The 72089-nt window shown below is 39.4% G+C and overlaps 1 protein-coding gene across 1 annotated transcript; it reads left to right on the plus strand.

Annotated features, from left to right (window-relative positions):
• Nucleotides 1–17001: 17001 nt before the first annotated feature.
• On the plus strand, nt 17002–54114 carry lmo3 (LIM domain only 3; the record flags this gene model as incomplete). Its single annotated transcript, XM_081362849.1, has 4 exons — nt 17002–17059; nt 20466–20679; nt 44522–44647; nt 52586–54114. The coding sequence occupies 4 exons, from the start codon at nt 17002–17004 to the stop codon at nt 52689–52691; spliced, it is 504 nt and encodes a 167-aa protein (XP_081218975.1). The 3' UTR covers nt 52692–54114.
• Nucleotides 54115–72089: the final 17975 nt, after the last annotated feature.

Here is a 72089-nt window from a genome sequence, read left to right on the forward strand (position 1 = left end):
CTCTCTTGAAATGCTATTTGTTTTTCTCATTAAAAGCAAATTTTATATATGTCTCTCTCGTGCATGTCACATTTCTCATTCCAATGCATTTCTGCCCTGTTGCCAACAGACTGCTGCTTGGTATCTGTCTGAGGACACGTTGTGAAATATTTTGGGCCCAAATTAATGTGCTATTACTACAGGAGGACTGAGGTGAAGATGACAGAGAGCCTCAGGATATTTAGATCAGAACCAGATTGGTTACCGGAAGGAAAAGTGGGTGTTGACCTCTGGAGACCAATACACCACCCCAAAAAAACATAACTCACCTAAGAGGGAGGAGGAGGCAGCTAACAGATTAAATTCTGATTAGGGAGAAGATGCCCAGAGGAATTTATTGGTCACTAGAGAGGCTGAGTGATGTTCTACCAGTCTGACATCTGCTTGAACATGCTAATGACGCTGTTGCATTTATAAATGCAACACAAATGTGGCAAATGAAAAATGCATTCCCTCAAAAGAAAGATTTTTTCCCCCCTAGTTCTGTTCTAAAGTGATCCAAATCTGTCAGAGGTGTAATAAATTACATCCTCTCAGGAAAGGAATGGATTTTTTAAGGTTTTACCTTATGTTCTGTATTTTATATCTATCCTGTAAAAGTACATTTGCAAACAAAAACTTGTTAAAGGGGTAGTTCACTTAAAGGAATAGTTCACTTAAAAATGAAAATTCTGTCATCATTTATTCGCCCTAAAGTTGTTTCAAACCTCTATGAATTTCTTTCTTCTGCTGAACACAAAAGAAGATATTTTGAAGAATGTCGGAAACCAAACAGTTTATGGGCCCCATTGACTTCCATTGTATTTTTTTTTTTCCTACTATGGAAGTCAATGGGGTCCATCAACTGTCTGATTACCGACATTCTTCAAAATATCTTCTTTTGTGTTCAGCAGAAGAAAGAAACCCATACAGGTTTGAAACAACTTGAGGGCGAGTAAATGATGACAGAATTTTCATTTTTAAGTGAACTATTGTCATTATTTACTCAGCCATGTCATTCCACACTCAAAAGACTTTCTTTCTAAAGTAAAAATTGTACAGGTTGTTTATTTTCATGCAATGAATAGTAATTTCAAAATGGACACAAAATCCTAAAAAATATATTTCTTAGACTAAAATGTAACCATTTCATCATTCACTGATAACTCCAGAGGCCTGTTAAATAGCCAGACCATTGAATTCAAGAACCGGATGAGTCTGATTTGTGAATAAATAATTCAGATCAAAGAACAATTTGTTCAAGAATCGTCATTGTTACATTAAATGACTTATATCATATAAATATAAATATTACATTAATTTATGTAAATTAAATTATAAATGAAAAATGTAATATATAATTATATACATTTTCCATTTATATATATATATATATATATATATATATATATATATATATATATATATATATATATATTCAGTGTTAAATAATGTCAATTAAATAACAAATTAAAAAACAAATACAACCTATTTGATACATTTATGGTGCTTTGGTATCCTTTTTAAAGCTTGGAAGCTCCACACCAGTTCTTTGTAAGTGTATGGAAAAATGTATTTGTACTTTTTTTTTTAATTTAAGACAGAGCGACAAGTGAACGATGAAAGAATTTACAACTCTTTGAATGTGATCGCAGAACTTTCACCTGTGCTCTCATAGACACAGTTCTAGTCCACCCCTCCCCCTCCAACCACTTGTGCATGCAATTACACCTAAATGCACTAAAACGATTGACTGAACCATGTGAAGGGCATTTACTTTTTGTGAAGCGTGACATAATCGGAGAGGTTTAGATTTCTTTTTATCAGGAGGCCCAGGTAATGATGAAGGCCTGGGATCCTTTCAGAATTCTCATTTACAGCTAGGAGAGGAAGGTCCCATCTGTTCTGTGGCAAGGCCCCTTCCAGCAATCTTTGATATCACTGAATGCTATTAGCTGAGGAAGAGGCTGGGCTAATGGACCTTTAAGAGCTCATTTATTTGAAGCAATTATTTTGAGGCGACCCCTTTTTGGAGTTGAGCATTGCCCTCACAAACAGGAAGATTATGCCGTGTTTGGAGGAGAATGCATTTGACTGAAGGACACAAGGAAGTGGAGGAGAAGGATGGAACTCATTTCATGGATACAGACTGGAGACCCACAAACAATCACTCTATGTACCCTGATGTCAACTCAGTTTTCAGTACTCAGAAGCACAGGTTTAAATCACTCAGTTTTTAACAGAACTTTGCAATAGCTAAAAAGAAAAACAATCTCGAAAAGGAAGGAACTGAGTCAGCAGCATTGCCTTTACAGTGGGCCAGGCCTTCACATCAAAATGGAGATTGAAGAACTCAAAGACGCCTATCATATGTCTTCTACTGCACAAAGGCATTAATACGTTGGATGTCCCAAGTCTATGGCCAGTTCTGACTCCAGTTATGTTTACACACCATAGGGGAAAATCTTGCAATGGATACATTTTAAATATCTTTCAGATTTAAGAGTATATTGTTTATAATACTGTATTAAGGAGCTAAAAATATCAAATATACATGCCATCCATTTTGTGTAAAATATATTAATATAAATTCTTAATATAAACGGTTGCGGTTGATAACCACCAAAAATAGCTGTGAACAATGCACAAGATAAAAATACATAAAAATACATAATTCTATACATTATACAGCTCTCTACTGTTAACCATTACACAAGATTTTGCTGTAATCACTGTGCCAAGTTTTGGAGTTGGAGTATTTTCTTGGAATTTTTTCAGGGTTGATTGATTATTTATTTGTTTATTTATTTAAACATATTTCATTTTAGCTACACATTCAACAGCACTATCCTCTGAGGATAAATACAGAGATCTGTCAGTTAAGGTCACTACAATGTCTGCAGAAGTACCCATAAGGCCTAGCAGAAAAATAATAATAATATGAAAATAAAACAAACTATGATGGCATTTTCCTCCATTTTTGTATTTAAATCTCTCTCTCTCTCTCTCTCTCTCTCTCTCTCTCTCTCTATATATATGTTTTCAATGTAAAACATGTTTTGAATATTTACAAATAGATTTTTTCGAGGAGTGAAACAAAAGTTCATTTGGCATGTTATGAGTTCCAGGAGCTTTTCTTTTTTGCAACACATTCAGAATCTCAACAGATCGACACTCGACTTTTAAAATATTGCCAGAAAGAACACTTAGTCCCTAGCTGATCATAAACGTCTCTTTCTCCCTCCCTCATGACCGCATTTGAGAATATCACTCATTCTGCAAGATATGAAAGAACCAAAACTGAAAGAACATTGCAGTGCCTTCAATACATGACATTCCCAAAGTAAGAAGATCAATCAGATATTTTATGATTATGCCACTTTCATTGAATGTTTCAATCTACCAAATATAGACAACCTCTGCTCTAACCTCACCCACAAGAACCGCGAGTTTGTGATATACTTTTGTACTCCTTTGAAATAGGTACATCCGTTTCTTGGCAGCCTTATTTTTTTTTTTAACCTTAGCTGTATTCTGAGATCAGACAATGAGCAAGTGATGCAATATCGTGGCCTGGCGGACTCAGTAATGTAGTCAATGGTATAAGTCCTACTGCAATTTAAAACTGCTTATCCGAGCTGAATCCAGATGGGAAATCACTCCCAAACAGTTTTCTCTTATAAGCACTCGTCAGGGCTTAGCCAGGGTGGTGTTCATCTCCGCACAGAGGATGCGCAAATCGCTTTAGTAAAAAAAAAAAAAAGGCAAGGCCTCATGAGCCATTTGATGAGACGCAGGCTCATAGGCCTCTGTCTCCTGCCTTCAATTTGGTGGGCCCAATGCCTCAGCTCAGTTGCGCATCCACTTCCATTTTCAATATTGCTTCTCCTATCATGGCGAAAGAGTCTCAGCAAAGACAGACAGCCTCATATTGGAAAATAATGGGCCTTGAACTACCTGGGCTGTACAGTCTCACTAGACTAAACTACTGTTCTGTTTTTGGTGTTTCTTTCTGTTCATCTGCCATTAAAGTCTTTGCATTTCTTGACAGAACCAAAGATACATTCACTCCACTTGTTTTTACATGTGATAATTCAGCACATTTGAAGAAGCTGCACCTTAGACTGGGATACTGTGAAGATGGCGTCAGAGCAATCTGAACTACAATGGGGCGCGATGCGAGAGGAGGGAGTTTGAAACGCCTTCCTGCACCCTCCTGAGAACGGGATCCGGTCTGATCGTCGCTGGAGGATTAGTAACTATTCCACCGGGTCCCCTGACATGCAAAGAGAGCGGCCAATTAAAACATGAAGGAGGGGACTCGCACGTTCCTACACAAAAACACGGAAATAAATGAAAAAAGGGAAAGAGCGAGAGACGTAGAGACAGGAGTGAGATGTAAAGATTCTCAGTTTGCTTGTACATCAACCCCGTTTTTGTCGCTGTGTACCATATGAATCAGGGAAAAAAGCCTCAATCCTGGGTGGCTTTGAACCACCAAAAGAAGCTTGAACTACACACCTAATTTGCAGCTTTATGCCAGAACACATTCCCATCAAGCTCACAGGGGTCGTGACATGAGAAACCAAATTCTAAAAAAGGGGGGAACGGGTGCGTCATGCGAGTCTGCCGGATGTTTATAATATCCTTTGCCTTCCGTACTAGGGTCTGCACAGGATAATGATGATAAGAATCACCTGGCTCCGCCATTTTTTATCACTTTGGATCTGATGGTTCTTCACCTCCCGTGGGATTATGGAATACTGCGTTAGCACTTCTGCATACTGCATTCCAGGGAAGTACACATTCGCACACATGACTTGACTCTGGACCTTCGGTGGATATTTGGCGCAGTTTAATGATGTCACGCGCTTGTGTAACAGCCATCGAGTGGATCGTAAAGAGTGACAGTTGCTCTAGCCACTGTGAAATGTGGCGATTAGCCATCTTAATTAGCTGTCGTCTCCAGCTCAAGCCGCCCTCTGCATGATGGAACGTTGTTCTCCAAGGATCGATCATAGCAAAGCGGAGACAATCGTCTTTAAATCCTTTATACTCCTCCAACTTACATATTAGAAAATAGGTTGCAAACTTAGTCAAGGCTGTACGAGAGAGATTCGCCATAGTGGTCTAAAATATTAGTCAAATAACGACATATAAAAGCCACTTCAGCTGATTTTCCTTTCATTCTTTCTCACATGGCCTTACCTTGACAACACTAAATAGCATGGAAATAAGTGTAATGCTTTGACTATCTCTCTCGTGTAAGTATGAGTTTTGGAACTTTGGATTCGTAGTTCTGGCTGAGGTGAAGGTTAATGCTTCTCATTCAAATAAACAGAAGTGTCGGTGCTTAGAATGCCACCTATTGATGTGCAGAAAACTAATTTCATGATAAGTATGTTTTTGAAAAGCTCACCAAAGCTTCCACACTATATTCCATCTAATTTTTGTAATGAGGCTATTGTAAGGCCCGTCTGTGCACGCTTTAGTTCATCCCGCGGACCTCACCTTGTGTGTTTTTGAGTCAATTAGCAGTGTGGAAGAGAATGAGCTAGAGGCTAATGTCACTGAACAGAGAGGTGATGTCCTTCAATGTTTCAAATAAAGGGAGAGACTGTACAACGTCAAAGCAGATGGAGGATGGTATCGTCGTGTCATTGCCTCACGTGTGCTGATCAAGGTTTATCTCCCCCTCCTCCAATCGCAGGATTAATTATTTTAAGAAATGGCACAGCGCTGATCTCAGATCAATGTAAAAGGGCAACTTTTACGGTAGCAACACCATGTCATTACACTGACTGACGCGTGTGGGTGGGAAAATTGCAGCAAGAGCGCAGGAGAACATCAGTGACATCAATCATTGCTTCATCTTGCCAATTAGTGCTCCCAGATATACATGCAGATGAAAATCAGAGCCTCATCTAACTGGCTGACAGACTCTGAGATCAACCCCCCAGCCTCCAAAACAGCATCAGCAACACCAAAACTTCACAACGAGGTGTCTGGTTTTGTTCCTGGGCCTCTGGAGTCATTCTTCAGCAAGACAAAGTTGCTTGCATTTTTTTACTCATTTTATTTACAATCAAGACAAAGCATATGTGATTAAGACACTTTGTCAAAAAAGGGACAAACTGCACTGTAGCCTCTGTTTTGCGCTATTGTGGGCTTTGATACAACAATTGATTTTATTTGACAAGCTACCTATTGTCATGCATACATGAAGATTGACAGTTTACTGTCAGTAAACGAAAACTGTCATGGCAGTAACTGCTGTGTCACAATCACAAGGAAACAGAAGGTGAGGTTATGCGCACTCAATAGTTAATGTAAGCTTTTAGATGTAGTAAGTTTTAAAAAATTAAACATATGTCAATCTACCCTCTCAATAAAAGTAGGTTTTAAAAGTAGGTCTGTGACAAGAAACGATGCCCAGACAAAGTTGATTAATAGTTTGTTGTTCTCCACAAATTTTTTATGGATTTGACTGAGTAGGAGATGAAACAAATGTAGTTTTGTTCATTTTGCACTAGTGGTTGTGCTCGAAATGAAATATTTATATATATATTTATTTATGAGTTTTCAAAGATAAACCTTGGACTGCATAAAAAATCTGACCCTAACACATATACACCAATAACTGCACTTTTTCTGAGTAGAATGAAAATATATTTATACTGCAACTCATGGCCTCTCTTTGCTATAGTGTGAATATAACAAGTCTTGTTAAAGACTGTTTTGTGTAGTACATAAACTAAAGGTTCCATCACAAGCGAGCCTCCATTTTACTGTCAACTGATGCTCAGCACTGCAATCAGGGATTGTCGGCAAGAGATTAAAAGATATTTTCCTCTTCAGGCGAAGTAAATTGGTTTTGGATTAAGGCTGATTGATTGCCGCAGAGGTATACAGCAGTCTGTTTGAAATGCGTAGTTCCAAACACACAAGTCATTTCAACCAAGCTACTCAAGGAAATCATGCTGGATAGAATCAATAGATATTATGTAGCAGGTACCAGTATTGCTCAAGGTTACCATTAAAGGCTTGTAGAAATATTATTCAATGGCTTTTAAAAATGTTTGTGTCGGCCTAACACTCAAAAGGCACTGACTGGTTTATTGACTGTAAAGGCTCCATTGTGACAAAGATTTAATTGGAAAGCATAAAAGTGACCTCCAAAACTCCAGAAGCTCAAGTGTCAAATTGTGGGCTCTATGTTACTTGGATTCTTATGAAATAACTAAAGCCCATTCTGTGCAAGGGCAGGCAACTGGTCTTTTTAACCCTTGTGTGGTGTTCATATTTTTGTTATTCAGCCAGTGTTCGTGGGTCTGGTGGACCTGCTGCATGTTTGGGTTTTTAATTCAACACAATCAAAAATTTTATGTTAAAATACTCAACAGATGTTTACTTCATCCCAATTACAGGCAATATAAACTGCATATATGGTTAATATTTTCTCTTTACCTTTGTTAGATCACATTTAAGAATTGCAACCCTGTGCGGGAATGGCAGGGGTAGAAACACAAAACTCACTCTTGCACTCACACTCTCTCACACTTACACACAATGGGTCTCATTCATGAAACACGAGCAGAATGAATTTTTGTGTAAATCGTGTGTAAAGTGGTTCTGGCGTAAATGTTCGTATTCATTAAAATGTTCATATTTTCCAAATGTTAGTTGATATGAAAGAAATCTACACCTGCTCCCAGCCACGCGTAAATAGTGCGTTAACATTCGAACGTTTTGCTCATTAATAAGGCTGCATTTTAATTCACCTTAATCGGGTTTATTTGACGAGGTTACATGTCGAACCATTTTCTTTTCACTTCTGGGACTGTTCGATTAACAGATGAAACTCCATTAACTGCATCTGTAATATGCTGCCAAGCTTCCTTTTTTTAGGACCTTATATGCCACTATGTAGCCTATGCTTGAAAATAAAATGTGGCGTTTTGAATGAACTTCTGATAATAAAACTTCAATTTCTGCATCTGAGAAATTTCTCTTTTTCATTCGCTTTTGAGAAGACATGTTGAAATCCTTCGTTTGGTGTCATAATATGATGCCCATATAGTTGTCAGTCGGATTTAATGGGCGGGATTTATGGTAATTGAGAATGAGCGTGCACGCGCGTCCCATTTACGACTGATTGGAATTCATTAACACACACACACACACACACACACACACACACACACACACACACACACACACACACACACACACACACACATTTCACTATCACATCTGACATTTACGAATTATTTGTGAATCAGGAGAAGAGTTTTCGGGAAGGTCTCACTCACAAATCACTCACATATTTACTTGTATATTTACGAATGTTTCATGAATGAGACCCAATCTCTCTCGCACACGCACGCACACACTCAAGCACACACACTCACTCACTCACTCACTATAACAGTAGGCCCTGACAGGAGGAGGACAGAGTAAAGGTACACAGGACCTACAATTTCCACACTTTTATTAGCCCCGGGTCCAGTGGACCCGAACATCCTGTGTGTAATATAAAATGTGTAGGGGGGGTGTATAGTGTGTGGTCATTGAAAATGTGTTCAGATATATATTCTTCACAGAAAATGAGCCAAGGCCAATGAGTCTGAGTTTGAAAAAATAATTAATCGTATCATTTTTCTCTTGATAAAATATGAAAACAGGTCCTACAGACCTGAACACCATACAAGGGTTAAAACATACACATACAAAGTTTAATTTAAAAATGAACAAAACCTAACAAATAACTTGCAGCAACTTATAACATAACGTGTAAAAAATGTAGAATACTTTGCTTAAAGGTGCAGTGTGTGATTTTTAGCGGCATCTAGTGGTGAGGTTGCGAATTGCAACCAACAAAAGTTACGGTGGCCAACAGGAAAAGATGTTGTCGTCTGAGACAGCAGAGAGTAGCCAGTTAAGCAATGAGGATTCTTTACAAAGATGCATTAAGAAATTAGGTTTACTTTATTATTCAGTAAAACGATATGTTATTACAAAAATTATTGTTACTTGTTCATCCTTGTGTCAGTGTTTTATTCGCTGACTGTAGCTAGCTTCCTTGCACGAAGAACAACATTGTAACGAAACGCGTTTGTCCGTTTAGGGCTACTGTAGAAACCTTTCATGTCGGCGCATTTCAATGTAAGGGGACCCGCGGTGTATGTAGATAGAAATGGCTCATTCTAAGGTAAAAAACATAACGGTTCATTAAGTAAGGTCTTTATACACCACTGAAAATAGGATCTCTATACATAGTTATGTATATGATATTGTATTTCTGTCAACAGACCCTCCTAAATATTACACAATGCACCTTTAACTGAAACAGTGCAATCATTTTTGTTTGATGCAAAAAATCCAATTGCTTTACAACTTTATATATAAAAACAAAGCACTTTATTAGCTGCAAATATTTTATGTATCTCAAAGCAATTATATATGGATTGCGGAGACACTCAATTAATTCAAGGGTTTATTTTGCCTGAAAATGTATGCAGTAAGGCAGGCACCTCAAAGTCCATAAAATCATCCTGAATGTGAAAGGTATAGTTGCACCTTAAAATGATCTGGTCTCACTGCAGTCCTACCTACTTCCAACCAGCCTTCAGGCAGTCCAGGAACGCCCTCCTTCTGCAATGGAGTCACGTTGCACTTGGATATTCTCGCTCTCAGACTGGCCTTAACAAATTAATTGCTGGTTGAATTAAGTAATCTCCATTGATTCCCACTGCGACAGTATCTCGTGGTTTGGGTATTCTTTAACTTCAAAGGGGTCCTCTTAGGCCCATTACTAAAGGTGATTCTTCAGACTTTGCTAAGGAGTCTCTATTTTTCGCTTTAGTTGTCTCTCGGCCAAAAACTAAAATTGGTCTACAGGGCAGAGAAAGTGAGGTTGGGAGTACGAAAGTTGTCATTAAAAACTAGACATGCCTTGACCCTAGTTTGAGGGTCACCTATCTGAAGCAATTATTGGGCATCTCTTTAAGGAGGGGCTCTTGTGGTCATTAGTGAAAAGTCACATGTGTCCCTTTGTGTCCACTGGGAGCAGAGAACTCTAGGAAAGTATGTGGAATTAGATTGAGGGTGAATCTGTACCAGAGTCAGGGGGTGCTTACTAGATTGTGGAAGTATAGTGTTGGGTAACTTAGTTTGGAAAAGATGATGAGATGTGCTGGATGAATATAAAGGTGCACGCTTTACAATTTCAATGGGGCAACAGCTAAGCCACTAAAAAGAAGGATATAAAACAACAAATGGCAAGGAGCCTGGACATTAACACATGCTATATTACAACTGCAGGCAATGCATACTAAAAAACCCTGATTGGTTCCATCTGATCAAGATCATCTCTCTTTATATAACCAATTTTTAAACACTGCAAGCTAAGTTTTACTCTTTTACTCTTAAATTTGAAATTTGGTTACCACCACTTTTAAGTCTGGGTTATGAAACCCTGCTTCTGATATACAGTCTGAAACAATGCAGTTTTAGAATGTAGAGGCCAGTTGTTTAGCAAAAAACAACCAATTATAACTGAACAGTGCTTGCTTTATTAAACATGCATGTGCTTTGTACTGTCACAGAAACTGAATTTTTCGTTGAATCTTGTGGGGAAAATCAATATATCAACCAGTAACAGAAAACAGGATAATTGTAGAGAAGAGACATATAGAAGTCTACAGGAAAAACTGGACACTACATTTGGGAGTAAATAAGCCAAAATGTACCACAAAAGGTCATGTGCTGTGTTAGTCTAATCAATGATACTGACTGGATTTTTTTTATTTGGATTCGGGTTGGCTGAACTTTTAACAAGTGAATTCTCCGCATTTACCAATATTAAGATGCTTGGTTTGGAAGTGAACTCTGAGTAAGTGGTGCTTCATGCATCGCTAGCCTATTGACAAAGTACAATGGATCTACTTTGCCCTCAAAGTTTCACTAAAGTGACCACACTTTGAATGAATACTTCCAATAATCAAAGAATGTGCATAGCCTAATCATTCCAACAATAAAATGCACATTGCTTATGCATTATATCGGCTCTTGAAACAGTTCAAGTCATGGAAGTAAATTTACAGACTGGACCTCTTTGAACATTAATCAAACATCTGTAAGGCATCAAAAGAAAACAAAAATCACGTATTATTGCCATGTTTGCACTCTCGCAAAGCTCCGCTGCCAACACGGTCATGTCAAGTTCACATCACGAACTGTACATGATCTAGAAAAATTTACACAGATGATTGGCACCAGGCGCACCCAGCCCTGCTTCCTCCTCTCTCTGTGTGACGAAACAGTCACCTCTTTTAAGTGCGTAAGCATGACATTCTCATTTCCCTAAAGTGCTCTGTGCTTTAGCACGGCGGATAATTAAGCGGGTGGAGGGAGTGGCTCTGATTGGCATTATAAACGATGCACCATCTCTGCTCACCGTTCACACCACCTGCCTCTCCCTTCTACACTCGCATTCACCATCAGTGGAATTATTAAAGATAAAAAGGCATTGTGCAAAAAAAAGAGATCCTCCCCTGACAGATATTATCATTACAACCTTTTATCAAAAAGTGCAAACTTGTTTTTTATCCATCCGTCTCCCCCCTCCATATGTTTCTCAGGCTTCATCCTTCACTCTTTCCCTGGGTATTTCAGCAGGGAGAGAAAAGGAGAACCAGAGAGAGAGAGAGAGAGAGAGAGAGCGCAAAAAACGAGAGGGGAAAAAAGCTAGACTGAGCTCTGTCAATTGGAGTGAGTGCACTACTAAGTCTGGCTTCACTACAAAGGTTAGCAGATCTGACTGTCAATACTGTCAGAGGAATGGAGTCTTAGGGAGGGGAGGGAGCAAAGGAGGTGGAGACACGAAGGTTAGGTGGTGGGGGAGGCAGGAAGGTTTGCTTTGAGAGAAAGAGATACTTTGATATTTCGGAATGTTAGAAGGGTGAATGTGGAGAACTGGAGGTTGGGGATCTAATTACCGGGCCATAATTGGGGGCTAGGGAATAGGTTGCCGTCCTCTCAACTCGCTGCAGATCAATTATGTTAAGAGAACATCTGTAAGTAGAACTTAATGAGGTCCATTAGAGCAACATGCGCTGCCTTCCCTAACGGTGCTTGTCAGCTTCTTGGATGAGCTGGAGTGTGCTGCTAACTAGGGACCTGGTGAAGGTGCTTAAATAGGCGAGGAGACGTGCGGGCCGGCTCAGGTCTGTTTTGCTTTGCTGCCAGGGAGGGAACGAGACCACGAGCGAAGAAACAGCCGTCGTGGGGAGAAGGAGGGGAGTCTTTTTAGTGCGGGAGCGAGGAGGAGTTGCACTGAGGCGGGCTGCACGTTTTTAACCCGCTCGTCTGGAACTTGACAAGGGAACCGGCTATATTTGAACTACCATCTCGTCTTAATCGGCAACTTTTCCTCGGTACAGTATCTTTCAATCAGATTTTTTTCCTCTTCAAAACATAGTCTGATCTGCAGCCTCATTAAGCAGCTTGGAAGCTCTTTATTCGTGCAGTGTTTTAATTTGACCCTAAACCGGAACTAATTGGTGATGATCTTTTGTTCTAATTAAGGTTGTAAGGATAAAGGATCTCGGGATAATTTCCAACTACTTTGTTTTGTCTCCTCAATAAGGAAACGAAGAGTTAGAGTAGGTTGCGTCTATTACATTGTGAGTGGCTGTGGTGGGTGCGCGAGGGCATTAGATTCTCTGTACGTTACTAGCAGCGGTTTAAAACTGGGATTAAGTTGAAGCTTCCGTGAAATGAATGGTCGCTGGAGATGCTCAAAGGAGGCTTAAACCAGGGTAAGAGTACCAGGAAATATATTTTTTTTATTCCAATCCTCCCCGAGAAAGATTTTCCTCCCTTGTGAAGCCCTGTAATTAAACTCCCGCTTTCATTTCTACCACAAAAACGAACCTGCATTCCTCGTGCTCGGATGAAGTGGGGTGGTCGTCTGTCGGATATCCCTCTCTTTGCTGACGTTATATTGCAAGTCTGTGTGTGAAAGAGAGAGAGAAAGAGGGGAGAGTGAGTGAGAGAGCGAGCGAGTGAGGTGAAATAATAAGCTGCTCTTCATTTTAACGACGTCCGTTCGTCAAGACTGCGCGCGCTTCCCTCCACGCGGGCTGGACTGTTCCGCGCGAGCGTCACGTAACGTGACGGACGGCTGTGTTCACCTCGCGCGGCACAGTCTGATGATGGCACTCTCTAGCTCATCACCCCCAATAATTCAGATATCTTCGGTGAATAATTGACGTGATAATGCGTGAGATGAAGTGGTGGCGGGAGGGTAGAGTAAGAAGAAGGGGTTACAGCGTCCCCTACTCACTCTCACTCTCACTCTCTCTCTCTCTCTCTCTCTCTCTCTCTCTCTCTCTCTCTCTCTCTCTCTCTCTCTCTCTCTCTCTCTCTCTCTCTCTCACTCACTCACTCACTCACTCACACACACTCTCGCTCCCTTTTACTCAGCTTAAACCGTCTCCCCCGCAAATTGCATGATTACCAAGATAGCCCGCTTTGAAATAATTCAATCCATGACAAAACCTAATTACTGGCAGGTAATACCCTGTCAGCTTTAATGCATCTCATCACTCATAATGGAAGCGAGGAGCATTTTATGACCCATCTCATTACTGCTGTATTTTAGGCAGAGAGTGATTGGCATGGGCCCACAATCTTACCACTACTCAACTCTGTTACCATCAGTTCTCTGTCTCCACATTCTCAGTTTAGTCACTTCCAAACTGGGCTGACGATAAATGACTTCTTTTTGGCCATGACAGAAAATAAACTCTACAGTGAGAGTGTGATTATGTTTCCTTTTCTCTCTCTCTCTGCGTGTGTATGTGTGTGGGGAGGGAGGGTAGGTGGCACTGAAGGCCTGTGATTCATCCTACCTCGGTAACATGGGCATCAAGCAGTGCTAATTAGAGTGAACAGGTGTAACCAATGGGCGAGGAATAGCTTTAGAAACACAGGCTGAAAAAGCAACTGTGAAAAACAGCGAAATGTATTGCGTGCTCTCTCTCTCACCTACATACACAGCTAAAAATTTTGTCCAGATATTCATGGACTTTGATCTTGCAGGTGCACAGTGATCACATGATCGCATTAAAGTTCAATAAGGAAAATGTTCATTGTTTGGCATGGGGTAATAAGCTTGATTTGGGCCTATAAGTGGAGGCAGACAACACTTAACACTTTCAGACAAGAGATCACACACAAAGTGCAAGATATCGTAGGCTTATTCAAAAGTCATCAGATTATTTTTATTTTTTTAACTAAAAAGGGTATTTTTAAATGTGTGATTAGTGATTAAAAACTGTCAGAAAGCTGATATGATTCCCCCCCCCTCCCCTTCACAGCTCTTCTCTTTGTTAATTTTTATTTTTCTGTGAATGATTAGCTTGTTGAAGCCTAAAATAATTTGCCTTTGAAGTACCCTAGATCAGTGATTTCTAAGGGGTTACCTGGAAAGATTTTGGCTTTATGACAGAAAACTAAATAATGTGCGTAATGAGTACAAGTTTTATAAGGCACTATACTTGGTGAGTCTGTGTTACACCAACAGTATTGTTTGTTTTTTATGTGACTTTTTATGCTAAATGATATCCAGCATGATCCAGAATAACACATTTCTGGTTTGGTGCAAGTAAAAGTGTGCTTACTGATGGGACTTTAAGGATAAATAGGAGAAAAAAGGGCACTGCTTTAGATTACATCAATTGTTTTTCAAAATCAATCAAGACAGCTCTGATTAATATGGTCTGAACCAACATACCCTATAAACAATTATGAAATTAATCACTTAAATATTGAATGAATTAGGTGTGTTGATTTCATATAAGACCAAAATATCCCTGGATTTGAAAACTGATCTGCACCTGGTGTGCTCAGCGGGGTGCAAGTCCAGTGTCATATATTGTAATATAGTCTATATTTTTCCTACACTTTTAAAATCAAATGTTCCTCAGTGGTTTACTGCAGCTCCTTGTGATCAGCAAAATACATGTTTGTCATTTTTAAGAGCCATTTTTGTTTTAAAGGATTCTTGATTTATTTATATGATTTATTTTTATTGAAAAGTTTTTGAAATTAAATTATAGGTTCTTCATGTCAGCAGCATACTGGCTTCTTGTTCCTTTAAAGCATCATATGGTTTCCTAAAGAATCAGAATAAAAAGTAATTTGTGAAACTTAAGGTTCTTACATAAAAGTGTATTTATTATAGTGTATTTGCCTGCATTTAGAGGCAGACAATTAGGCTACTAGTTAAACAGTTGCGCGTGCACAAAAAGCTGTCGTTAAAATGACAGACACGTCTATGCATACATTAATTTATGTGTTTTGTGAATTAGACCGGTTCTGCTATAAAACACTAGCATTGCGAATTTGTTGCCGAGCTTCTAAAACAAAGAGAGAGAGAGCGTGTAAACGTGTAGAACAGAGCTCATAGCATGTTTGCGCGCGCGTCTCAGAGAGGTGAGCATTAAGTTTGTGTTAGCGAGCGCGCGCTCCGTTACTCCGGCTGTCTGTAATAACCGAATGACCTTTTCCTCCTCGTGTAATGTCTCACTGGTGAGGGATTGGGTTTGAAGATAATAAAGCTAGGCTTCACTATTGCTCGTTCCTCACTCACTGATGGGCAAGTTGTTGTGAGCTTTCTCAGAATACTCAATATATGACGGCTCGCGCGAGAACACCTGTAGCTTTTGGTGCGAACAACTACTCGTAGATGATCCATGTGGACCTCATTATTTACAACCTGAAGATCACTCTTATCCGCGGTGCAATGTCAGATTCGTGAACTTTTGCTCCGAGGAATATTGAGTTGGAGTCGGTGCTCTATCCTAAGTTAACCTTCTGCATAACTTGGTCAAGAAGGTGAGTGTGTTGTGCATTAATTGTCTTTTCCGAACGGACTTGTTCTCATTCTTTTGCTCCTACACATACACTGCGAAACTAATTGCCTAATCAGCCGAGGTTGCTTTAAGTGGTATTTGGTGTTTAATACAAAATGCAGTGTGTGCCTCACGTAGATGCATCGGATCATTTGCGCATGTGATTCAAATTATTTCAGATAAACTGATCCAGCAAAGTCAAAGTTAGGTGTGTTGTCATTTTTGCGCATTGTAGAGCAATGGACAAAAATAAATGATGTTTCTTTTACTACATTGCAACGCTTAACATACATCAAAGCTATGTGCAATTTATCAAATATAAATGACAAACAATAGATAGACAGTATTAACTCAATAAGACAGCACTGGATATATAGCATATGTGCATGAGCATTATAAGCATTTTAATGTACGCACTTTATTTGCATTAAAGTTTGTAAATGAAAAATAACGATTAAGTCGGGGGGTTCAGTGCTCTTTTTAAAGCTTGAGAGAATTTGAAAAGGTGTTGGTAATGTAGTCAAGGTTGAATTCGTGTTTACAGTCTAAAAAAATATGGCATGCTTCTGAGCAAATGTAGTTCGTAAATGCTGGACAAAATATGATTTCGTTTTAGCATAGGCAATGCGAGTTCCTGTTTGTTGTCCCTTGTTTACATCCAACTTCGTGCATTTTACTGTACGCGCACTGAAATAGGCGAATAGCGAGAGGCACGATAGGATTATAAGATTACGGCGCGCGCGAAGGGGTAAAGCATATGCCTTTGTCATCCGCTGTCATTTGTTCGCCGCCACTTGCCTCGCCACGGCTGCTGGTCGATCTAATTTCATAGTCGAGCACTGTTGTGACAAACGGAGTCTTAACAGCGTGTGGCGCTGAGCGATAGCGGCTCGTTCTTTCTTTTTTTCTCCCCTCCCGTGTTTTGTTGATTGGTGTTTTCGACGTTTTCACTCTTTTCTGGCGAAGCGAGGTGGATTGTTACTTGTAACAAAAGCGAAGCACCCTCGCGCGCATACAGCTGCTCACTTCACGCGCATCTTTGGCTCGCGCCTCGTCTTGTTGCATGGTGTTTCTGGGAGCCGAAGCGGGTCAACCAATGCAGAAAAGGGAGAAAAGTTTCGGTAAGAGCTCTGTTTTGCATTATATCAACGTGAGTGTGATGTGTTTAAATGTGTGGCTGAGTAGTTGGGATGTTTCTATGCGTATTGCAGCAGTTTTGTCTAACCCCATACAGCTCCATTTTACCGAAGCCAGGCATTTTCGTCATTTTCCCCGTGTGTGAATTTTCGTGGTTTGCTTAAACAATTATATAACGTTAATATGGTGTGCCGTTTCGTATCATTGTGTCCAACACGTTAACGGTTTCATTTCGTCATTTTGCAAGCTGCAAATCTTATTGGCCTTTTCCGTGCACTACGCTGCCATGGCAACAGTAATTAAACTGATAAGAGGGTGAAATGTCAGCATCTCCGGCTCGCGCAGCTGTGATGTGAAATCAAATTGGTACTTTGCTCTCGGTGTTTGCCAAGTCTAGCCTGAAATTTCCCCTTCAGTATCTGCGAACAGTGAAGCGCACAAAGAGCATCGTATCACTATGCGAACGGGACATAATGAAAGATCTGAGTGAGCGAGCAAAGACAAAAAAAAAGACACTCATGTCCCACACCTATAAGGGATGAGCATTTACCGATTTTAGTTTCGAAGTCCATTGCGCGTAACGATTCCGAATCCTTAACGGTTCCATTAATGATTCTTTGTGTAGCCTACTCTTGAGGAAGAAATATTTCGTAAGGAACTGCGATTCGTTTTCCATTTACTGCCCTTAGCAATCTACTGCCAAACCACGAGTTTCAGATTTCAGAAGACCGATATAGGCTAACAAATAAAATACAATTATTTCAGTTCTTCCAAAAGATGGGTTTACACAGGCTATACTTTTCATAGACTTCTCAGAAGCGGCATGTGGTGACATTTCATTAAGTAGGCTATTGATTTTTGTTTTTGTTTTTATGAAATAGCCATACCACAATAACTCATTATAATGCGTACATCTGTAGCCTACATGACATTCAGTCAGTAAAAACAATGTTTTATGTCTCACGAGCCTTAACACATACCACAGTAACAGCTTGGTTCATTTCGAGTCAAACATGACGAAAGTAATAATTGCTGTTCAATCAAGCGTCAGGATAATTTCAGTAACAGCTCGTACTGATTCAAAAGTGTGTTAGAATCGCTAAAAGAACCGGCTCATAAGAGTCATTTAGGACTCGGACTACTCTGGTTGCGCTGCATGTTTTTGATTCACTAAAAAGAACCGACTCATAAGAGTCATTTGTTCCGGGTTTGGGCTATGCTGGTCGCCCTGTGGACTACATTTTTGAGTCACTAAAAAGAACCGACTCATAACAGACATTCGGCAAGGAATCGAACTACACTGGTCACGATGTATGATTCCAATTCACTAAAAAGAACCGGTCCATAAGAGTCATGCGTTCAGGAATCGGTTACGTTGGAGATAGAGCATTAGTGCACTATCAAAGTAGTTCTGTTCACTGTTCTGCATCGGTGGAAAATTCATTTGGTTACTGCATTTTTTAAAATGGCTACCTAGGCCCAATTCCAGTGTGTTAGATGAATCTTTTGTTCACCGTTTGATATAGGAAAATCAATGAGGCCCCGAACATCCCACACTCCCATTAGATAAAATGAAATTGGACATTCAGGCTTTTGAATTGAAGGGTTAGTTAGTTTGTCTCACAATCGATTCATTTGGGACCAACCATGATTGTGGACAGAGGGGAGTTGAAACTAACTTCTTTGGCTTGGTAATGAGAGGCGGTGACTTTGTTGTGTTAACCAGGGACGGTGCGGATGAGTGGGACAGAACAAGGATGCATAGCAGAGGAAATCAGCCGTGTGCTCCTCTTACAATCCAATCCAGCCAATTAAAAGCTCAACAGCTTAAACACAATGGGACAAACAGCGTGGCCGTGCTACCTGTCTGATGTGCCTCCTTGCTGTTTTCCCCTCATCAAGCCCTCTCCTTTGAATAAACTCAAAATAAAGCGACATAAAAACACCAGTGAGGTCGAAGGAATCATCATTATCCCTTGCCTCATTTTCATTGAATGTTCCTACATCTTAACGAGCATGGTCCTACAGCAGAAAGAAGTTGTTCACAGTCTAAGCCTATGGTACTGCATCAGATATTTGCTCTAGGCTATAATTATGACCCTAGAGGGATCGGCTACCTGCTGTTCCTTTCCCTGCATTGTAATGCTCAGTTGAATTGAAACAATTTCACACCTGTCCTCAGTCTTACTAATTGGTGCACTGTCTTGTTTATTTTCTATGAGGGCCAACTGCCACGCTTTTGGCAAATCATTTTTGAAAGTAATTATCGTCAAGGCCACATGTAAAAAAAAAAAGAAGAAAAAAAGAAAAAAAGGAGAGCGGCAAACTCTCTCTCTGTTAGGCAGGGCAGAGTCTTAATGGTCTCCAAATGTGTTGACATGCATCCAAAAATAAATTTCAACATGTACTCACCCTCGTGTCATTCCAAACCCATATGACTTTCTTTCTTCTGCAGAACGCAAAAGATGATGTTAGGGATTGAAAGCCTTGATTCACGTTCATTGCGTATGTTTTATCCATACCATGAAGCTATCAAACAAGTTTGTAATGACATGAGGGTGAGTAAATGATGTCAGAAATGTCATTTTTGGGAAATCTACCAAAAATACCCTAAATGTTACACCAAATGTTTCACAAACTTTACTTGTCAAGAGAGATTCATGAATTCCAAACAAGGCTTTTTAATCTCATATTCCTCTATGAATGTATTTCAGCGAGATTGCCCGGACAACGCATCGCGGCGAAGAGCGCATTATAACTATCCCGAGGGAGGTCCTCAATTCAGACTGAGACACTCAATTTACCACAGCTGAGAAATCTCTCGGTGACCCTCTCACTCAAAGTTCGCAATTTCTCACTGCTCGCGCTCTCACCCCCCTCCAAGAGCAGCATATACATTAGGTGGAATCTATGGCTCTGACAGCTTCTCCTGCACAAGGTGAGAAATGGGGACCGTCTCCGTGGCAGGACAACGGTTCAGAATCAAACGTACTTGTAAAAATGTAGGACAGAAACTTTTTGGGCCAGGACAAAAAGAGGGCCTGGAGTGGTGGTGTGGGGGGAGTGGGGTACAGCTTACTTTCCTCTGTATGGAAGGAGAATACTAATTACAGGCCTTCAGCATGAGCCCACATTGTTCCCTCTCTACCCAACAAAGCCCTTTCACGCCCTGTAAAGGGCTACACAATGCCTGCTCTGGGGGCAAGCTTTGGCCCCTCCCCTAAAGAGGGGGGAGAGGAGGATGTTAGCTACATTGGCTTCTTGTTATTGTTGACTAAAAAGTGTGTGTTCATCTCTTGACTGAAATGCAGAGCACATGATTTTACCTGCAAAAGTAACCAGGAACCATGTTCTCACCTTCGTGTCGCCCCTTGTTGTCTTTCTCCGCAGGTATACAAATGCTCTCCGTCCAGCCGGACACCAAGCCAAAGGGCTGTGCCGGCTGCAACCGGAAAATCAAGGACCGCTACCTGCTGAAGGCCCTGGACAAGTACTGGCACGAAGACTGCCTCAAGTGCGCCTGCTGCGACTGCCGTCTCGGAGAGGTGGGCTCCACGCTGTACACCAAAGCCAACCTCATCCTCTGTCGGAGGGACTACCTACGGTAAGAGGAGAATCTCAATATTTGTATCATAACACGCACTCTAGACACTACACGCACAAAATGTCACTGAAAACAGCTGAATCTGTACCACATTCAAAAGAGACCTCTCAGGGCCTTATGTCAAATTCCAAACAAAGCAAGTGCCACAAAAAGCCATATTGCTGTTAACACTGGCTTTAATGGCCGCCCTTAACGCCCAGAGTTCTCCCATGCTGTTAGATATCCTTTGCTCTTCATAATAGAAAAGGAGCTCAAAGGGGATCTTTATGAGCCTATAAACTGCTCCCATTTCTGTGAGTTTTCAATGGATTCACTTGTTGGATTCAATCAACACACCGAGGCTTGATAGAAGGACATTGTTTAGCAAAAGACCACCCTGGTTCTTGTTCAATCAGCTTATCTTTGTCCACTGATGGAAGGTTTCTCTTAGAAACCCAACCTCTCAATTCCATACTTTTCTCTATCTAATGTCCCCAACATGTATTAGTTTTAAAGCAACAAGTCTTCTAGTTTTTAAATATTTGGCTAACAGATAAACAGACTCTAACATCTTTAGTGTCTAGTCATTCTCTCCTAATGAGTAAAAAGGAAAGAGTGCATAAGCTACTTTCTTGTAGGGGTGTAAGATATATAGGAAAGATATGCAATGCAGTTAACTTTTGAAGCAATCAAATCAATTTCAATTATTTTCAATATATTTAAAGCCAGAAAACAATGACACATTCTATGTGCAAAGAAAGCATCACCCAAACTTCTCAAAGTGACCAGAAAATGGTAATATTCTACAAAAAGCATCCTCCAGAATTCATGATAATCAAATTAAAATCTAATAATCTGATAGCTTGTTTTTCATGGACTTTACATGACTGAAGAGGTTTGTGGTATTTTACCTTTGATTGGCCACACACAACTTACAAATAGTTTTTTTTTAATTACTGTCATTATTTTAAATGTATAATTATTAATATTAATACATAATATGAAATATAAAAAGAATAAATAAATATTATATAATTTTTTCTAATTATATATATATTTATTCATCTCACATTGGCATTGCTACTACTTGTTTACACTACATGATGTCACAAGTGCGCACACTTAACCTAAGATAATGGCAGGATATTCTCTGCAACTCCTTAAACTTTAGGAATGAATGCATTCAAATCATTTAGCTACCACAGCCTTATTACACTGTTCATTTTGCAGTATTTAAAAAAAGAAATTAAATCATGCAGCTGTACTCTAGGTCTACAAAGCAGCATTTTGTTCTCTCTTAGTGTCTCTACCTAATAGTTACACACGCTCAAGTTAGTAAACTCGCGTACACGTGTGTGCTACTGTATGTATATAAAATGATGTAAATGCTCAACGGGACGCTCCAGGGAGTCACAGCTTTGTGAGCGTGCTAGAAGCTACAGTAGGCAGGAGGCGCTTTGAAATGGCACAGTTCATTTAATTTTGGCATGGGCGATGAGAGAGTCTCCATTAGGCGCGGTACACAAGCAGGCTTTGGGGAAACGCGACTGTAAAGCATCGCCAGAGGGCCAGAGGCAGGCTGAGATTACCATCTTGCAGTAAGCCTCATTGACTGTGCCCTGCTAAACTGCATCTTCATTCACGACGACGCTCACAAGTTTGTGCCTCAAACAACAACGGCGATGAGATAGATGGCTCCATATGTGTCATTAGGAGACGTGTAGATCAGTCTTAGCGTTGAGGTGGCGGTTTGAAATAGATGCACTTGATAAGGTTCTTGTGTATGTGTATGTTCTGTAATATCTCTCTTAATAATTTGACAACACACCTTACCGATAGCGAGTGTGATTCTTTCATCTTCAAAGTTCAAGGTGACTGAATTGATTTGACTCTGGCCATCACATGAGTGGTCCTCCAGCGCCTCCAGCTCGCCGTCTCCTCGCCAGCAGCAAATTAGGGGCGAGTGTGGCACGGTCCCAGTTCCTCAAATCACATCTGCAACACAACAAAAGAAAAGCAGCCTTCATTGACGAGCCAATCAATCGGCAGTTCTACAGAGCGCTCCAACGTACTCCCCTCGATTGGATCGTTTCCTTATTTATTTTCCTAAGTTAGTGCCGACGAGATAAGAGATAGACTTAATCCCTTCCTCTTTGTTCTGTGTTCTATTTTGCTCGTTCTTATTCCAAGTAAATTATGCTTGGATTTATTATACAAGATTCCCCACCCCCACGTCTGCACAGAATCAATCCAGTCCTGTTTAGCAGTGTGGCATGTTATTAAGGCTGACATAACCAGGGTTAATAGAATTCTTCAGGGGTCTACAACCATGAGCGATGTGATCCCACCAGCTGAGAAATAATAATCCCTATCGCAACACACACAAAAACAAATTAAATAAGAAAAAAAAAAGATTTATGCCTTCCCGGACCTGTCTCCCTTAGTACGTATTATCAAATATGATGTGGGGTTTTTTTGTAGTCGAAGGGAGAGGCTGAAATCGTTTTGGTCTGGGGATAGAATATCATTCGATTCATATTCAAAGCATCAAGAAGGTAATTACTGATGGAAAGCATTATCGTGTCCGACTCTATGCTCGTGTTGCTCTCAAAATATGGGTAAATGGTACTGGCCTGTCATATCAACAACAAATGATTCTTTTGATACCGTGCGGACATCTCCATTGATGATAAAAGTAATAACTGGCGTGCCAGTGTTTATGCTGATGCGGTTACATTTTTATAACGGGGAGAGATAAAAGTTAAAAGGCACAGACAAAAAAGCAACGGACACATTTAAGTTGAGAAACGGGCAGAAATGAACCCTGTCAGAAAGTAGTTACAGACAGGAAAGCCCATGATGCAAGCAGGGAGAGGGAAGCTGTTAGGCATCAGTTAATGGAAAACTGTAAATTTCAGGCATCCATTTTAAAGACAGCGCTGGGTGACCACTTATTTATTTATCTATCTATTCATTCATTTTTTTTTAAATCCAACTTCAATTTTCCTCTACAGTGGTTTTACTAAGATTGTAAATGCAAGCAAACTCACAGAGCAGTCAACATGACTGGATTTATTACCGTTATGGAAAGCTGGCTATCGGTGAAAGATAACCAACATGTAAAGCATGGTTTGGTTGTAATAACTTGTATTTTTTTCCCCTCTCGCCCCTCATTCAGGAACCACTCTGTGGTCCGCATCTACCTTGTGCTGTGTAAACTTTTGGAAATGAACCATAAAAATGTATCTTTCACTTTTTCATACAGTATTTGCATCTGGAGTCACGTGTAGATTGTATGCATTTATGTATGTGCCATATGTTTATCTGTAGGTCAACAAAATGAGAGCAATCTTTAAAGTCAGGAACTTATGCTGAACAGAATGATTCATTTTGGTTGCACACTTACAGATAAAGTTATAATTACTTTGTTGTTTGATCATGAAATGATGATTTCAGGTTCAGGATGTACATTTTAAACGACAGGACGGTGCCAAGATAAAGTAGTTGTATTAAAAACTGCAGGTGGCTTACATACTTTATAAAAGAAAAAATGGTGTACCTTGGATGCAGTCGTTGCTCTCCGCATCCATGCAAAGTGATGTTCGGCTACTATCGCCCTTGAAAACATAAGAAGCATCATACTTGGATTTGTGCCATTGAGCAAGTCCAAAGAGAGTCACCACCTAAGGAGACAGAGACAAATTATTTGAAAAATCACAGTATGTGGACCTCAACACAAACTGTGTCCAATCAGCTATTTTAGTTTAATCTATGTTTTGGGTGCTGTGCAGGTGTGCAATACTCTTCTTTTCTTTTTTTTCTCGGCTAACCTGCTAACACTCTCCTTGTAATTTTGAAAAGGTCACAGATGCATAACTTCTTGGTTCAGAAGTTCTCTAGTTCTCCTGTGCTCTAGTTTACGCCCTCAGCTGATAAGAGCAATAATTCTCAAATATAAACACATTTATTGTTAGCTGACATGACACTAAAGTAACAAAGTCGTTGCTGTGTTGTCTGTCAAAGGTTAGCCTGGTCTCTCCGGCGGGACTAGCGCAGTGCAGCCCGGTGTAGTTTGTCTTGTGTTTTCTTCAGTTGTTTTGAAGCTAGCTGAAAGATTGAGGCCATCTCTCGTTCTAATGACCAGTGCAGATGTTCACAAACAGAGCAGTGCTCTCGGTCTCTGAAGGGCTTTAAGCAGGACTTCGGTTATAGCAAACACAGAGTGCTAAAACAGAGCATTTCTAGCATTTTACTTTGTGTTTTACTGGCAGAATCGATATTGAGGTGTTACTAATGTGACAATGGATTCGCTGTTGTCAGAATACTCAAGCTTTTCCAGGAACTTTTACATCAGTAGCCATGTACAGTACCATGATAAAATGGCACATTGCTGGTTTTTGTCATACACACACACTAGAGAGAGAGACAAGCAGACTGACCTTTGATATGAATTGCATTGTTCATTTGGAAAATGAAAAAAAAATTAGCCTAATTTTAGTTAAAAGCTTGTTTGGGTGGTAAGTGTAAATGAAACAAAAAAGTTGCAGAAGCATTTAAAATTTTTGTAAAGAAATATCTAGTTCAATTCTGCTGTTTTTCACTCTTTTGACTCGTACTGTATAGATTAGTGTATTTTAGGGGCATTTGTTGTCAATTTACTTATTCAAGTTTAATACCTAACCCAGTAAATAGTACTCTGAAAAATAAATGATCGGAGAGTTTAAATGGCTTCAATGGAATTGCTTACTTTTAGTTTTTAATTATCTTTAATTTACCAACTTTAAATTTAGAGTATGCTTTGGAAGCTAAGTTTAAAAATTAGGATAAACTGATAATATTTGAGGTAATGTTAATGTTTATGTACCTAGTGAGATGGTGAGACACTTTACTATCAGCAAGTATATTTTCCAGTTTAATATTATAAATATGGTTTTGAAATACAATCCGTGCCCAGACCATTTCTAGTCTACAGCAAAACGACTGCCATAAAACTGAGGTGAAATATGCTCTTTGAATAAAGACTATTAAATAAAATCCTTTAATGACACATAAAACAAAACAGTTGACAGAAGAACAATTTACCATTCACGTTGAGATGTTTCAGTGCGATTACAATGCTACACAACACTTCAAACGCATGTTGTTTGGTTTTAAAACATTAAGAATCTTTATGAGCATCCTGTGTTACTTTTGTTGGCAGCGCCATCTCTAGCTGACAAATTTCTAGGCCCTGGGGGACGTGTTTGCAAGGTCTGCTTTTGAAAACACTCTGCACCCTGCATAAAGCTGTTTTCTGTGGGTGCACCTGTGCTGTAATTGTTTTTTCCCTTTACTGTCTTTTAAACAATGGCTTTTTCTTAAAGCTAATGAAAGACTAGTATTAAAGTATTAAATGAAAGAAAAAGAAAGTATTATTGTCATTTATAATTACAGCCTTGTGTTGAAAACATAACGTATTAATTAGTTTTAAAGTCTTGTGCATGATTTTTTTTCCATCTTTGTTTGTACAACACAGTATAATTAGCCAACAAAACAATTGTCTAAATCTCTAGTATGTGGGAAGCCGATGCATAATATGTCCATGAACCTTTTTTTTTTTTAAATCAGCATTACATTTTTAATTAATGTCTAAGGGAAAATGTATAATTTAGGTACTGTGACTGGTCACAACATCCATAATAATTAAAAACAATTAGCAAAGTGTTGGTTAAAAAAGTTTTAGACATCAACTTTCCGAAAGTATTTAATGTCCAAACCATAGCTCACTGGAGAGTTTGATTTATCCAACCTTCATTTTGGCCTTATGAACTCTGATGACTTTAAGGAGGTAAATCCTCAAAGAGATGGGCTCCAATAGGAGTGGGCTTTAGTGTTGCGGGATCACAGGCACTTGAGGTGTGGATTCAGCGGGTGTGCCGTCTCTCACAGCAGCGGATAGCGCTCAGTCTCAACGGCACTCGTTACAACAGAGCACTCAGCGTGTACAAAAGGGCTTCTTCCTGGTGAAGGTTTTAATGGTGTTGCAGCTCTGGACACTTTACCTCCTTATCCCCCCCGTCTCATTAGACAGCCCCTCACCGTCTTGTGTTTCTCTCTGCTTTGATACCGCAAATGAAACCTTGTGATGACCAGTTTTCATGCAAGCCAGGTTTTCATTTTAACTCAATAGTACATTTGTTCACCTAAAAATTAATCATTTGCGTGTTGTTTTAAACTTGTATGATGTTCCTTCATCTGTGGAACACGAGGAGAAATTATGAAGAACGGTCAAGTTGCCTTTTTACATCCAATTACAATGAACAGAAACTTAAGGTTTAATGCTTTTGCATTTTTCTTGAAGATTGAATGCTCCGATTGGTGCACGATTTCTTTATCATTTGCTCTTGAATTTGGGACACTTTCAAATTAAGCCACACTGATGAGATAAATGCAAATTCAAATATAAAATGTAGTTTTCAAACACCTATGTAGCCACAGAGAGTTTGTGAAAAGTATTATAACAAAGTACTAGCTAATATAACATAGCACAAGCTATAAATCTACCGCAACAGCTACAATAATGACCCCCAAAAAAGTTTAAAAGGTAAGAATTTTTATCGTCTTTTTACGCGCTTGCCCACTGTTTGTTTATTTGTTTCCCCGTAGCATCCTGTATGATTCGTGCCCCTGGAGGCTGCACAGCGAGCCTCTAAACAGCAACGGCCGCTCCACCGCCACAAGGTGAACTATTCCCCGCTGTGCGTTATTATTAATAACTGTCAGCCAGAGGGGGTCACCCACGACAACTCCTTGAAAAGAACCCAGGGCAAGGCAACTAGGCCGCAGCTGGGCGCCTTGTAAAACAATACCCCACCCCCCCTCCCTGCTTCCCCAGAGGATGAGTGCTTAAGGCAGGAATAATGCATGGGAGCGATTGGGGAGTAGGGCACGGCCATGTTTCCAGCCGTGAAAAATTAAGATGTCACCACCTGGCACTGTTAAGCATACCTTTTGCCAGAGCACGAAGCTATCTATTAGAACAGGACAGGGCAAAGACAGAGTGTTTGAATGTCTCACTCCCCACTTCCACCTCCAGTCACATTTTCCCCAGTAGTCCCACCAGATTCTGTGGCCTAAACTTTAAAAATAAATAAATAAAATGAAGAGGAAAATCCATGATTTACTTTTTATAATATAATATAATATAATATAATATAATATAATATAATATAATATAATATAATATAATATAATATAATATAATAAAGTTTCAAAATTATAATAATTTATAAAATGTAATTATATTTATTATAGTATAAAATAACATAAAAACATATACCATCTACTTAAACAAAAAATTTATTAATTTAAATTTAATGTGCCTATACAACGTTAATAATATAATGTACATTAATTATTTATAAAATTATAATCATTTATATATTTTTTATTTATTATAGATTTGTTGTATTGAAAACAAATAATTCAAATGTATTACCATTTACTCAACTGTGCCTATATAATACAATTTAATAATATTACTATAATATAATATTATAAATTATTAAATATTTTTAAAAATGATTTGAAAGAATATAATACATGTTTAGTATTTGTGAGCAATCCCTTTAAACAAATTTTGTAAATTGTTTTATTACTGTATTCACTTCCTACACTGAGGCACAATATATTAGTCTACAGCTCAAGGCATGTATAAAATTAACTTGGCTCTGAACAATTTTTTGTCTTTGCACTGAATCTCTCTTTTAAAAATAGCGGCTTTTGTTGTTCTCTGCATAGTTCCATTCCTGTGGTCAGAGCAATTCCAAATAAGTGTTCCTCCAATCTCCCTACACCACCTCTAATCCAACAAGTTTCCATTAAAATGAATGTTATAACTGAAACAGGGTGCCGGAGATGTGTGTGGGAGGGTAGTGACAGCAATTTATTTGTGCTCACCTCCTCTCCCGTGCACTCTCACTTTGAATGCATTACAAATCCTGCTTTAATTTTCTCCACTGTACCACATAGACATCCAGCTACATCACTCCAATCTCTCCAAATGAAATTGGTTTTGGAGGGGTCAGAGTTCAGTGCACTGGTCTGTGTTATGATTTCCATCTAATCTGGGAGAGGACTATAAAGACCTAATCCGCCCTACCTTTTCCAGGCGATGCTGCACTCTTGAGCCAGCGTATGGGAACCTTGTAATAAGCCGAGAGAGGAAGGAGGGGAAAGAGGGATGACTGTTTTTCAAGTCCTATTTGTTTTGTGGATTTATGGCATGCAAAATGTTGGATGGCTTCAACTGTGCCACGAGTAGACAGACTCCATGAGGCCAAGGCTAGATTAACGGTCAACTTTGACCCTGCTTGCTGATAGTAAAGGGCCACCCAGGGCCTTCATATGGGTTTGATTTGGTCCAGAGCCCCATAGGAACCCCTGTGGATTTATTGCCTTGGACTTCCACCATTTCCCCACGAAACAACGAAAGCGAGAGCCTTTTTCACTGAAGTTAAATGTCCATCATTTGCCTCATTTTATTGCTTTATACCTCTAAATGTAATTTTATTTTAATCTGTTTCGCTTCACTGGAGTTTTTATTAGAGTTGTTGTACTACTGTATATCTCCGCTTGCACCTGCCAAATTAATGTGTTTACTTTGTCCCAAGAGTGAAATTGGCCGGACAGTCGTGCAAAAGATGGACAATCACAAAGCATTAGACAAATGGCTTTGAAATACTCAGTTTGCAGAAAGCCATCATTTTGTATTCATGACGCCTGACGGTAGCAGGTGATACCGTGTAGGATTGCTACAGTTAAAATTGTCGGCTGTGGAAAAACACCTTGCTAGCTTAGGAACACATGCTCTAAAACACGACTACCTGCTGGGTCTGACATTATCTGTTATAGTAACGCTGGAGGAACTGTTTTTTTGCTGCTCATAGTACCTTTTCAGCGTATTCTGCTGTATTGACTTCTTCTGTTTGTTTTTTTGCTTTTTCTTTGTATATACCCACAGATTTGAACACAGTAGAAAGCAAGGCTGCCAAGACATTCATGACATTGTGTACATGCATCAATGACAATAGGCCTAAATAATGTATAGTGACATTGAAAAAAAAAAAAAAGTTTTAATGTTAAGTTTCCACTGGATGAATAGGTGCGTACGCACCTAAATATGTTCTTACCCTCATTATTCCCTTGTCTGTTTGAGTCCCTAAAGCCGTTGAACGAGGTTATATTAAGCTTGAGTCAACTATTACCTTATGAGGCTTCATTTTTGATGAGATGACTTTCCCAAAATAGTTGTCGTGATACATCTCGTTGTCGAAAAAGCCTCCACAGGCATTATGAGCATATGGGCGCTTCATTTTTCCCAGCACTCTTGTCATTACATTAATTTTCAGAAACTGTGGCCGTCGCTTAATGCCAAAATTAAATCCTGCACCTGCTGACTGGACTCAATGGGGCGATCACTCCTGTACCCTGAACTTAACTTTCTACAGCAGACATTTATGTGGATTTCTTTTTCCTCTGCTCCCAACCATTTGATATCCTTACTCCTCAGAGATTAACCTTTATGCCCTTGATAAATGCTCTATATTGACATCAAAGGAACGGGGAAAATGGCGCAAGGCCTTCTGGGAAGAAGTCCGGGAGCTTCCTCAAAGAACCCAGGCCCTGGCTCTCCTAAGCGAGAAGCCATAATCTGGGCAGAGCGTATGGAACTTACCGCTCCTCTTTGTCTTTTTAATTAAACTTGAGCACAGTTTTGAGGCTATTTGACCTTTCTCAGCCCCCTCTTTGTGAGGATTGCCGTAGGTCATTTCCATGCATATATTACCTCATTTGAGCTCTTCTCTGCTTCTAGTGAGTCCATGATCCGCTTGGATTTAAAGATTAGGCAGAGGTGCGGCTGAAGAATATCGGCCACATATTATATCTGCTGTTGGGGGGAAAATATTGAAGATCAAGTATATAATTTTAGGGAGGCCTGACTGAGCATTAGTAAGCGAGAGATTTGTGAAGACTTTAATAGGTCTGTATGTTCTGTAACTGTCAAGCATGTTTTTCTTTCTAATTTTCAATTTTAATTTGAAATTCAGTGTTCTTTTACAAGAAGCAGCATTGCCTTGCCTGGCACAGCTGTGGTCGGGGATGTGGTGCCACTGCATCCTTGGCTGGCATCTCTTCTCTGCCGGCATGTGAGAGTGTGATAACCAGCCTTGTCGCTTGACACGCAGAGATATGCAAGCCCCTCTGCTGCCCCCAGAGCTTTGGCAGACACCGATCGGCTTTTGTTTCTGGGTTGCGAGCTTGGAAGCCATCCGCCATCTTGGCTCACGACACAGCCATTTGAAAACCTCGCAGCTCATTCTCCAACCTCCTAGAACAATCCCTCCGAAACCAACTCCTCTTTTACCTGTGATAAAGCAACAGACCCAATCCAGCAAACAAGACAGGAATGGATTCCCTGCCCTGAGAGTAAGGCCGAATAAATAAACCCTACTCTTCTGAAGCATTATCTTGCATGGCCTGGTAGCTTTTAAACTATTCATAACGTATTGTGCAGAGTAACAAAGACAACCATGATGTTGTAGGATCAGACGCAAGCACAAAAAAAGTTATTTTGGCTAGCTCTTTGCCATTAGGTGTAAACCCGATTTGGGCTGCATCACAATCTCATAAAACCTACACCCCCAGTTTACGGTTTTCTCTTCAAGCGCATGTGTCGTAGTCTGTAAATCCGCAAGCTCTTTAAAAAAATCCCTGCTGTTTGGCTGAGAAACACACCGAGGGCTAAAATGGAAGATCTCGAGCTTATTGTTTAAGGCGTTCTCACTCCTTGCATTCGCACTTTCTGAACATCCAATTATTTAGTACAGCTTGGTGGGTCATTGGTCCAGGCAAGTTCCCTCTCTCCAGACCTGTCTGCTATGCTTACACCTTTAGTCTGAAGAGCCACTGATGGCATGAGTCCTTTTTACTGTGATAAGTTTGCAGTTTTCAAGAGACCACAATGCCTCTTAGTATCTAACTGGAGCATCAACGGCTGTCTCTTTCACATGCAAGTTTAACAACCAAACAGAACAAAGCACCCCAGCCCCAACTCAAACCTCTGACCTTCTCTGAAATGCTTGCTTTAGGGCTCTGCAATGCTATGTATGCCTCACATAACAAAGCTCACTCTGGAATACATCACTATCTTCGTCTATGTGTGACTGGCAGCTCTACGGACCTACACAAGGCAGTCAACTCCACTCACCGAGAGTTACACTGCAGTTCGTGAGTACATGCTTGGCCTCAGACCCTCAGTTGCAGCACCTTAGTAATGAGCCTTTTATGGAGATGAAGAAGGGGGAAGATAACAGAAGATCCTTTCATGGTAGTCTGGAGGTGGTGGGGGTTTAGTGGAGGAACCTCCAGATGGTGATTGGTCCATGTCAGCCCCACTTACAGGGGCTTGATTTGGATAGGGAGCACAGTGCAGCGAGCCCCCTGTGCTCAACCCCTGAGCGACTTCTCAATTAGTGTGCTGCCTAGCGGAACTGTGAGACGCTGCTGGATGCTCCTCACCTCAGCCCCTCAGCTCCAGGCACACAGCATCTGCCAAAATATCTCATATGATCACATGGTCAGGCTTATTTTGCTGTGGATGTTACATCAATACACATGCTTCTATCGAGAGCAGCAGACCAAAGCGTAGCCTGACTGAAAAGTGCAGAAGGCACACAATTTTTTCGGTATTGGTAAACACAGATGCATTCGCTAAAGAGCACTGCTTGCAAGACTTTAAATGCTTTCTCGTCTCAAAATTGTTTGAGTATTCTGACTATAATCAAAATGCTGCGTTCCCCCCTATTTTTAAGTTGTAAATAAAGTATCTTTTTCTTTATGTTAATGGTGTGGGTGAGACCAGTCAGACCTAGTTGCTCAACTGTGCTTGTGTAAAATGAGATGTAAATGCAGCCGTTTTAACACCCTACTTTATTCATGAGAGAGCCAAAAGAAAGAGAAGAATGCAAATGAGGCGCTCAAGTTTGCCCTTGAACTGGACACATCCACAAACAAGTCCATCTCACCAAAAGAACGAACAACTTTATTAAATCATCTGACAAGAGCTCATGTAAATGTGTCTGATACTTCCTGTGTAACTCTATTTCAACATTTAATGCTCTAGAGATGATATCCACCTCACTTGACTTGAATGTTCTTATTACAAAGATGATTAGATCTTCAATTTTGTTTTCTTACATATTATGACTTTCTTTTTTTTCTTTCTTTCCTCACCTCAACGTGTAAAAAGAGAGGGAGAAAGAAAAGAAAAAAGCAAATATGTATTCACCGCTGTCACCACCACATTGATTGTGCTGAATCTGCATGATGATACACAGGACAGCTTTTTGAGCAATGTTGCCATCAAAGGGCAACCAGGTGAGACACAGGGCCCATGAACAATCTAAATTATCCAGATAGAAATTTGTTGCCCATTCTCAATGGGAAAGTGCCCAAGCAAAAAGTTGCCCCATGTATCATCACCTCAAGTCTGCATTAGCGTTTGCGTCAAACTCCTGGTGTCTGTGCACTTCACAGGCCCTGTGTTTTCTCAGCCTAGCTCCTCTGCATTAGCCATGTACATCCTGATCAATCGTACACACTGGTTTGTTCCTTTATGGAGTGTGTTAAACTGTTGTACTGTGATTAGCACTCTGTGCATATTGCTGTGCATATTGCATGCTAAACGCTATCACGGCTGGCTATTTAAATGCAAAGACAGAGACAGAGCAGAACTGCAGAGTCTTGCATGTTTTTTGTTGCTGGTGTTGTTGCTGTATAGCACTGACCAATTAAGTATAAGCAGGGTCACAAGAACTAACATTGTATTCTAAAGTGAGATGATACATTAACACGGACAAAAAAAAAAGAGAACATAACTGGCAAAGCATGCTGTCGTAAAATAGCTAAGCATCTTCCCTGCAATCAAAGTTACTGTGTCATCCCTGCACACTATTCATTCCAGCTATTTGGATTTGATCAGACCCATGGCCTTTGTAAGCTCTCATTTAAAAAAAGCAGTCTGCTCTTGGTCTGTTCATTAGAGACCTCTCCATTGTCAGGCTTGGATAGCAAGATCATTTGCACTGATTCGCTTCTCTCTACCACAAATCTGCATAAAAAAGAATCATCACACCGCGGGAAGTGTAGGTGCTGCTGTCCGTAACGCATTACTCTGATACCCATATGTCCCCGACACAAAGCAACAGAGGGTTTTGATACTGAGAGGAGTGCGTATAATTAATTTGATTTTGAAAACATTGAGGTGGGTGGAGAGAGAGGGGTGCCGGTTAATGTATTGATCAAGAGTTCATTTGGCTTTATCTTCATTCGACTAATTACTTTACTCTGAATAATATCAAGGTGGTTTTCATTTTAACTGCCAGTGGGAATTCCTGAGAGAGAAAAAAATACATCCAATCTATTTTATCAGTGATTAAAACATTTCAATCATTGGGCCCACAAAAACACCCCTCAAGCTCAATGTGGGGCGGCATTCAGGATTCTGTCTAATTAAAATCCTACATTAAATATTTCTTAATTATCTTTTTCAGTTAAAGAAAGGAAAGGAAAATTAATCAGGATGGTTTTGAAGACCTTTCCACAGATGAAATCTGCAAATCTAGAGCTACAACAATATGACACTGTTGGTTTACCCGTTTCCTACAGTCAAAACTCTACTTAGTTAAAAATCAGATTTTTCAGATTTACACATTACTTATTTTAAATCCTTAATTAAAAAAAAAAAGAAATTTGCTTTGTTACTTTAATTAAATTTCTCTGAAAGTCAGTTTAAAAAAAACCTGATCGATTGTCCATCCTTCATCTACAACAGAAAATCTATTAAAATTCCGTAAACTTTGTACAGTACAAAAAAAAGAACCTTTGAAAATGCAAAAAAAACATTTGTTGCTTCAATTGTACTGACAGTCTTGAAGCTTGCAATGCATGCAGGAAAAATGTACACAAAAAAAAACATTAATTTGCAAAATGACTCAATACAAAAACCTATAAAGATCTAAACTAATTCCATTAATTACAAAAATAAATAAACAGAAATTTTAGACATAGCTGGCATCAAATATCCTGCAATCATAAACTTATGCACTGATACATGATAGGCTACCAGCTTTATTAGTACTAAATATCATATTATTATATTACCGTATTTATTATAAATGATTTATCTGTGCACATCTTTTTTTTTTAATTCATTAACCCTCGTAATCTTTAATCAAAATCCCAACAACCTGTCACTCACATGAGATCACTCCAAAAGCAAACCACAACGATCCAATCAATTCTCGACAAAATCAAGTCCCACCCTACATTTTTTCTCATTCAAGAAGCTGTTTCACTCAGATATACAAAACAATAGGGGAGAAAAAGGATCACAACTTCTGTTTTATGCCAACTTTAAATACAACCTTGTGTACTTCTGACAGTCTCCAGTTTCTGGCCACAAACGAATGATTATGATCCTTCAATAAGGCACAAGATGATTTTTCTTTCATCTCATTCTCCCATTCTCACAGTTTCTCGCGTCTTGTGACATTTCAAACAGCGGCTCTAAGCAGGAGGCCTCCATATTGTGAACAAATTTTCATCTCAGGAACAGATGGTTTAAGTCTTGCGTCCTCAGGAAATAAATTAACAGATAAAGCTACAGAACAAAGAAATCCAGTGTCCCCTCTCGCCTCTATTTTGTGTTAAATGAGATGGCGTGGAGATGTTAAAAGCTCTGAAGGCGTCCTGTAATTGCTATGTTGTGCTTGGAAAAAAGCTTTGCCACCATTAACCTCTCCTCAATACAATTCACTTCACATGTCTGGCAATTACGTGGCCAATAATGCTCCATTCTTGCAAATGTGTGTGTTCTTGACTTCCTGTAATTAAATTGGGCTTTTCACATGTAACCTGAAATCGCAGAGAGGATAAAATGGGCACTTGTAATCACCATTGATCGAATTTGAAGTAGAGGTGCAAATACTTAATCTTCTATTTTTCTTCCGTGCTAAATTGTCCTGTTGGGAAGGTCAGGGATTCAGCTAAGGGGTCAGGGGTTGGACGGTATTGTTTTCTCCCTCTTTTCAATCTTTGGCAGAATACGAGTTGTGCAAAAAATAGAAGAACAGACAACAAACACTTATTTTTTTGACAGACCTTTTAACTTCTTAAGAGCAAAAGTCACCATCTCTCAAGTAGATTATGAATTTTAGTATCGAAAAGTATCTCACGCTCTAAAAGTGACATTCACTCCTAGGTGATGTATGCTCTGAAGCATTTCATGTAGCCATAACTATCCTTCACCAAAGGCCACATATGCTGCCATGCATCTTTCCAACATTTTTCTATGAAGTTAGACCTTTAGAATGATCCATTTGCCGACACCTACACAATGCCCTAACGCGACAGCTCAACACATTTACTCTGCAATGCCATAAACAACTGTAGGACGCTCTTTCAAGAACCCTTTTCTCGATCAACAAAGCAGCAGAATAAGGTTGTCAGCCCTGGTTTAAAGTGCTAAATACAAAAGTTCACTCACAGTTTTGTTATAAAACAAAAAGAACTGCCTGAAATTGTCAAGTAAATCAGCGAGGATTGTTTAGCCATAATGACAGAAGCTTTACATTTTTTAAAATAACTTTTAGATTTTTTAGTATGATAATTTAAGATTTGATAAATTGGTAAACTGTTTTTTTGGCATCTTCATCATTTATTCTCTATCATTTTTCACGGATATCGCAAGAATAGAACAGGTGCTTGACTTCAGTTATTCCTTCATATAGATTTATTCGTAATCGATGAGCTTCTGACTGCTGTTGTATGAACAATACAATTCAAGATTTACACCTGTTAGCAAATACAATTCCAAACATTGACTCTGTGAATGCAATCTCTGCATCAGCCGCCATTTTGTTTGCATTGGGGAACGTAAAGCTCACAACGCTGGCATTTCCATTCGCGCTAAACGCTTTAGAGATCATTCGCCTGGACACATTATGTTTTTGGATGGTCCCCTCCAGTTGAGATTAGCTTAATTAGCTGTGAAGAGCAATGACTCGTGGGACTGAGCATGTTTGGTGCAGATAATTGCAGGGCTAGCGTGGCACACCCCGGTGCCCAGCTTGCAACTGCAGGTGGGTTGGCACCGAGAAGTGCCTATCAAAGTGCACATCTGGGCCCTGCGGGGGTTGAAAACTTTCATTACACCCCTCTTCAAAATACCCCTCCGAATCCCCGCACACCCCTGCCAGATTTTCTTGCTGAAAAGCGCTCCAAAGCTTTTGGATGGTTTTTGTGTGGTGAGGGCATAATTATTTTGGTTTCACTGTGATTTTCACTTGAAAGAGGTTTCGCACCTTTCATCTTGGTTGTTTATTGAATACACAGATGCGTGAAAATATTTGACTGCCATTGTTTTTCTGGAGTCCATTAAAGTCTGTGTTTTATCTCCTGATAAGAACATCTACGTTATTATCTCATAATAGCAGTTTCTCAAGTCAATTCCTCAAGTTGTTGTCTTCTTAGAAGGCTGTTTACAGTAATTACCCTGTTGAGGCAGTAACTTTCGATGTCAGAAAACAATTACCCTTTACTTTCAGGAAGAATTTCTGTGCCCGATCTCATGCCCGGGTTGTAAAAGCTGTCTTCACTGTGCTTTTACCGAGAAGAGAGGGAGAGGAAGAGAGTGAAGGGCCTAATGAGTGAAGGATGTTCATGTGATGCTCATGAGTTTTAAACACGCACATGGTCTTTCTGAGCAATTATCGTGGGTCTCTGCCTCAGCCTAAGCGAGCTGACAGGTCAGTGGAGAGCTGTTCTATCTGCCCTGCAGTGGAAAGCTAAGAGGCCCATAATTCATCATTAGGATATCAGAGTCCAGGTGCAGATTAGAACTGATTGAGCCAGCAGCCAGGCAAAGTCAGGGCACTCAAGGAGGAAAATCTTATCCCACAGACAATTCCCAGGTCACGCCCGCTGTAATTGAAATAATTTTGCCCCAAGAGTTGTTTAATCTTCGAAAATCACACGTGTGGGCGCTAGATTGAAGAAAGTACACGTCTGATAGCATCTGCCAACTCGTTCTAACTGGTCAGACATCTTTTCTTTTCAATCCAGATACTATCAAAACCAATACCTTTATTTAATCGAACATGTGATTTTGTGATTTCTGAGGATAAAATGGGTAATGACAACTATTTACCTTTAAAAATCATAATTAAATTGGTCTAATCTGCAGATTATCAGGCTCTTTTTTTTAGTTTTACCTTTATTAACAATAATTATAGTGCATGATCAATAATTTAAAGACCACATTAAATTTAAATTGGTGTTTCAGCCTTTTAGGGCGTTTTCACACTTGAAAGTCTGCACCAAGGTCCGAACCAAAGTTCATGTTTTGATACATTCAGTAAGTTTTGGTTTGGTTTCACATTGCAATTATGCGAGCGCACTAAAGAACTTTACATGACATACTTGCGTCCTGTCGTCATCATCTATGTGGGCTGCATCTTGACATTGATTGGTTTGTAAACGGACGTGCGTCTGACGTCAGCGTGTTGTCAATTCGGTGGGTAACTTTGACAAGAATGAATGAACAGACGCATATCGTTGCACTATACTCTTATTATTACGCCATTTCTACCTGCAGCACCAACTATACTCGAGGCTAGTTCAAATTCGCCAAATGAATGTCCTCGTTGTGCAAACATTTTATCGTCGCCGGCAGGAAAGGAGGAGAAGACTGCAAGCAATCCTGCGATAACCACTGGGACTTCCTGTAAATGGTCTGAAAGTCCGAACCATACAGAAAATGCTTTCACACTAGAAACGAACCAAACCTTTGTTCAGTTTGATCCGGACCGTGGTCTGGGGGAGGTTTCACACCTGTAATTTTGATTCGGATCAAACTGAAAAGTCCGAAAATCCGGACCAAACAAGGTAGGTGTGAAAGGGCCCTTAGTCCATTTGTACTAGCTTTTGAGGTTATCTCCTGTAAATGCTAGTGTACTTCTAAATGCTGTCAAAACATTTTTTTAGCAGAACAAAACTCAAAATTTTTTCTATCGGGAAAATACGGCAAAATGACAGATGACTCATCCTGTACCACGCAGATTTCTGTCCAATCAAATGCTGTCTAAAATGAGAATGTCCATTCTCCTAAACACAACTCAAATTGACAAGCAAGTAGAAAATCATGACTTTGACAAAACTGAAGCCCATTGGCTTTTTAAAAATAACAACAACAACAGCAAAAAAGGCCCCCCCAAAAAAACTTTGATTCAATAGGAAATATCAACATAGGACAGAAAACTGCAATAATTAAGCAATTTTTTAAAGTTATATTATAAAATAAATTTTCCTAATAAAAAGTCACATTTAGCTTATGTAGCGAAATAACTCAAGTATGCTTCTTTTTACTGTCGGGCAGGTTTTTTTTCACATAGACGCTAATGATATGCATACATTTTATGCTCATAAATAATAAAATCACTATCAAGTTTTTAACTCAGGATCCAAACCCTTACAGTCGAAATTTTTACGTGAGGATCAATCATCTCGACAACATCAGTAACATGAGCATCAATATTTCAAGATTAATCTAACTTTTTTTAACTCAGAGCACCCCAAACATTGACGTTAAAAGTTAGCGCCGATGCTAACCGCAGACACAGCGCCTCACGGTAGCAGCAAGAGTGCCTGCTGCTCGAGACGCAACAAATCATTTGTCTGTTATTAACCCTGAGCCTGTAATTATGCAGATTGCCATAGATTTTCCCTGGGTGCCGAGAAGTGAGATCCAGGGGTTGCTCTCAGCGTGGCAGGCGGACGCGAGAACGGCCGCGCATTACTGAACTTGCCACATTCATCACTGTGACTGATGGCACAGGCGGCCGGTCCCCGGGTCCCGGTGGTTAATGTAGTGGGTAATTAACTGTCATTTGCCTGGTAATAGGCCGATGATCAATGGTTTGTGAGGAAACAAATTCTAATTCGGCAGCTGATGAATGCACGCTGAGGCCAGAGCGATTGAAGTCGCGGGGGTGGCGGCGGGAGAGAGGAGCAAGATGGAGAGAGGGAGCCACTGTCAGAATTTCAAATGCTTCTGGAGGTGGTGGCGTTATCATGCTTTCTCTTTTCCCTGAAAAAAGGTGCAGAAGGGAAAAAGCAATGCTTTATTTGTTGCCCTTGATGTTCAGAAAATACCCAAACAAATGAAGCGAAAAGAATACAGGCCTGACGTTTAAGATAAACATTATGCTTTGCTTTGTTCAAAATCCCATTCACTTTTTTTTTTTTTTTTCAATCTTTACAGGCTCCGGGACCCCCTGCCCAGACTCTGAGCCAGGAACCCTAGTAAAAAAAAAAAGCTATATTTTCTCCATAATATATTTCATTACAAACATTATCTACCGAGGTTGTACAGAATTCGAGCTCTGTTTAAATTCAAGAGCGTGGATTTGAGTTGAATTGGATTGGCCACACCCGACAGGAAGTTGAATTAAATTTGAATTGAATTTGCAGGAAGCGTAATTTACTGAATTGTAGATTCAACACAGGCAATGTATTTCCTAAAATTAAGTGTTCTTCCACACTGGCCCTCAAAAGTTAATGTATTAAACTAAATACAAATTTCTATAGGTGGCATTTCGTACATCGCAGGTATTTCAAAACAGTTAAAACTCGAATTTCAGTGCTGCATCATGTTTGCTACCTTAATTCATGTTCAATTCAAATTAAACTGATTTGGAATTTAATAATACTAATTCAATTGTGAATTGATCACAACCCTGATTGGACTGGATCATTACTTACAGAATTAATTACTTAATAGTTAGAAATTTCATGAAAAATTTAATTATCTTCTCCATGGAAATGGACTTCTCCCAAAATGGCATAGTTTGGACCATATCAGTGCGTCTCATTTCTTTGTGTTATTTAAATCACTTGCATATTAGAGTCCCAGAGGGGTCTCTTTTGATAGAGAGTAATTTACAAGGATTTTGTGTAGCTGGATGAGGATATTGAGGTGACATCGCTCATGCATTTTCCATTGGGGCACTGTCTAATGATTACAGTAAAGCTGCACGCTTGAGCCTCGCTGCTGCGACCACTAGGATAAAGCCTTGTGGAATAATTTAATTGGTGTCTGTTTTCCACTCATCAAATAGGTGCCATTCAACTGTGAAAAGCCGCTGTGCACCTCCAACACCTTTTGTGTCCAATCAGGTGGTACTGATTGCGCATTCTCTTTTAACTTATGAATCCAGAGCCGCTATGAATTTTAATTTCAAGCTGCCTCTTATGAAATAAAATATAAATGCTATTTTGTAAGCGTTTATGTCCAAGTGAGTTTGATTTCCTCCATAATACTATTAAAATATTAATCAGCCACTGACCATTGATGGAAAACTGGACTGAGCGATAAACTCAGTTGAACGTTTTCTTCACCCTACAGAACATAAATGGGAAGGCCGGTCTGCATTTGTCTCTGGACACTCAGTTCCTTCTCTTACAGACTGCATTTAGAGAACATGCACCTCCGAATTCATTACAAGCCAAGCACGCTTAATTTGCCGCCTCCCTTGAGAGCCATTAGCGTCTGTGGCATCAAACTGGCAGACCGGTGAAAGACAAGTGGCAGGTAGGGCTTCATCCGTCTTACCGCCCCTCCCCTTTTCCTGTTGGGCTGAGAAACAGAGCTCTCTGAGAGTCTCCTGTACAGAGGGATGGTTACCGCACAGTTCCCTAATTTTGAGAGCAGTGGGTCTTTATAATTTTGTAAATTATTTAAAAAAAATTGTAATTACAATTCTATGGAAGTTCTTCACTAGTGGTCGACCAATATCTAGAGAGCATAATAGGTATATTATTTACCTACACTGCCATTCAAATTTTTTTTTTTAAAGGAATTCATACTTTTATTCAGAAAGGATGGATTAAATTATTAAAAAGTTACTGTAAAGATATGCATAATGTTACAAAAAATGTATACAAATACATGCTGTTTTTTTAGTCAGTTAAATTGTCTTTGCTAATAAACATTATGCCACAAACGCTGTAAATAGAGCTGAACATTTTTAATCTACTGTTTAATCTGATCCAGTGTTTATATTCCAAAGTTCAGATCCATAAATCTACCGGCAAACCATTTCACTAAAACTCAAGAGTCTCCCTTTTCACATGATCTCAATTAGAAACTTAAAAATAAAGGAGTATGTGAATGTAAATATGAGCCAAGGGTACGCATGTCATTTTTAAAACAAGAGAATAGCTAAAATCAGCAGTCAAAAGGAAGAAAGCAAATCCCCCTTTTTATGTCAAGATACTCTCAGCTACTTTCTGATGGATTACAATCCATTTTATTGAAGAAAAAAAAAACAGTTGGTTCTTTAAATAAAAATACCTATTGATTTCTCTGTGCAGCGCATGTATAACACAGCCATATTCTCAGGTGAGAGCACCCGTTTTCACTCAATGCCTAGTGTATTTGCAAAGCACAGACCTCTGTCCTCAAATTCTCAGAGCAAAAAGGCATGACTGTCCTATTCCAGGAAAGGTATTGGTTACTTTAATTTTGCACAAGATGAGACGTTTTTGAGCTCACAGCTTGCTAGAGTGGCAAACCCAATACTGGTTTGATTCAACCTGATGACAAAAAGACCTTCAAGCATCATTTTTTCATATGGATATCATCTATCATTCATCAGCTGAAATCCAGCACATGCATTAGTGCATCTTTTCTTTCCAGAACATGCATTAAATACATGCGGCATAAACATTTTCTTTATATAAGTGAGTTGAACACAGTGAATCTATGATCCTTTTTCTATTTACGTGCAGATCTGTGATATATTTAATTGCAAGATGGGAGTGGAAAAAATATGCCTCATCATTTCATCGGTTTCATGCGGAGGCCTTCTGGCTATGCACTTTTTTGAAAATAGTGGAGACGTGATAACATGAACGTGTCTATATTTAGACAGCTCAAAGGGAAAGACATAATTCCTTTAATTAAATCGGCACCAATCCACGGGACGAAGTCTCGTTTCTTTTCTCCTCTTACCTGGAATGCTATTGGAGATATCCTTCATCGTCTCAAGGTGCGTTCACAGTAGCCCTTAATTTTGTAGGTATTCATGAGAGTACAATCTATCTGCTCAGCTCTTTTTTATTTGCCTGTGGGAAACATAGTTTCTGAAGGTTAATAAACAACCCTGCATATCCCAGGCCCCAAGATCATTTATCAGATTGCGATCTCTTACAGAGCCGGAGAGTGGCATGCAGTTTTATCATTTTAACAACGACGGCTAAAAGTGCCTGAAGAAGTCCGCCTAATAGGTTATTTTGTTATATGATTTCGTTATCAGATATTTCTTTTCCCCCTACCCCCCTTTACTCGGTCTAGGTCGCAGTAGAGTAACAGCCATGAATCCCTAATGAATCCTCTCCGTAATGTCCCGCGAGCAGGCAAGAAGATAATAGGCTCATCCCTGGGCAGCCGCTCTGTGGCGTTAACCTCACCCGGCCCGGCCATCTCCATGATGGTCACATCACACTCCGCTTTTGTGCTTTTATCCATTGCACAGTCTTTTTCAAGCCAAAATATCATAAAAGGCGCCATCAGCGGAAATGGGAAAATTGGAGTAGGACTTGGTATCGATACAGTTTTCCATTTCTATTCTCAAGCTCTTGATTCAGCTCGATTCACTTTGTTCAACTGGGCACATTTCAGCTATAATGTCAATTTCATATGTATTCAAATGAAATAAGTTTTTCAGCTAATGCCATGAATTACAAGGTGAACCTTCTAACGTGGTGACAAAAAATATTAGTAAAAAAAATGTACAGCAAAAAGTTGCAGATAAATTAATCAACACAAACACTTTTTACTACATTCACACTGTCATTTTTTGGGATTGACAACCGCATGTACATGTCAGGTGTGAGTCTCGAAATATCCAGTTCACACAGCAACTTACAGTAGTGTCTGTATGAACGTGCAACGGGAGTCAAGCCTGTATTCTCTTACCAGGACCACAGCGACAGTGACCAGTAATATTAAAGATTGCAATGTCCATAAAACTGAAAAGTCTTATAATTTTTGGCACAACAAGAGTCCAATCGAGTCAAAGAGTTCATCTGCCAAATCTTTATTAACCGACAGTAGTGTTTATATCTGGGTGGAGAGCGCAACATTTGAGTCGAGCGTAGAACACAAAAAAAGGTAGACACACGTTTGTGCAGCGCAGAGCGGCTCTTTTGCTCTGTATAATGCGACAACTAGTTGTCCAGTCTGGTTCCGTTCACACAGAGGTTCTGACAACCATATTCTGTTGCTGTGTGAACTTGGCCCAGTTAATACTAAGTTCAAATCTCTTGTGTGAACACTAATAATTTGTAAAAGTATTATATAAACTCCCATGAAAGAGAATAAAAGGTTTGTCTTTTTGGATGATTCATTAAAGAGTCTGACATTTACATTTATGCATTTGGCAGTCACTTTTATCCAAAGCGACTTACATTGCATTTCAAGGTACACATTTACATTCTTATTAGTTCTTGCTTTCCCCGGGAATCGAATCCATGACCTTGGTGTTGCAAGCGCCAACGCTCTACTGTTTGAGCTACAGGAAAGCTATAGTCATTTGTTTGTGAATCCAACTACACTGGTTGCTCTGTATGTTTTTGAATAGCTAAAATCAACCGAGTTATTTGTTTATAAATCACTCCTTACAATCCCATTTCAATCTGAGCATTGATATGGTCGATCAAATGATTCTGACCCTAAAACTTTACATCTTTTTCAATCTGTCAGGTTGTTCGGTGTGACAGGGAACTGTGCGGCTTGCAGTAAACTCATCCCAGCATTTGAGATGGTCATGAGAGCCAAGGAGAACGTCTATCACCTGGACTGCTTTGCCTGCCAGCTGTGCAACCAGAGGTTAGTTAATTTATATTCAGTTTTCTTAAACATTTCACAGTACTTAAATGTATGTATCTCTTTGCAGATGTGTTAAGCCCCTTAAAACTCAAAGGTTGTCTTGAATCCAAAGCATCTTACAGTACATTTACTACAAGGACGGTCCCGCTTAACCCCACTATCATGTCTTACTCAAGGGCACAATGGAGATAGAGAATCCCAGCAACTCTCTGGTTCATGAATCAAGGCTACTGGGGTTTGAAAAATGACCTTCGGTTAAAAACCCACCACTCTACCACTGAAAGATGTTTGGGCAGATGTTTTCTTATCCAAATTACATCAATATGTTTATCACAGGTACCGTCTCCATGGAGCAAGAAGTACATGCTCAAGGGCAAAACAGTGATATAGACAAAAAACTCTCCAGCCCATGAAACATCCTTCAAGGGGTCTGAACTGGCAACCTTCAGATTGCTAGCACAGTTGTATTGACATATTAAACCCCCATCAGATGCAATTTATAGTGATTCTAAACAACAACCTCTGAACCACAAGCCCATTTGTGTAACTACCACCCTACCACAAAAACTGGCATACGGCACTTTTGTATCCAAAGTAGCTCATAGTACATCTCTTCATGCCTTGCTTAAGGGTAGTGATGATCAGTAACAAAATAACCCTAAAAAAAAAAATCACAAATCGCCTCTTCTGGGGTTTGAACTGATGACTTTAGATAGTTTGGATGGTTTAACCACTGAACTGCAACCACAGCTGATCATTTTAGGCTAAAAAAGAAAGAGGTTACCACAAGTAAAAATGAATTTGGCCTTTATCTGAACTACCTTAAGGCTTTTCTACTACATTTAATTTTATTGCATTTACTTCTTTGTAGGTGTTACGTGGTTACATGTATTTTTTTTACGTTATGTTGCCCCTAATCTTGAATATTTCCCTATATATATATATATATATATATATATATATATATATATATATATATATATATATATATATATATATATATATATATATATATATATATATATATATACCCTTTGTGTTGAGGTCCATCATATGCCACACATCATGTTTTTACAGTAATTTTCCTATGGATGTTAAAACAAGAATAATTTTAAATTATCTTTTTATGTCAAAATAAATTGCTTGTTGCTTTGGTTCAACATCAAAAACAGACAGCAACATAACACTTAAATATTCTGTGGGCTGCAGTTTTCTTCATTACTTTGGGCAAATTGTGTTGTTTGTCTTCATTCACTCTAAGAAGAAGAGGCCATTTGTCTTAGAATGTGGTCAAATAAAACCCATGCATGGGCTGTTTATTAGATACCTGCTTCATACAAACTCACAGGTGCCAGAGAGAAGTACACACAAGTGGGGGCCAATTGCAGGATCCGGTTACGCTCAATTAGCACCGGGTTATTGTCTTGCCACTTCAGTTGACTGCACGAACCACGCTCACCTAATCTAAGAAGTCAGCTAATCTTCATCAGCAGAGCCACAGACAGGTCCACCCGCTTGCCTGGCATTACAGCCCATTTAGAGCCAGGCAAATCTTTCTTTTTACATTAGGCCAGCCGATCAACTGTTTAATAAAATGTGTGTCAGTCTGCTTTGCACGCTCTGATGAGGCCTCTATGCATCTTTCGTTCGCCCATCACAATTTCACTGGTGTTCACCACAAGATTTATAGCATGGAGCTGGTGCTAATTGCCCATATTTCAGACCGGAACTTGAATTCCTGTCAGTTTATTCACACTATTGGATGTTTTGCTGGAGAGATGGATGTAGCCTACATAAGTGTCCTTCACAACAAACTCTACAAAAAATATTTATAATTATAATTCCGTTGTAAGTTTGGGGTCAGTATGATTTAAAAAAAAAAAAAAAAAAAATAATAATATAATAATTTTATTCTGCAAGGGCGCATTAAAGTGACTGTAAATACATTTATAATGTTACAGAATTTTTCTGTATCAAAAAAAAGATTATGCACTTTTTTCGTCAAAGAATCCTGTATCATGTTTTCCACTGTACATATACAAACCACTTAAACTACTTTTTATCCTGACCAAACACAAGAATTTAATTTACACAGATCAGAAAGAACTACCTGCATCAGATCTCCTACAGTCTGAGAGCACCGCATCAACAGCCTGATATGCAAATACCCCCCATTTGACCGAGAGAAAATTCATTTGTCAACAAGCTGACGAGACATTATCTCCACAGACACCCGCCACCCGACACGTCTCAGACACTTTGTTGTTCTGTCAGTGCCTTTCGAGAAAGCCTCGCAAATTTTGATGGACTCCTCCAAAAGAGAAAAGGACGGCAGGGCTTTTCATGATGCGTCCGTCATTGTGACAGCTCGGCACATTACCCGAGTACAGGCTCAGTCCAGTGATGCTCTTTGATAAACATCAACACAAACAGCGAGACGTTGATGGAAGGAGATCTTTTAGAGAATCACACGGCACATTATTGTTTTGACGAGGCAATTGGGCCTGATTTCAATTTTCCCATTGGTTTTTGTTCTATGCTCTTAGTGCTTGAATGAAAATGATGAATAAATCAGAGGTAAAAGTACTAATTTTCATAGTTCAAGGAAATCAAAAAGAGTTTAATGGCCCTGATATTTTTGTCCAATTAAATGCTCTCAAGAATGAGAATGCCTCGCCCCCCCCCCTTTCTTTAAAAAGGGGTGTTTTGTTTCGTCGATTGCCTTGCATTTAGCTTTTCCATTTTCATCTTTTTCATCTATCCCCTTTCTGTCTACTTTCATATACATCCCACCCTGCTCTCTCCCTTCTCATTTTCCCTCCTCAAACAATATTAAAGAGGCCATGGCCTTTAAAAGAGCCATCTAATCCATCTTACAAAATGCTCTCTTCGCCATCAGTGACGTGGGACAGGCATTCTGATGCTGGGAGCAGGCTAACGGGTCAGTAGAGGTCACGCCATATAATTATGCTCCTCCATGAGGATAAGAAATGTCCCGACATTAGCGTTTGATGCTTAAATGATTACAATCAAGCTTTTAATACAGCTGGGCCACCCCTCCTTTTCCCCACACACATCAGCAAGGCCATCATCTCCTACAGAGTCGTTTCATTAGTCAGGCCACACAAAAGCACCATTAAATACTGCCCGTGATTAGCTTGATTTCCACAAAGAGAGTGCTGAACTATGTCTGTCTGGCTCACATATAGCACCTCTGAAAACCAGAAACTTCCACATAATGTTGTAATGAATCTTTTAAGTGAACGAGTTATTCTTCTTCCCTTCCATGCACATCTCGTATTTTCTCTTCAAATCTCTCTCTTTTTAAGCATGTGACTGTTTGGCTTTTCTTGCCTTCAAACACTAATTAAAACACATAAAAACAAGAAAATTTGATTCTGATTTTGATTCATCAGTTGAATCATTACGCCCCCCTCCACTGAACGAGTCAGTGTTTTGAGTCTGAACGAGACTAGTTCATGAATGAACTAAATGATTCATTTATTTAGCCTATTGATGTAATTGTTTATAATTTGATTAAAATAATGTAAATATAACCTGTTTTGTCTGGTCGTTCAAAAAGATATTTGCCACCTGCAGAAATGGCCACTGAATGAAACGGTGAAAAAACGGTTGAACTATTTTTTTTCCGAGAATAGACTCTAAAGATTCACTGAGAAGAATCAAAATCTCAGCTGCCTATCAAACAGCATTCATATTTAGCTTTCATTTATTTTTATTTCATTTTTAGTAGTTTTAGTACTTCAACCTTTCAGTTTAAAAAAAATGTTGAAGTTTGTTTTTCCACCTGATAATATTTCTATTATACTTTGGAATGGAATTAACAAAATGGTTGTTAACAGTTTTAGTTAACAATAACAACACTTCCAATCACTGACTGAACAGTACATTCCAGACTTTTATGGCATTACGGAGGACATCAGTCATGCTCCGTGTCATCCATTGAGTATGCCATCATCCCATGCAGCCGGACTTAATCTGGCATGATTATTCATGGGTAGGATATGAATCTGCTCACCTGGCTTGAGGATATATCCTCAGCTTGGTTAACAGGGATTGGGGTGACAGTCACAGCGGTGAGCGCGAACGCAGTGTGTTTGTGTGGTTTCGAGACTCTAGCCGGCCGTTAGCCACAGATCAGCCCTGAAGGGACAGCTAATCGATGAGCCTGTCGTCCGCTCAGACCTCATCAGCCAGCCTCAGGAGTCCCAGTTCCCGGTGATGAGCCCGGGCCGCGGCGCTCCGAGGCCCCACGGGATTGGGAGAAGGCCGAGGCCTGGGCAGCAGGGCAGGGAGTTCACCGGCACGGGTCACCGTCCTTGACGGAAAGTCTGAAAAGCCTGAGCCAAATTGGGCTGCACGTGCTCTGGGACTGCAGTAACTAAACGACGCCACAGACAACAGTCTCATCCCCTCAGAGATATCTGCAAACCTCAGTTCTTGCCATCAGTCGTTAGAAGAAACCATGCGGTTGCATTGCAGACACTGCGGCAAATCCACTCTATTCTGTCGGATAATGTCTTGTTCACATCCAATGACGTAGACGTTCTTTTTCTCCATCAATAGACCTCCCTCTGTGATTCATTTCCTCTCCCTTTTCCCTCACTCTTTCAAGTCCTCTCTCCTCCACTCAGCTCCAGCATGTTATTTCACAGAAGAGGAATGTTACTACTCTAGTTAACACAGACCTCAGAGGCAAATAGCTGACGAAGCCATACATCATTAAGTCCACTGCCTTGGAAGCCATCTTTTCTTTAACAAGATGGGTCTCAATAGACATATTCATCATTACTGTCACACCTGAGGAAAAGAAGAGAGGCGGAGGGAGGGAATGATGTAAAAATGAAGGAAAGAGAATATAAGGGAAAGATGGGGAGAATGTAAAGATATTGTTGATAAAAAAACTAACTAGCTCTGTCAATCAATTGAAATGTTATTAATTTAATTGATTTAGTTCATCAAATCAAATTGCATTTAATTGCAAATATAAATATTTGTTGAGAAAATCTTTCTTTTATTAATAATTTATTTTCTCAATGTTAACAGTAACAACTTATTAAATAATAATGAATAATCAGTTTATGAAAATCATTATTATGGCAGACAAAAACATTCAATAGACATTTTTTCAGTTTAGTTTTTCAATCTGATGCAAAATTAAAGGGCCATTCACACTATTTTTTATTTATTTGCTTGATTAATAATTTGGTGAGGCCAGTTGCATGTGGTCAGCTACAAAATTACAAAATATGGGATGCAAAATTTACACAAAAATTAAGGTGGTACTTAAATGGTTCTGATGGTAGGGGAAAAAAGTGCACTTTACAATGAGGTTAAATTTGTTAGCATTAGTTAATGCATTAGGTATCATGAACTAACAACAAATAATGTTTTTCCAGCATTTATTAATGTAGGTTAATGTCAAATTCATGTTCATTCACTTGAAATGTTAAAAATGTATGTGTAGAATTCAAGCAATTTTAATAAATGCAGTAAAAGTATTTTTCATTGTTAGTTCATGATCCTTAATGATTATAACTAAAGCTAACAAATTGAGCCTTGTCATAAAGGGTAGGCACATTTTACCAAAAATTATTTAAAATAGTATCTTAAAATGCATCATTTGCATATGGGTCGGGGGGAGGTAACTGTGTTCATGCTTTCATCACGTTATTTTCTTTATAATTAAATCACGCTTAATTAATGTGTTAAAATGACAGCCTTAGAAAACACATAAAAAGCCCAGAATTTACGGTCATACCTGAGCAAACACTATATCAAATGCATTTACTTTTTTCTCCTCCACTTGATGGGAAATACTAAAAAGCAATTAAAGCAATCTGAAGTTGAACTCATCTGGGAGGAGAGATTGAAAGGGGAGGGCGAGGGGGGCGCATCAAGCTAAGGGTAATGTAGGTGCTCGGAAACATGTGGCGATCGGTAATGACTGCACGAGTAGAAAAACGGAGGGCAGCACAAGGGCATTTATTACCGCTACCTCTGATGGGCTGACTGCAATATCCTCGTCATAATTGGCACACAGATGTCACAAACGCTGTTGACATTTCACCAAGCAGAAACAATTTGGCGCTGCGAAACGGGGCGGCGACGAGGCTAAGAGGGAACAGAAAACACAGGCTGTAAATAAACACAGAGAGATCCTATTAGTCGAGAAAGCGAGAGAACGAACGAGCGAGATGGAGGTGCTCAGAAGAGGAGGTGGAGAGGGCCAGGATGTCAGAGAAGACAGACACTAATGGATTCCTGGCAAGAATGTGTCATTTAAACAGGACGTTTTTATTGGAGTGAATGACACCATTACATTAAGCACACCTCTGCTTTGTGTTAATCACCGTGTCAACAAGCACGATTAATGGATATTACTTGTTGATACTTGGTCCAAACTAATGGCTGCACCTTCCTGCTTGACACTGCCATGCATAACGAATAAAAAAAAAGTTTTCCGGAGTGCATGCAAGGGAGGGAGGGAGCCGTTTACAAAGTATCCTGGCGCTCGCTCATTATATTCAACAATGGCGGAAAGGGTAATGGCTCTCAGATCTGGTTCTGACCCCTCCTGAGGATGTTTTAAGGAATATTGCGGGTTCAACACAAGTTAAGAGCCTCACTTGTGGCATAATTCTGATTACCTCAAAAAAAAAAAAAACTGGGTTAACAACGGAAGTAAATAGGGACAATTCGTAAATGTTAAAATACACAGTTTTAATGGTATACAATAACATATGAACAATATGATTTTAGTGTGAAAAGAAATCGCTACTAACCTGTTCACTAATTTAACAGAATAATTGCCTTTATAAAATGAGCTTCACATTTCTGCTTTAAAAGCCTTCAAAAAATGTCCCCATTCACTTTCACGGTTAGTGCATCACTGTAACCTTGATCTTTGCTTCTTTTTTCTTTAAAGAAAACGAGGGACGAGCCAAAATTATTTTATCTGGTAACTAACAGTTATGCCTCAAAGCTTCAAGCGTAAAGCCGCGAATGGAAGTAGCAACAGATCCTTTCTTCCATATATTTATAACGTCAAGCTCATCTGAGTGAATTATCGATTATTGAAAAAAATAAGTAGGGTGGGAGCTTGGTTCAGTCCACTCGTTGTTGATTAGTTGGAGGCAGATATAAATCAGAGCTTGCAGATGTTTGTAAGAAATGGGTGGAGAAGTCTCTCGAGTCATGACACTCAAAACTAATTTAAAAAAATAAAGCATGCATAGATGAATCATTCACAAAAGATCAATAACGTTCATTTAGAAAATCGATTTTACATTTCATGCCGACTTGTAATGAACCTCTCTTACAATTCCTTTAATACAGCGTCTAATGTTCACCAAACGTTGCATTCCCAATACAAACTTTTAATCATTAAAATGGTACCAGAAGACACTCAAACGCACTGTATTCCTCCTCGTCCACAGGCAGTAGGGTTCTGTAGGCAACACTGGCCAGTAGACGCGAGCATTCGTTGGCACTCCGACCTTGTCGAACTCTCGCTGTGAGCAAGATAAGCGGCCCTCAGGACGGCTAAACACACAGAGCTACTCGCTCTCGCTCTCGTTCCCTCTGCCGCCTTCTTTGTCTCTCTCTTCTGCCTGACCAACATAATCTTCTTTCCAAAAGGTCAAGTGAGACAGCGGCCCATCAGGCAGTGCTAAAGCCTGCGCTCCGTCTGTGGGGTATATTTATGAAACAGCTGCAGGTAGAGAAGATGCTAGGTGCACTCTGGAGATACTCTTTCCAGACCAGCCGATGTGTCCGCAGGATAACGTACGCTAATATTTGAGGGGGCGGAATGCGGCTCTGTGGGGAAGCCTGCAACTTTTGCTAGTAATGAGTCCTTCTGCGTCCCTTTCGAGTTACGTAAACACCATGTTTCTGTTTCTCGCCTCCATGCAGGTTCTGCGTCGGAGACAAGTTCTTCCTGAAGAACAACATGATCCTGTGCCAGACAGACTACGAAGAAGGACTGATGAAGGAGGGTTATGCGCCGCAGGTCCGCTGACCACCTCCACTACCCCGCCGTTTGCAGTTGGGGAAAGAGCTGCGAGAGGACCTGAAGGGGACATACAATCAGACACAAAAGCACTAATGTCCTCTCCAGCCCATGTCCCCATCACATTGTATATACGAAGAGCCCAAATAAGGGATGGTGTACTGTACAGATTAGCCATAGAGACGTTTTTTTGTATGTGGGAGAGCATTTGAAGACGGACCAAGACTGTGGTTCTGTTATAATGACGCTGCCTGACGGCTCAATGTCTCAATGGCCCGACTTTTGTGAACACAAACATACAATCCACTGCAAGACCTCTGTCCAAAACACAATGATGCCATTTCAATTGCTTTACAGGGTGAAGACCACATAGTTTAAAAATATATGTAAAAAATCAGTATTTATTGGCGAACAAGTTTGCGAGAAGAAAAGGAGCCATGTCAACATAATTACTCAGGTTGAATGAGTTTCCTCACTGTCCTTTCAATTACAATTTATTTTTCGTTTACATTGCGTCTTAACCAGCGACAAGCTATTTGGAATAAACACAATCAGCCAATCAGAAGAAATTTGATGTTTAAGTGTACAGGTCCAGGAACCAATGAGGTTTCACAGTGCTACCGAGCACTATGGCACAGATATAAACTAAATGTCCTGGCTGTTTAGGACAGCTTGGCGAAAGCTTCACAAAATCGCACCTGGTTAAAACACGGTGTTCGCTTTACTACCAGTCTTTGGGCTTCGACATCTTCAACTTTCATTAGTGACATTTTGAAAAAATAAAAAAATAAATCACCCTGTTTTATACCTCAAAATGCGAACTCTAGGAACATTTGGGTTTGGCACATATGTAATGTGGTTTTGTGGGTTGGGAAACGATGGGTTTGTTACTGTCTTCACTGTATTTATTTAATAGGCTTTTCATCATTGCGCGTAATTCAAGGCTCTGTCCACTGACATGTTTATACTTGAACTGAAAGACAGCTTAGTCGCCAAGCATCTCCTCCAGACATGACGAACGTCACATTGTATTTTTTTGTGCGGCCCATCAGCTGACACAATCCTCTTTAAACATAATCAGGTCGCATAATTTAGGAGCACGTGAATACCTGGTTGGAGGATGTTTGTTTGTTTACTATCGATTCAAGGCGACACTCAAGCGCAAATCACTACTGAAGCCTACAATGTTGATAATCTTTTTATGGGCTATGATTACCTTTGGAAACTGAGGGCATAGTCTAGAGAAAATATGAGGACAAACTTAATTTGTATATGGTGGTTGTACATATTTAAAAAAAAAAATCCTTTTTGCTTGCTATTGTATATGGATTTTCTTTTTATGTGTTATTCAGCATGAGATGTTTATTTTTAGGACGTGTACATACTGTACTGTAATCATTTTAAGCACAAATGTAATACAGTTTTATTGTGTTAGCACTGTGTGGTGGCTTTCTTTGTGTCTTGTTTTTTTCACAAAAAGCATTATGGGCACTTTCCACAAATGGTACAAAATAGAACGTGAAGCACTTAAGTAAAACATTTTTTGTTTTTACCAAAATGTTTTTATTAAAACATTTAATTACATTTAAATATATACAGTACATATTTTATTAAAAGTAATTAAAGAAAAATATTTGTTTGATTTTTATTTATTTATATAACTTGGATAATAGGATTGAATGGTTAAACTGAAATTGTCCAAATTATATTATTGTTAATAACTGATTTTAATTGTTGGATGCAGCCAGTAAGATGGAACTGATAAAAAAAAAAAAAAAATCCCCATTTTAAGGAGAGTATGCAGACATATTATGCATCTAATATTAATGGTTTACCAAACATATCTAGTTCTCTCACATTTGTGCCATTAAAAATGTCATGATGCACCAAAACCTACGGAAAACGAGAATGCCATTTTTAGAGGATGCCATCTCTCTCTTTCAGTGGGCCAGTTTGCATACACTGTCATTTCTAAGACGGAGTGTTTACTGAAGCAATTTGGGTTAAGTGCCTCTCTCAAGGGCACAACTGTAGATGCCGAACAGCCAGTGGTGAACCTTCAGGTCTCTACTCCATTAGCCTATCCACCAGACCATGCTGCACTTCCGGTTTTGTGATTGATCATAAGTGCAATTTGTCATTTTGTCATCCATTTTTTTGTCATTGCCCCTCAAAAATTCCCTCCCCTTTAGTCTGCGGGAAGGAAAAGCGGGCGAGTGAGAAAGAAACGGATCCACCAGTCCAGCTAAAAACAGCTGAGTGTTTAACAGCGAACTGCTCAACGTTACCTTAAACGATTTCAAGTGAGGTTTAAAGGTAATGACTTGGTCAAAATTAACCTTTACCTTGGTGATTAAGGCCCTAAAACAAACAGGGGGCTCTTGAGGGGGTTTATTTAAAGGTGCATTTAAAGGTGTAACTTTTGTTTGTTCAAAATTAACAAAGTTCAAATAATGAGTCAAATACACCATGAATCCTTCTTCCAAAACATGTTTTTGTATTAATACTACAGTTAGGCTCAATCCCAATTCACCCCTTGCCCCTACCCCTCCGTTTTGCGCGTTCCCGTGAAGGGGTAGGGTTGTCTCGATTCTCTTTTGGTTGGAGGGGTAGGGGTAGGGGGAAGGACCAGATAGCCCTTGAAACGAAGATTTTTTGGGACCACACTTCAAACGAAAGTAGCCTATGAGAAATGTACCTGCATACACCGGCTACAGAGGCAACATGGCTGCCAATAATCATTTTCTTTATGTCACATTCAATATTGTGTTCATATTTACGGTCATGTTCTTCAAAGAAACGTTAACAATATGAAAAAGCAAAAGTTTGAAGCAAAGTTGATGCGCGAATGAGGCGAATTCGCGCCGCAAGACCTCCAGACGCGCGTAAACGCGCCTTAATATTGAAATCACTCGCGCCCGTTTGGAGTGAACGCAGCATTAGGTGTCGAAGATATCGTCATCTCCGTTGTTTTCTGCGAACTTCAGAAGAAAAATGCAAAATAAATAGCTGTAACTCACGCAAGACTACAGTTGACGACGGCATCTTGGAAGTTTGTGATAAACATTGGCGCATCTCCTGTGACGTAGGCGCTAGCAACGGTGTAGTAGTGGTGTCCCATTTCTTAGGGGAATATTTTCACCCCTACGTAAGGGTAAGGGGTAGGCGAGGGGTTAGGGGTAGGCGAAGGGGTATAAAATAGAATTGGGATTGGGCCTTAGTCCTTTATAAGTGTTCATATTTTAGACAGAGCTGGATGCTTTTGGCGCGAAAATGCTTGCGTAACTAGCCTGTGTGTGTCTCATCATATCAGTAAACAGAAAAGTTGTTCCGGCTACTTTGAAGCATATGGGAGTGGCATAGGTTAGTTGTCACAAAGAGCTAGAATGGTTGACATGGAGAGCATTATATCTCAAACCTCTGGGGAATTGCTTTTTAAAGTTTTTAAAAAACGGCGAACAGTGGAGCTTCGGCTTGCAAAAAGAGAATGTGACAGAGCTTGTAATAAAATAAGAATCAACATTGGCTGGGCTTTTTTGGAGATAGCGAGAACTGAGGGATTTGAAATGTTGTCAAAGTGACGCAGTGATGGCGCTTTTATTATTAAACAGGTAAGGTATTTTATTGAACTGATAAATTGCCATATATGGCAACAATCAAAAGGACTGTTGTTCTGAATAGCATGATGTATATTGTGCTGAGATTCCAAAAAACAGCACAACTTCAAGTATGATATTGTTTGGGACATTAAACTACTTTATAAATAAGACAATAAGTTATACATATCATTAGTACACAAACATCAGAATGGTGTATTCCAGGGAGTCGTGTAACAAACTAGCAATCTCGTCTGCCCATAAACCAATGCAATTGTGTAAGTAAGGCCTACACTCGAGCAATTTAAAAGCTTCTGTAGTTTGCTTTGCAAGCAAAGCCAGAATATTGCTTGAAGATCCTCTTCACTGTACAATTCAAAACACTGAGATTAAAGTTCTCCTTCTAATTAAGGAGGCTGTTTAAAGTAGCCTGTGAAGTTTGACAACAGCGGCACTCACATCACATTACAGCCTATAATAAGCAGACCAATTAAACTAATTGAATTTCTTTAGCCTGAAACACAGAGGGAAAAATGTCTTTGATTAGACTCAAGCTGTTAAGTCCTTCCATAAAAAGCAGAGACGGCTCTGAAACCTCACTAGATAACAATCCAGTCTAAAGGAACTAGGGGATCTACTTCGCTAATTTACGATAATTGTCTCATATGGTGAAGTGTTTGAAGGAAGATACAATGAAACCTTTCTTTTAGCGGTAACACTGTGGTCATTCCTGACTTTAGAGTGATGTGATGAAATACGTCATGACAATTACTGATTGCAGCAATGTAAAACACATTCAAATATAGTACCCTACTTACATAAGATAAGTACTGTAACACAATACAGCTGTGCATAAAAGAATTTAGAACAGTACAACACAGAGATGAAAAGGATGCATAAATATTCTAATCAATTAGTAGAACTAATTGTGCTCGCAAATACAATTGGGTTTCAAATCATAGACTGCAAGTTTGTAAGCGATAACATCTAATCCATTTACTCAATATAGTCTCAGTATAATCACCACCCAATGTATCTTAATCGTTTGCTATCGTAATGATGTAAAAATACAGTGGTGCATTATAATATATATATATACACACATTATATAATACAATATACATGGTATATTGTATTAAGAGACTCTCATTCAACATCTGGGGGTATTTTACAACATTTTACACATTCATGCACAAACGTGTCCAAAACTACCGACTCATTAATTCATTCACTAGTGAATATCACATGAAAAGGGTGGACAACAAATGAGTGTTCACACAAAATGTTAAATTCTTGAAACAGAATGTTGCAGTGCTTATTATAAATTATTTATCTGTGCACGTCATTGTTTTATTATTATTATTATTATTATTCGAATGCTCTTGTAATCTTTAATCAAAAAATGGGAGTATGCGTATAATCTACTGAAATTAAGTTGATAAAAAGTAATAAAATAATTTGAAATTCGTTTTTTAGGTGTTATCAAGTGAAGTCATTTTTTTAAGTAGAACTGTCTGCTTTTTACAGTGCAGATCTTGAATAAAAAAAAAAAAAAAAAAAGAATGAATGAATGCATGCATGAGGTTAAGTTATTACTAACTAACTAATATATTTAATAAGATTTTAACTGTTAGATGTGGTTTGGATCAGATCTTGACATTCAAGTGAATATTTAAAATTTAATCAGCTCTCAATTGTTGAATGGGATTTGGATCGGTTGATTTTTCCAAGTAAGTCATGTTCCTGGATCAACATATTTTGTTGATCCTGGAACAAAATTCCTATCCGAAAATGTTTTCCTAACTCTATCCTTACCCATAACGTATCCCTAAAATCAGAGGGAAATGATTGGTAAATAACACCTAACCCTGGTTGTGAGCCAAACTTGACATAAACTCTAAACTTGTCCCTCAAATCTGATTGGTGTAATGAAATGTTGTTCCAAGATCAACTGAGCTGTTGATCCAGGAACATCTTGCACTTGGTGAAATCACATTTACCTAAAACATTTTTTAATAAAATTTCAATTGTTGGATGTGGTTTGAATCAGGTCTGTAAATGCCATTGTTCAGACAACAAATAAACTAAACTGATTTAAAGTCAGATGGACCAAAAAGATGTTTCAGCAAAGCCAACATAAATACAGTGTTGTTCAGTGTTGAACAATTTCTTGTTTCTCTGTCTGAAGTCCTCGCCTTGCAGTGCTGTACTTCTTTATGTAAATATGGCTTCTTTCATCACATCTTAATACACTGAGAGACTTAGGAACAATCTGAAAGCATTGAGGGAGACAGCACAAACCGTCTCATTTAATACAATGTTATTGTTTTATCAAGGCTATTCACAGGGGCGTTTGTTTAAGACCTGTGCTCCACAAAAGATATAATATGCTTGTGTGTGTAAACATCTCGCCCTCAAACCTCCAGCAAACAGAAAGCCGACTAAAGCAAATCGAATAATAAAATGCAAGATTCTTTCATAAAATAGTCATTTGGGGCATTTAGAAAGAGAATTATCTGCCAGGGCACGTATCGTTAGCGGCTCCCCCCTCCACACCGCAGCTGACCGTCGAGTCTGAGCGGCCGTTCTGCTCACACGGCTCTTCTCGTTTGGCAAACGGCTCCAGGGGTGAAAATAATGATCTGCGGAGACATGCCAATGCTATCTGGACCAGATAACGCTGTCTTAATGACTCCTTATCCTTCGGCCTCTTCGCAGAGATGGGTGCCACTGCAAATATATTCCCGTCATTGGGTCATTAGTTCTTTATTGCGCCGATAATGGACTTAAGAATTTTTGGTCCAATTCGAGTGTATGCTACCCAGTGGAAAACAGCCCTCAGATAGATTAGCAAACGGCTAGAAGGGATGCTCAACGAGCGCTTTTCCCATTCCTGATTAGCGGATCATTAGCTGGTATTGGCGAAACACAATGACAGTTACTTCCTCTAAAGCAAAAACCTGATAAAGACATTGTAATGGAGTCTGGATAATGGTAATCACTGTACAAGAAAGTACAAAACACTTCCCTGAATCACACAAATCTGGCTGACAAGCTGAAAAAAATATTGGCACATCCAACTCAAATCCGTTTTCAAATTAGCAGTTTGAACAGGAAAAACTCACATAAAACCCAAAACCATTCATCTATTTGTGGTTTGAAATCTGACTTTCATCTAACTGTTCAGACACAACGTGGAAAGTATAAAAAAGAAAAGTGCTGTCTTGTATTAAAGGATCGATATTTGTGACAACAAACTGTAAAGTAAATCACCATTGTATCAAATCTCTTACTATAACAATTTTTTTTTTGTGATCTGATGATTTTTTGGACAGTCTGGTAACAGTGGCATGGCAGGGCTAAAAATAGCATTTTAGCTTAGCATAGGCCAAATGTTGACATGACAGTTTACGAACTATTTCTGCTTCCAAAAACTCATTTTAAAACCCAGATTAGTGTATAAAACAACTTATTTTACTTGTCTTATGTGGATTCTAGTCAGGTATGAGCCAGAAAATATGTTGTTTGTAGCTTACTATTCAATGCTAAAAGCTAATTTCTCACACTTAGGCCCGGTTTTTGTAAAACTACCTAACCCCATAAAGAACAAAGACAAACCATTATTAAATCCATGTTTGACCTATCAAACATTTCTAATCGTTTTCCGTGAAGCTGTATAAGCAAACATGCAAATATCCTAACAAACCCATTTTTGATAACTCTTTTCTTAGGGCCTACATAGATTAGATAAAAAAAAAAAAAAAAATCAGTTTTGTGTTCAATGTGAAGAAAGCCAGACATCAGAGAAGTCATTTGTGATTCAATTATCACGGCTTAAACCATTACTATCAAAATTAACATTGTGATTTGTGCACATGGTTCATGACCAAAGGCCCTTCAGGGGTCCGTAATGAAGATGCACACTCCACAAACATCCTAGGCTGAACTCACAGACACATATAAACATGCCTCTCCATCCTTACGTCAATCTCAACTCTGCAGATGCACATAAGTGGCTCATCATACGCTGTTAGACAGGAAGAATGCTAGTTATTTCACCTTAAATGTCACTGGCAATTTATTCCATGCCGTTCATTCAGCTGATCTGTGATCTGTTATTTAAAGAATGCAAGACGTGTTATCGACACAGACGGATCTGCAAAAGCGGCCTGCCATTATCAGTAATGTGTTCTGGATAGCACAGTGCCGACAAACGAACTGAGGGAGATTCGAAGTTCGCAAGCCCTATGAAGTTCTGTCTTTTGATGTGGCACACTAATCTATTCCAGATGGACCAGGATTGGTCCACCAGGGAGGCCCAGCAATGACACAGAACTGCACATGCCAGACAAATGGAGATATAAGGAAACTGTCACATGCACACAAACACATTTAAGTAACAAAAGCACCAGAGTCTATGCTCTCAACTGCGTACTGCTCTTACCATTTCTGCAGTGTACAGTATGTAGACTGTGCACAGTATGTGAATTATATTATATATTACATTACATTACATCAAATCGATTAATCGTACCTAACATAAAAGTTTGTAAATATATATTTGTGCGCACACACACATTTACCTTTATGTTAGATGCGAATAATCGCACACTTACTATTGCATTGCATTGTATTGTATTGTGAAATGTATGCAATTTTATATTTAATGCATTTTTTGCAATGATTACATCAAATAATTAATACAACAATCCAGTAACAAGAATATTGTGTATACCTTAAATTACCACAAAAACAATTGAATTAAAATACTAAATACCCTTTTTTATTTTTCAAATGATAACTGGACACAATTTCCAGTGTGTGTGTGTGCGTGTGTGTGTGCACGCATGCACGCATTTACATTTATTTTTGTATTTTACATTTTTACACTATTCGTTTCGTTACTTTTCAACAGACCCCTTAGTGGCCCCTAGTTTAGAAAGCTCAGTAAACCATAGACCAGGATCTACATCTCAGTCATGTCAGCATGCATACATCTTATTGCAGACCTTGAGTTATAAATATACAGATTTGTGGAATTTAAATGAAGATTGCATGTGATCCAGTCATGCAGAGCACCGCTAATGGCTATTTCAGTGTCTTAGTTAACACCTTCTTTCAAGTACAGCTACACAGCTGGAGCTGAGAATAGCTTTAGCCGTTTATGACGCGCTATTCCCATTTGACCTAATTTATACCAAATTGGAGAGATGATTGTATTCAGCAGGGGGTGTGAGACACACGTGGCTCCTGACAACACCCTCACAAACCCTTTCAAAGCAAATATTTGAGATTATTCAAGGCAATTTTTTACCGTCCCTACCTCTAGCTTGCATTCTCTGGACAGGCGTAACAACTTGAAACATCTTATTTTGCCGGGCTGAAGTGGCTGCGGCAACAGGGAGAGCTGAGCTCTGGGTTCTCTCAGCGGGTGATTTAAGAGTAATCAAACATTGCTGCACTGCTATGGGAACCGACTAAAGCCCGTTAAACTGGAGTCCGGTGAGATAAGAACAGCACTACCTCATCTCGAGCAACCCCAGAAACAAGTGCAAACCCTCCTGCGAGACTTATTTGCGGCAGATGGGCTTGTGATTTCTCAAGCGCCCGATGAGCGATATGAGAAGAATGTTGATCTGTTAGGCATTAGCGCTAGAAAACCCCAGGCCAGTGCATACGTGTGGCCTTGAGCGTCAAGCCAAACCCTTCGGTGGATGAGAGCTTTATTTCAGGTGCATAATTGGACTCCTGGCTTTTATGGCCTCATTTGCTAGAGGAGAGCTTGTGCTCTACCACATCTGTGAAGGTTATGTTTGGGCCCAATGATTTCAGCGCACTACTGCTGCGATTTGAGCCTGAACAGGATTGAGATATGTAAACCAAATGCTACTGCTTTGCATGGACTCAACTTTGTTAGCTCAAAGTCTGTCGCAACAAACGCAATAGGCCAGAGGTTCTCAACTTTGTAGGGTGCCAGAGCTGCAGGTCATGAATTATATCTTATTTATGGAATGTATATAGATTTCTTAGAGCTTGATTTATAGCAATAGACTATACATAAAATATGCAGCTTCTCTTACACTTAATTGCATGAATTGCAAGCTAAAGTGTGACCCAGATGCAAAGGTAAACTCAATGTAACAAACCAGCTACCACAGTAGGTGAATGCACAGTGTCACTGACTAAGTGCCCTAAAACTACCATCTACTTGCACTGATCCTGATACTATAGATATAATACAACACGTAATTGCAAAAAATAAATGCATACTTGCAACTTTGAGGGGCCGTTCACACACAAGGCACATTCTTGAGAGAGAGAAAGATAGAGAGAAAACAAAAAGAGTATGAGTTGCTAATCAGACCACTAAGCCATGTTTCTAATGGGCACCCAGGAGACACGGGCCAGTGGACCCTGCAAATTCACAACGTCCGTTTTGACACGGGAGTCACCACAGAGCAGCGGAGATCTATACTGCTCACCATCATCTTTAAACTGGGGTCTCATCACTGATCCATCACTAACCGATCAGAGATTGTAAGCTAACATCAAGAAAAAAAAAAGTAGGCGCAACAAAAACAATAGATTTTGTCAGTGTCTTTCGAGCAGGAATACAACGAGGGAATTCTGAATTCATTCCCTCAATCACGAAATGAAGGACGTTGCTGTCCGCTCAACTCCGCTGTTTGTTTATTTGCCGGTTAAATGTGTTTATATTAGTAAATGGGGATAAAAGACGTCTGTTTTCCTCCTCGACTGGTGACCTGTGACCTCTGGATGAAGCTGGAAAAGTACGCCCACACTCCTGCTGTGCTTTCTGGTCTTGGGTCAGATACGTGGGTTGGGCAGAGAGAGCAGTAGAGAGATGGAGAGAGTGAGTGTATGTGTGTGTGTGTGTGTGTGTCGCTCTTAACCACATAGCGAATTCTAAATGTGAGTGATTAGTTCTTGGATGGTTGTCTGAAAGCTTTACTATTGCCAGCACACTGCAGGCTTTGGAAAATAAAGCACACAGTTATTTCCTGTCTCTCCATGTCACCCTCGAGAACCACCTTTTAGAAAACTATGCACAAGAACAATTCAGAGAATACCTGGACAGCACAACACAAAAGAAGTTGTTGCAACAGACCACATGAATGTTCAACACAAGTTCCATTTGCTTATACCCTTCTTCAGTTTTCTGTTTACAATTTTTCTTGGGAAGTTTTACAAAGTTTTCTTGGGATTAGGAATTTGAACAAATAAAGAGCTAACCAGGCAAGAATTCATGAGGCATATTTGGTTCTACAGACATGAGTAATACGAGAGGTGTGCGATTTAAGACTTAAGACTTAAGGTGCAGTCACATTTACCATTTCTCTGCAAAATGTCTCAGGAAAATCCATTCAATTCAATAGAAATCAGGAGTTTTGTGAGATTGGGGGAAGTTCCACTTGCAGATTCCGCTTGTGTTCAAGTTGGTCATGCGAATTTGCCACAACAGAAAGCTGCTTGTTTTGAAAGTGACTTCTGTGTGAGCTGTGATTCATGTGTTGCTGTATACTGACAATGAATCTTTCTTAAGAAATTTTCTTAATGTGACCAAACCTTGTGTCCATGACCGAACATGTGTCCATCCATTGATGTTAAGGTGGAGCTCCTCAAAACTCAATGCGCATTAAAGTAATGGAAACAGCTTCTTTTTTTTTTTTTTTTTTTTACGATTGTCATAGATGTAGTTCAACCATTTGAGCTTGGAGAAGTATGGACCAATAAGGAACTTAAAGATGAAGTGCATAACATATTTAATAATATTTTGCATCGCCTTTAGTTGAATGTTTAAAAATGCACAACATTTGGATGGAAATCCAGCAATAAAGACTTGATGATGGACTCTTTTGACATTCCAGCAAACACCCACAACCCCTTCACAACCAAGTAGCAACATTAAATCTATTCAGGACCTTTTTAGAAACCACATAGCAACACCCTGCTATGTATCATAGACGATTTTCACACAAAGACCATCTAACTTTTCTGAAGAAAATGTGAAAATCTAGTTTCTATCATCTCTTGTTGTGCTTAATAGAAACATATAACTGGAAATATTAGACACAAATGACTTTCCTGTAGCAGCCCACAACTCTCATTTCCATTGCAAATGGGCCAAGGAGGTGCAGAACATCTGCTAGTTTGAATCTCCACTCACAATCACAGCTCTTTGCTCATAAACAAGCACCACGTGGAGATAAAGAGCATCCCTCGTCTAGACCATACTGAACTCTCTTTACCCTACGAGCACCCCGATCTTAAAAAGAGTCCTCCAGGAGCTATTTATTCGTTCGGCCATTTTATTTCCCCCCTCCCCCCACACTCTCCACCCTAAACTTAATCAAATGATGAGAGCTTGAAACAAGGGCTGGTGGATGAAAGTATTGGGATGGTAATGATTTCCCCTGAGGAGATCATATCTATTGCCAGGAGGAAGAATGGGGAGAAGAAAGACCTGAGGGAAAGACTCAGTGTAAAGAGGGAAAGACTCCACATCAGCATTTCACACGAGCACCTCAGGTCATGAAAGAGACTCCAAACAGGAGGTGGAGGCCATATTAGGATGAGAACGATCCCAATTGCACCCTGGGCGTCTTGATTTCACATTCCTCATCACCCTTTTTGAGGGTTGGCAGTAAAATATCAAGCGTTTAAGAGGCAGCAAGTGATATTAAACCGCTGAAAGGTACAATTTGACAATGCTCAAAGTTGGTGTAAGATAAGCAACAAATTAGACTTGTCTGTGTTAGGGAGATGGGAGGAAGGGAAAAAAAGTATTTCGCAATCGATTGCATCGTCAAAAATTAATCTGCCGCTCTGCGCTTGGGACTCACTGACAAGGTTTGTGAGAAGTAATAAGCACTCATGTAACCACCCTCTCTCTCACTTCTTCTTCTTCCTCTTTCTGCCCAGGAATCTGCTCTTGGTCTCGGCAGGGATGAGAGCCCAGATATCCAGAGTAATCTAGACCATGTACCCTTGCTGTGACAATTGGTTCAGATGACTGACGGGCTGAACCAATGAGAGTGAATCCATGGCGTTCCCTTTTGAGCAACAATTATGTGATGCTTTGTAAGCACAAAGTCGTAATTGGGTGGAAAGCTCACTGTGGATTAACTACTGGCATACACACCGAACCATTAGCTCAACGAGAAAGTGTTAAAATGGCTCGAACACAGCCTAAACCCTAAGTATTTTTTGAAAGAATTGATGGGTGGTACACAGTCTATTCTTTGGAAGCAGGCATGTATAGGCAATAAGTGAACTGCGTCTGTCAGGCTGAAATGGTAGTGCATCAAGTCTGAAGGTGACAATGCACTCTTGCCCATTTGCACCACATTAAGGCCTGCTCTCGGCAGAAAAGTGCCTTTCTGCGTTCACCCCTCTTTACCCTAAAGTAATGGAGCTTTTTCACAGCTCATGGAGGCTTTTGCAGGTCATGCACTTAATGGTGTTTGGTTATCACCTGCCTGCCTGCACACGGAGTTCATCCCTATTTGTGTCTAGAAGGACTTCTGCCATTGTTTGGATCACAATCTCCTAAGCCAGATCTGAACCACAACACTGAACTCCCAACAACTCAAGGCACCATTACAGTCGTGGTCGAGGACTTTCTGTATTTCTGCATAAATCTGACCAACATTTAGATCTTCAGATCTTCGTACAAGTCCTACAACTAGAATCACATAAACGCAAAAATATTGTTTTACACTTTTATGTGTAGAAATACTTAGAATTAAGGGTTCACAAAATAGGGTTACACTTTACGTCAATCATCCACTTTAGACATTCTACAAAATACAAAGTTATGTTATGAAACTCTATATGGCGCAGGCTGATAGGTCCTTATTTCAATGTGTTAGCGATCACATCGTTATCTACATAGCGCAGCTGATTGGCTGCTGTCGCATCAGCGGCCAATGAGCTGCGGCTCAACATAATTAAGATTAAGAGACTGCAGCACGCTTTCAAAAACCCTCCACCTTCCCCAGCTCCACCTGTATAGATCTGCTACGGGGTTGTTTCATATGTTACATGCTCACAGCAATGTCTTTGAATGTATTGGCAGTAGCAAGTCTCATGTAAGAGTCATGGTCCGTTATTTATATTGTTCCAAATTAATTCTACATACAATAGGAGAATAGAGGATTTGACAATGATGATTATCAAATGACACTAAATCATGATACTATAAATGAGAATGAGTAACAGAGTTGCAAATTTAGTGAAAATGAAGGAACTTATATTCCCCATAAAATAAAGATGTTTTTTTTCTTACAATAAATTGAGTACCAGGGTTGAAGGTTGATCTATATTAAAAATTGTAGATCAATTAAGGTCCAAATGGTGTTACATCTTATGTGTTAATTTTAAGAAATTTCCTTTTTTTGTAATTCGAAAAACAGGGTTGCATGCAAAATGTGAAACATTTTATCATTAAAATGAATAAATACATACATTTATAAATCTGTGGGAAGTACCAACAGTAATTTGATGCAATTAAACTACCTACTTTTCTTGCTTTTACTTTTCTTGATGTTAATTTAGATTCTCAAACAGATCTAATAGTTCTCAAAAGTAAAAATTTTGTGATTTTTACCTCTAATGCTAAAAAAGTGCTGCCAAACATTTACATGCGAGTCATTCTGAAGTTTTCTATCCTTCAAGGCTGTATTTGGAATTCAAGCAATTTATTTCACCTCCAGATGAGTTTCTCCCGTGTTTCTGCATGTTCAGAAACAGTACGGTGTGCGTAGAAGCTATTCTCCTCGGTCTGTTCAATTATTGATTGGCGAGTGCCACAGGGTGAGCAAAAACACAGTATACGAAGACCAAATAAATCTCTCTTTGGACTTTTTAGGCAGTGCCTTCGACTCCCTAGATTTGTGACGGTAATAGGGATGCTAAAACCACAATTATTTGTAACGTCAGGCAGAAATCAAACATCTGCACTACAAGTTCAAAATAATTTTCCCTGCTTTTCCGTCAGACTGAATAGTTTGAGTGGACTGTGCTGTCTTCTGTAAAGACGCATGTACAATGCTGCAACACCTTTGTAACATGCAGTCTATTATAGTCCTATAATTGACAGAGCTGGACAGCATCAATTTCCCTTTTATCATGACATCGTCCAGTACTATTCCTATTGGAAGTTTTTGACAGGATGGATTTGAATGATATTTCCAGAGTGATTGAGCTGCCAGCGGTCTCCCTCAGGTCCCTCACAACCTCTGAAAGAGCTTTTATTTCTTTCATAAAACCGGGCAGATTTATCTATTATTAACTCTGCTCCTCATAGCAGCCACATTTTTATGTATTGCTGAGACAGGGTTAAATGATTTTCAGTTAATTAGCTTGCCTCCAGGTTATTGATTTTCTTTCAGTAGGCAGCGAAGCTCCAAACAGGGGCCTCAGACTGGCTTCAGCTCTGTCTCTGATCATGGCCTCATGAAGGTTCAGCTGAGCTGATGCTGAGAGCTGTTGCACCTTCACTGCAGCGCACAACACACTGTTTCCCTGGAGCTTTGAAAGTCTAGATTCATCCACAGAGGAAACAACTTTTGTATAACACTCTCGTGCACAGCGACATACATAACAAAACTGCCGCATTGAAGCATCTAAAGTCATTGGAGAAGCTAAATCAGTTGAATCTTTCGCCACTGTAACAGCACAAGGTCTCAGGTGTGATGTGTGTATGCCCAATGGGGTCATGAAAGAAGAATATTGAAGGTCTGCTGCATATACTGGGGACATAACTGAATAGATCCACAGAAAACTGCTGTAGGAATCTATTCGCTCTAATCAATACAACAATATTGTTAAATAAATCAAATATATCTTTCCCAAGATTAAATTGTTGAGGTCAAGTTTTATATTTTGTGTGCAGAGCCTTCAATGTCACTTTCATCTTCAGGTTTTCAAGTTTGTACAGTAGGTTGGTTGAATCCAATTTGACAGCTCTAAATGGAAAACATGTCAGAACGGTGGCCAAGTGGTACATTGAGCTGTGGTGCTCATGTGGGAAATTCAAGTTGGAGTTTGGCACGCATTCTTAATCTCATTTCAACTTCTTCCCCCATCATTTTCAGTCAATAAAAGTGGGATATTGGAAAGGACTGTGGAACTATAGCAACAGCCTACCAACCACTCACCTTTCTAACTACCTGACAACAGGCTATATTTATATTCATAGATGCATAGATACTGTAGATTCAATTTGCCCAATTTTACTTTGAGTACTTTCATAATTACCTTTAAACTGATAAACTTTTTGCCATTAGCTAATAGTTAGTCTAATAGTCTTTAGCTAATAGTTGACACTCAAATGCCACTGAATTTCTGTACATAATTTAAAAAGAAAATATGTCAAAGCGGTGGCCAAGGTATTTCAAGTCTCAGTTAAGCTTGAATTCTCAATCTCATTCTCAAGTCTTTTCTTTACTATACTATCAATGGTGGAGAATAAACAGAAAACATCTCATGGACTGGATTGTGAGATTTTTGAAACAAAACAACATTGAAAAAAGCATGAATTATTACTCCGGACCAAACAACAGCATATCAACTTCTCAAAACACTTTCAATGACCTAGAAACACTGACAAGCCAATATTCAAAGACGTTTGTCTTTAGTTAACAGTTGTTTTTCTGGTATTTAATGAAAGGTAACAAAAATGTTGTACAGATTTGAGGAAGAGGGCAGTTCAGAAAGATGCTATTGCTAACATACCCACTGTTCACCTTCTAGAGGTCATATGGGTCTAATCTTTGACCGTGATTGGCTTAAATCGAGATGACATCACATCAACTTTCTGTCCGAGTAAGAAAAAAGCGCTTAATCTTTTCATGATAACAGACTCCACATGGTGACGGCTGAGTCTATTCTCTGCCTCATCAATGTTTCAGACCTGAGTAATGAAGTCGAATGTCTGCGAGTCTCGCGCACAGCCGCTATCATGTGTCTCACACACACATACGTGCACACACGGAGAGCCATGTAACGATGAATTATGGCAAGACCCCTCCCTATTTGACTTCCTCAGAGGTGGGCTCTCTGACAAACATAAATTATGTTAATAGAATGAAATAAAAAACACTTTATTCCAAAGGTTTCAGTACTTTGAAACGTCAAGATGATCTAGTACGCTACCTGCAGAGAACTCCGAAGCTTAAGTCAGAGCGCTAAAATATTAAAACAAGAAATTTGCGCACTCTCTCGAGGTACTGGAAAGGTAGGTGAAAAATGGAGAACGCACGAGCGTGTCTCCCAGGTGGAGTTTTTCCATTCATTAATTGATCCCAGTGCCAAATATAGCTCTGCATAAGAGCGCGACGGAATATTGTAGATACCGAAACTTATTTGACTGTGCTTTCATGGGAAGAATTGCCATTAGGCCTGTTTTTTGTCCTGTTGCCTCAATCAAGTGCTTAGTCAATGTTATCTAAATGCCAAATTATAATTATCGTTCAAATTAGGCGTTTGATTTAAAAGAAGTTGATTAACTCCCAAGGTTATTACACTAGGGGGGTTATCTGGCAGGAAGCTCTCAGGAAACAACATTTTCTTCTATTATTCTTGTCCAGATGAGAAACATGGAGGACGTTTGCATCCAAATTGGAGCAAGTCCCACTGCTACCTCGACATTCCCTGTGTATGATGTGGGGTGGGGGTGGGGGATTCTAAGCAGCTAAATTAACCAGAGATAGGATATTAATTGAACAATTCCATTGTTGCCGTGGCAAACTGCCAATTGATTGGCCCTTCAAGGCCGGATCCTTTCCTCTTTATGGGCGCTCCTCGGGCAGCTGAATGCATTTTCGTTAATGCGAGAGTGAAAAGAGGAAAAGGAGAGAGTGAAAAGGGTGCGGGGGCTTGGTCGCGGTGTTCAATTACAGCAAGCGAGAGGATAAATCAATATCATTTAAATTGCTTATGGTAATCACCTACGATCCAATCACTAAGATCAGCATAGGATATCTGCTGACCCCAGCCAAGTCTAACAGTCCCTTAGCTACAACACTCAAAATCTCCAACTGAAACGCATGTGTAAAGGTCATGCTTTCCCATGCTTGGAGTAGATTGGGTCAGGGCATTGCCTTAGTGACTGTTACTATGGGATTCGAGGTGCGAGTTTAAATCGTTTCTTCTATAAGGCCTGATTCACACTGCACGCATAAACAGTGCATAAGCAGCAAAGTAACTGCAACTGCAGAATTGCATGGTGCTTTTAAACCAGCAGCAGAAAAGAGATTTCTAGCTTACCAAAATTAGTATTTTAATAATCATTCATTCCATACATTATAAAATGGTTATAAGGAGTGAGCTATTGAGCAAGATATGGAGAATTTAGATTTAATTGGCTCACACTGAAGTTAATTAAATTGGCCACACCCCACACAGATGAAATGGAATATGAATTGGAATGACAGGAAGAGGAAGGCCTATAAAGCAAACAAAGTTTGCTGCTTCCTTATTTAATTTTTTTTATTCCAGTTTTGCATCATATTTGGGATCTCAATTCCAATTCAGGAATTCAGTTGGAATTTAAAATGCATTCTCAATTCAATTATGAATGGCACTGAATTGATCATCATGAAATATAGTTTACAAGGTACCACATTTGGTGATTAATCTAGACAGAATGGAACCCAAATCACAAAGTGTGTCTATAAGGGTTCGTTTGTACGACAACGATGTCCTTAGCGTTTTTGAAAAGTTTTGCGTACAGAACAGTCAGAACAATCCCAGTTCACACGGATCCGTGAAAGCAACTAGAAAACGTTGTATTATTCATGCCAGGCCAGTAGTTGGCGATATCACTTTGTAAAGAAACACTACGCGCCTATAGAACACATATTCATACGCATGACGTCAACATTTTCACAAATTCACTTTGAAACCCGTTTTCATCCACAAACCCGTTTGTGTTTTCAGGCCCCAATACGCCACTGTCATGTAAATGAACGGCCAAAACGCATTCAACTATTTTTAGTTGAAAACGGTGTCATGTAAACACCCCTAAATTACTTAAATCATCCAGATTCAGTCAGATTTACTAAATAGAAAGTAAATGTGAGCTTGTGTCAAGGCTGATAGACATCCATTTTCTAACAATCTGTGATTGTTAGATTGTTAGATTGTTAGATTGTTAGAAAGATTGACAATTATACTGAATAAAGGTCACATGGGCAGTTTCAGGTTATTCTTTGTTCGTAATGCAGCAAAAATAGGCTCAGCGCTGAAATTCTTTTTGCACTTGCAGCTATATGTTCCGGCTGTTAACACAAGCACCGAAATGATGCTTATGCTTAAATGTTAGATGAAGCACCACTTTCTCATGACTTTTGGCCTACAGGCTATCTATTAGGCGTTACGCTGAGATAAATATGCTGAAATCATTGAGTCAACACAGGGCATTTGCTTCACTGAGCATTGAAGGTAGATTTATTTGCCCCTTCAAGTAGCCATTTCAATGGTGGGTTTTACCCCACATGAGATAATATGACTTCCTGTGTATAAATGGCAATGACAAGTGTACAAGAAAAAAAGAGGCAAGCTTGCTGCAATTCTCTGAGCTCAGTAATGGGCTTCGGTAGAGATGAAGGGCAGAGAAGAGAGCAGCAATGCGAAAGGCATTAGTTAGTCCTTATTATGTTCACATTCCACTGAAGTCTGTTCTCGCACTGAGAAAGGAGTCAAACATATGGTCCTGACCTGCGCTCGCTTCTGTCTCAATGTGATTATGGCTGATCTCTGCACCCATAATTACTTCACATAAACT

This window comes from Scardinius erythrophthalmus (assembly GCF_964197995.2).
Source record: "Scardinius erythrophthalmus genome assembly, chromosome: 4".
Lineage (NCBI taxonomy): Eukaryota > Metazoa > Chordata > Actinopteri > Cypriniformes > Leuciscidae > Scardinius > Scardinius erythrophthalmus.